Source organism: Vigna umbellata, chromosome 2 (assembly GCF_029865625.1).
Source record: "Vigna umbellata cultivar VRB3 chromosome 2, Vumbellata_1.0, whole genome shotgun sequence".
NCBI lineage: Eukaryota > Viridiplantae > Streptophyta > Magnoliopsida > Fabales > Fabaceae > Vigna > Vigna umbellata.
The window spans coordinates 5,683,546-5,743,196 of NC_142166.1; the positions used below are offsets into that span (position 1 = coordinate 5,683,546).

The 59,651-nt window shown below is 31.2% G+C and overlaps 6 protein-coding genes across 7 annotated transcripts; 3 read left to right on the forward strand and 3 right to left on the reverse strand.

Moving 5' to 3' along the window:
• The first annotated feature begins 1,447 nt into the window (after nt 1-1,447).
• LOC124839304 (uncharacterized) lies at nt 1,448-3,576 on the forward strand. Its single transcript, XM_047315076.2, has 5 exons — nt 1,448-1,691; nt 2,343-2,395; nt 2,625-2,868; nt 2,942-3,059; nt 3,263-3,576. The coding sequence occupies exons 2-5, from the start codon at nt 2,386-2,388 to the stop codon at nt 3,323-3,325; spliced, it is 435 nt and encodes a 144-aa protein (XP_047171032.1). The 5' UTR covers nt 1,448-1,691; nt 2,343-2,385; the 3' UTR covers nt 3,326-3,576.
• Nucleotides 3,577-12,695: 9,119 nt separating this feature from the next.
• On the forward strand, nt 12,696-14,390 carry LOC124842408 (hydroxyproline-rich glycoprotein family protein). Its single transcript, XM_047318881.2, has one exon. The coding sequence runs from the start codon at nt 12,696-12,698 to the stop codon at nt 14,388-14,390; it is 1,695 nt and encodes a 564-aa protein (XP_047174837.2).
• A 1,708-nt stretch (nt 14,391-16,098) lies between these two features.
• Nucleotides 16,099-19,346, reverse strand: LOC124842409 (glycerophosphocholine acyltransferase 1-like). The gene is made up of 8 exons (XM_047318882.2): nt 19,158-19,346; nt 18,845-18,913; nt 18,656-18,713; nt 18,440-18,540; nt 18,178-18,273; nt 17,988-18,081; nt 16,908-17,145; nt 16,099-16,795 (listed from the first exon to the last, which is right to left on the reverse strand). The coding sequence occupies exons 1-8, from the start codon at nt 19,329-19,331 to the stop codon at nt 16,495-16,497; spliced, it is 1,131 nt and encodes a 376-aa protein (XP_047174838.1). The 5' UTR covers nt 19,332-19,346; the 3' UTR covers nt 16,099-16,494.
• A 9,603-nt stretch (nt 19,347-28,949) lies between these two features.
• LOC124842411 (EEIG1/EHBP1 protein amino-terminal domain protein) lies at nt 28,950-33,496 on the forward strand. Of its 2 annotated transcripts, none has more exons than XM_047318884.2 (3): nt 28,950-29,250; nt 29,402-31,806; nt 31,902-33,496. In XM_047318884.2, exons 2-3 carry the CDS (start codon nt 29,408-29,410, stop codon nt 33,055-33,057), a joined length of 3,555 nt encoding a protein of 1,184 aa, XP_047174840.2. In that variant the 5' UTR covers nt 28,950-29,250; nt 29,402-29,407; the 3' UTR covers nt 33,058-33,496. The 2 variants fall into 2 exon arrangements, with proteins under 2 accessions (XP_047174840.2, XP_047174841.2); XM_047318885.2 differs by having other exon boundaries at nt 29,405-31,806.
• A 2,908-nt stretch (nt 33,497-36,404) lies between these two features.
• On the reverse strand, nt 36,405-52,069 carry LOC124842413 (PHD finger protein ALFIN-LIKE 5-like). Its single transcript, XM_088105873.1, has 5 exons — nt 51,848-52,069; nt 51,725-51,757; nt 38,058-38,286; nt 37,210-37,336; nt 36,405-36,958 (listed from the first exon to the last, which is right to left on the reverse strand). The coding sequence occupies exons 1-5, from the start codon at nt 51,942-51,944 to the stop codon at nt 36,701-36,703; spliced, it is 744 nt and encodes a 247-aa protein (XP_087961999.1). The 5' UTR covers nt 51,945-52,069; the 3' UTR covers nt 36,405-36,700.
• LOC148203259 (uncharacterized) lies at nt 44,936-46,961 on the reverse strand. The gene is made up of 2 exons (XM_088105872.1): nt 45,575-46,961; nt 44,936-45,338 (listed from the first exon to the last, which is right to left on the reverse strand). The coding sequence occupies exons 1-2, from the start codon at nt 46,197-46,199 to the stop codon at nt 45,301-45,303; spliced, it is 663 nt and encodes a 220-aa protein (XP_087961998.1). The 5' UTR covers nt 46,200-46,961; the 3' UTR covers nt 44,936-45,300.
• Nucleotides 52,070-59,651: the final 7,582 nt, after the last annotated feature.

Consider the following 59,651-nt stretch of genomic DNA (forward strand, 5'->3'; position numbering starts at 1 on the left):
TCATAAAAAAACTTTAAACAATTAAAAATAAAATTAACTTCAAATGTAAACTATTATTTTCTAACATGTGGCCAAGTAGTTTATGTATTTTTCTTGTATTAAATACTTCTACTGATGCATTCAAAATGAAAGTAATTCTATGTTTGATACTAATCTTGAACCATTCTAATTAGTGGTTATGTCATTAAAGAAAGCATGTATGAAGTTAAAAAAAGCTATTATGAAATAATTATAAACTATAAATTTTTAAATCCATAAAAGTAATTTATTTAAAAAAATCTCTACTAGATTTTAGCTATTATAAACAACAAGTTATTTTATAAAACCAAAAAAACAACATTTATAAACATATATAACAAAATGATTTGCCAATTTGTACTGAAAATTTGTGTGCAAATTTGACATATTTGTAATCTGTATTGAACATTCATTTCGTTCCTAGTATTCGAGGAAAATATGAAATTTGTGTTTTATTTTCCTTAACAAAACAAAGGAATACATAAACCAATAACAAAAGAAAATATAGTTTTTCTCTTTAAAATCAGGCAACAATAAAAAGATTTATAATAACAAATGAAATAACCATATTCTAATAGTGTAAAATAAAAATAAATATAGAAACCACACACACATAAAAATAAATATAACAAATGAATATATATATATATATATATATATATATATATATATATATATAGTATTATTAGAAAATTATATGTGAATCATATTTCTAACCTACTCCATCAATTCCAATATCTTTTTGTCACAATAAAAACGAATATACTCACATAAAAAAAATATTTATAATTCAATTTCAAAACAAATCCTTGACTTTTGAGAATTCTAAAATGTCTTTTCACCAAACACAAATGCAAAGACGATCACTTAGTCACATATTTTTGCTCAAAACCATTATTCAAATGTTTATTGTTATTAACTATTCATATAAAATTCCGTACCAATCTATTGTAAATATATATATATTCCACCACCTAGCACTGCCCAGAGCTGACCATTGACCAATCAAAAGACACTTTTGTGAATAATACAAGAGCTGCGTCAATCAAGAGGATTAAATAATAGTCATCTACAATTTGGCTCCATTGATTTTTATTTGCAAGAAATTAAGGTTTTTACCATAAATGGAGATATTTTCTAACAATTTTTAAAATATATATTCTTCACTATCTTCTTAAATTTATTCAAAATCATGAAATTCACACAAGTTTATGGTTTATAAAAAATAATCAATACTGAAAATATATATTAAAAAATGGTATGAAAAAAGTGGTATTTAGGAGGAAATTAGTGAGAAGAATGTGAAAGCAAAGCAAGGCAAGGCAAGGAGGCTGCGTAAATAAACTGTCATGTAGCACAATTGACTATGTGATAAAGACAACTTAAATATCACACAAAGAAACACACAACTTTTATTTATTATTCAAATTGCTGCATTAAACTAAGGTTCTTATGATTTAGGAACACAAAGACATTGTCAATTCTCTTCAGCTTCGAGCTGTTTCAACTTTTGTTATGTTCGGATGCGATTTTGATACAAGGGAGAAATGGGGTAACACCAATCTTATCATCTTTCAACAACATCTCTTCAATACAAACCAGAATCCCTTTTCAAATAACTTTCTGTCCCTTTATCTCTTCTGATCACTGCAACTTCTTGTTGCTCTTTCAAGGCAAGTGTTTCTATGATCTTCTCCTGTTTTTGTTTTTGTTTTCTTGAAGGGTATTCCTTCTGATGCATAAAAGCCTTTTCCTTTTTTCTCATCATCATAATTGGTAACTATTGTATTACTTTGTTGTTTTTCATTTTCCTACATGTGTTGTTATACAAAGGATGTGTTGTTTCTGTTCTGATAACTGTTGCAGTACAATGGATGATTAGTTCCTTAATCTATATGATTTAGATGAGTAATAGTTTTGCCGGTTCAGATGGTTTTGTTTTCAAAACTGATGAATATTAAACCCTACAGTTCGAAACCTCTTGCCCTGAGGGAGTCATGAACAAATATTCTAATGTTCATGGTAAAATACTAGAATTCCCCTATTTTCAGAACTGAGAACAACTGAAAAATTAAGTGTAAAGGAGAATTTGGTACTTTGGTGACACTGTTTCTTGTAAGAAACTATGGGAAGACTTTCTTCCCTCAGATTTTGAGTTCTATAAATCATACATTGGTATTTTTCTAAGCTTTAATGTCTTCAAAACTGTCATATCATGCTTGCAATTGCTGTGTATTTTTCTCTTTTATCTACCTCTAAAGCGAAACATATTGGTCTCACAAATAATTATTTTTTCTGACACTTGAGTAAATTCTGTGAAACAGGGATTTTAATATTTGTTTTGAACCAGCTCAACAACAACAACAAATGGATAAAGGTACTCAAAAGTCAAAGTTTTTCTTATTAATTTATTAAGAAAATTGTTCCTCTATCAGCAATTGATAAGCATATCAGATTGTCTTTACTTGGCATGTTCATGGTCATGTTCTTGGTATCCCACTATTACAACATAACTGCATTCAGTACTTGTATAATGCATTTGGAACTTGTCAACGAACAATGCAACTCAAAGCATTTACATGAGATGTGAATTGGTTTGAGAACAGGTTGTGGTATGGAAGAGAGTGTTGATTTGAGAAATGGTGTGGAATTGGCAACATCAGTCTCTGATAAGCATCTTGATCTTCTGAGGCCATCTGCCAGAAATTATTCAATTTTTAGAGGTCAAGCAATGGAAGGTGGAGACCCTGAAAAGGGCACCTATACCTTAATCAGAGGTCCTGAGGACTTCCAAACAGGACTTTATGACAGACCCCTTCCATGTTATGGTTGTGGAATTGGATGGTTCTCGTAAGTAACTCATCTACTCTCTTCCCAAATTTTCTCTTCTTCTTGCCTTATGATTTTCTGTGTTTAATTTCAGATTTCTTTTGGGATTTCTGTGTCCACCTCTGTGGTATTATGCCACGATCCTTTACTTTGGAAACTATTACAGAAAGGATCCTAGGGAAAGGGCAGGATTAGGAGCTTCTGCAATTGCTGTAACATTTCTCTTCTTTCTCTCTCTCTCTCTCTCTCTCTTGTTTAATTTCTATGTGCTCAAGCTTGCCTTTTTCATTCTCAACATAGACCACTACAATATCATTTTTCTGTGTATATATTCTCATCATCCTAGTTGCATATTCAAAGTATTATTGTAGTTTGCTTGGTTTGTTCTTTTTTTTAATGCAATGTGATCTTGCAGGCACTAATATTCACAGTAGCATTGCTGATCATAGGAACTATTCTTCATTTACGCTCACCCTGATGCCAGTTCCAGTAATAAAGTATGAAGAAAAATACATATCAGAAACAATTGCATGTGTATATAACCAAGTATGATGAAAAAATATGCTTGAAGATCCTGCCTACTCTGTACCATTAGAGAAGGATGAGAAGTCACCCGTACTAGATTTGCGTATTAAGTGTATACAAAAGAAATCTTCACTTTCTTCTTACGAATCTTACACAGATTTTTGCATTCATGTTATGAGAATTTTGTTACTGATTTTGCTATAATCATAAGAGCACATGTTAAAGAATAGTGGTCATGTCTTAAGGCAGAATTCACTAAATGTGCAAGCATTAAAATTTATGTCAAATATATGTAATGTTTAAAATAATTAAAAATATTATTTTTTAATATCTAAAATTACAAATAGAAATAATCACTTTCACATTTATTTTATGAATTTATTGTTAAAATTTTTACTTTTGTTAACCATGTTTTTAAAAAAATCTTGATTAGTTAAACTCGAAAAATCAACTGATTGTATTATTCGGTAAAATAATGCTGTATCATTTTTCTTATCGGCATAAATCCTATTATCTTAGTCAATGTTACTGCAACTCTAAAAACAAATTATAATTTTATATCTAATTTATTTTACTAATACTTACATAATATACGAGCCTAACTTGTGCATTTAAAACTGAAAATGCGATGAAATTCACAATGCCAAAATAAAAACAACAAGAAAAGAAAGAGAATATAAAAAAGATAGAATAAATATTCGTTGAAAATTTAAGTTGCCAATTACACATATAATATTTATAAATTTGTAATTCTCAAATCAATATATAAATGTTAATAGGGTCACTTTTGAAACAACGATTAATTATAACATTATAAGAAAATAGTAGAAACCTAAACAAATTATACTCATTTTATCCAGAAATGGTAAAAGAAGATCATTTCTCAAAAAAAAATTATAGTATTACGTTAGATTAAATTATAATAAAATAATATTATTTATGTGTGTGGATTTGAATTGGGCTTCATATGTGTGGTTTAAACAGGTGAGAAAAGCACAAATGGAAGATAATACTAGGGAGTTTCTTCCGACAATTCTATGTTTTCTTCTTACACCTCATATTTTCTAAAATTTCAATTATACTCCCGCGGAAATTAATACAAAAGGATAGTATATGATTTTTTTCATATTTTTAATTATAATCCGTAGATATTTTGGATTATTTACATTTATATCCGTTATATAAATTTACAAAACAATTTGAAATGTAGATTATATTTACAATTATATAATCTTTAATGTAAATTATATTTTAAATTAAATAATCTACAATGATAATTTAAATGTAAATTACATTTAAAATTATACAATTCATAAAATAAAACTGAAAGATAATCTAAAATACAAAATAGTTACATATTGTACAATTTACAATACAAATTAATATTCTAAATTATATAATTCAAAATGTAAACTTATAAAACAATCCAAAATATAAAATATATTTCAGATTGAATAATCCATAATATAAATTTCCATTTTAAATTATACCAATCCGTATACAAATTTGGAAGACAACATAAATATATCTCAATCATTTCACTAATACGGTAAAGTAAGAAATCCCCTAATACTAATGTCAGAGTCAAATATACTTCCAAAACATATAAATAGAGGAAAAAGAATATCAAATCTTAAGTGCAATTTCAATTTGTATGAATAATTAGCTCACCCATAATCCAATCTAATAGTTTTAAAAGGTCAACATTTGAGTATAAAAGAAAATTATTTTACTAAGAAATTATCATAAGACATAACAAACATTCAAACAATATTTATGTTTTTAATGAGATGGCTATAACAAAACACTACATATGTCCCACAGATAAAAATACTTTTGTTTTACGTCACCCGCGTGGGCTTTTCTTTTTTGTATTAGGTGTGAAATCATGAATTTTATATTTCAACTCAAAAAAATTTAATAGCACGTGGATTAATTTTAATTATTTACCATTATTCTGAGTTGCACACCCGCTTAGAAAACCCTGTAAAACGATATATTATTCATTTATTTACTATTTATTATTTATTTATACTAAAAGAAGCATATATATATATATACACACCCGTGAATTCCCTGACTTCCATGTAAGAGAAATATAGTAGATGAAAATAAAATATAAAAATATATATGAATCCTAATTTTTATTTTTGTTTAGTATTTCTTCCTTATCTAAGATAACCGGTTTAAAGTTTTCTTCAAACCAAACATTCAATAGTTAAACCTTATTGTTATATGCAATCAAATAAAAGTACTTTAAATAGTTTCATATATATTGAAAAGTAGATTTTAAGTTTATTTAACTTGTAAAATTGGTTTATAAAATAAAATTTATATCAACTTACATACTGTAATTTGATTTGATTTTTAGTTAATATGAAATTTTTAATATATTTTTTCTTACCGAGAGAGATATATGGGTTTAATGTCTCAATAGTTCCCTATTTTTGTTCAGAATTGTCCTCAGGCTACGTCACACATTCATTAACGCCGTTTGATGAAATTGACGGAAAGGATTTATTTGCATCAAATTAACAAAAATAAGGATCTAACTGAGACGCCAAAAAATAAAGGGACCTATTTCAAATTCTGAACAAAAATAGGGACCTATTGAGACATTAAACCGAGATATACGTGGAGTTAAATATTAGTTATTAGTTTAATAACAAGCAAAACAATAAAAATAACAAATAATAAATTTGGTTATGATAGATGATAATTCACAATTTTGAAATTATATAAGGAAATACAATTTAAGTTTAATTATTTATTATGATTATATTGTGTTTAAATTATTCTATTTATTATGTACTTTTTATTAAATTATTTTTATAAATAGAAGATTACAGAGAATTAATAAAACCCTCTAAGAATTATTTTCCACTTTAATTCTCAAGTTATAAATTAAGTTTATCTCTTAGTAGATTCTCATTATGATATGTGTACATTTTGTCACATATATAAGTTAACATAATAAACTAACACAATCATCAAAATTGAGTTTAAAGTTAAGATGAAAATGAAAACTTTTTGTTACGATTGTAAAAAGATGTATTATTAGTTTTAAAATTTAAAATTTCCTTATAATTTTATTTTCAAAAAATGTTTTAAAAATTTAAAGAAAAAATGATTTTAAGTTATAAGTTACGTGTTACTATTAAATATACAAAAATACATCTTAATAAAATAATTATTCTAAAATTTCAAACATATTGAAAAGGATTTAAATTCCATTTTACCCTGAAACAATAAAACATTGAATAATGAAACATTGAATAACTATTGGCAATGAAAAAGAAAGAATGTAAGATGATGTGTGAAATGGAAAGTAGGAGTGGCACGTGAGAGTGATAGAGGGATCACTTTGTAAATTGTTTTAGTTGTAGATAAGTCTTACCTTCCAAATCTAAAATTTAAAAGAAAAAATATTTTAACATTCAATGATAAAATAGTTATAAAAGAAATAAATTTTTATAATTTTGTATAGTATGTACCGATTGGTACAAATCGACTCCAATTGTTTAGAGCATAGAAAAAAAGGTTAGTTGCGATGATTAAAATCACGTGAAGATCATAAAGACTCCTTAATTAATTGAATGATAATACTTAGATAATTAATGAAGAATCATATTTTGATAAATAAGTGGAATACACTTATTTTCCTTATTATTTTTCCAATTTTAATTCTTTCTTTCATTTATTATTTTGTTATCTAATATCTTATTAATTTTGTTTATTTTTATCTTCTTATTTTTATTGTATTTGACTAACCCTTTTAACATATAAATATTTTAAAAAGTAATTTGTTAGAAATCAATTCTATGTTTATTAGGAGACAAATTATGGTTAACTTTACCATTTGTATTTTATTGGTTATTATCTTGTCAATATTTAAGTTGTTGTAATTTAGCAATATTTATTTTCGATAAGTTCAGCTTGTCCCCTTTAGTTGTTGTGTTGACATGATTTTCCCGACAGTGTTCACTACGCTTTTTCATGGACTTCTCTCTAACCTTATATTGGTTCTCATCTCCGATCAACCCTTAATGCAGTATGTACAGGTGCAATACTACTATTGGTTTGGCAAACTCTATTCAATCTCCCTTGAAGATGACCCAAGCGATGAAGACGACGAAGAAGTGTCATTCGCGTAACTTTTGTCTTCCCAACCAGAGGATCCTTCCGATGAGGAAATTCTAGTAGCAGTCATTATCTCTTTGAACAACAAAAAGAAATTAGAAACTATGTAGTCCAAGAAGAGTTATGTGAATATAAAAGGTGAAAATGATGGGACCGCCTGATCCTTATTTATAGAAAATCCAAGTGACACGTTGTGCCACCATGATCGTTAGATCCAGCACCATTCAACGGCTGAGTGAACCTGATGTTACAGATTAAATGTCAATGTTGAATGTGCAATTCACGAGGCATTAGCATGATTCATGAGTTAGCACGTCCACTCATTGCCAACGATCATATTTTCAAGGGAGCAATCAAGAGACAACAAACCTTTTTCACTTCTGATCTTCGCCCACACTTAAGGTTAGGGGACTTGTGTAGGGTATGTATTGATCGCTCGCAATAATGCAATCGACTGCTTGGGATATGGAGAAAACCAATCGATTGCAATTAAAATAATTTAAACATTTAATTAGCATAAACAACTCAGTAATTAGGTTTAAAGAAAATTGGATTGTAATTATACTGATCCTAATTACAAATCTACGAAGAAAATTATAAATATAGATAAAAAATATGATAGGTAGGACATTGTGTTTTTATTATGACATTAACTCTTTTAACCTATTGAACCTGAAGTGATTTTAACATCAAAACACTTTTAACAAGTATATATAAGATTGACAACAAAATATCATATCAAAAAGACTTCAAGATAAAAAAAAACTAAAGAATTGTTTTAAATAGACATTCAATCTTACACTTAAAATAATTATAAAAAATAGTGAAAAATAATAAAAGGGTAATATCATATTAGTGAAGAGAAAAATTTAAGTATCGAAATCAAATTTGAAATATGGACACATCTCTTCTAAATAAACAACACAGTAACAATAACTAATATTGGTTTGATATATTCGATGATGAACAGTGGTTATGTGGTTGAGTGGGGGCAGAAGACGAAAGTGATATATATAATGATGGTGCATGACAATATATGTCAAAATATTATCCCTACCCTATCAACAACATATTAGACAATATCTGTTGTGCTTCAAAACTTTAGGGTTTGGTATATTTCTATCTGTCATGCACTATCATTTTTTCTTTTATATATTTCCATAAAACACTTTAATTACAACTATACTACACTCCACTTTATAGCATGTCAGTCAAAGTTTTTTATTTCTTCACATTTTTAGTTTTTTTTAATCTATTTTAAATTAATGGCTCAAATTTGTAAAATAAAATAAAATAACTTTATTTATGAATTTAAGAATTTGTAGGTTATAGGGTTGCATTATAACAGGTTTTTTCTTTCCTTTCAATTTTGAGTACTTATTTTTTGGACAAAGTTTTTATTTTTGTTTAAATAAAATTGATTATCGTAATATTACTTTTCAGTAACTTTATTTAAATATTTTTTATTATGGTCGTAATCGACTATGAAAATTTATTGAGAATTCATAACTTCATTAAAGAGATATTTCCAATTCAAGAACTGATACGTATAGATAGGGATTAACTAATACTTTTGTCTATTTATATTCATAGTCATATATATACATATATATATATATATATATATATATATATATATATATATATATATATATAATTATATTGTCCACATAAAGAGATTGGTAGTTAAAAGATTTCTATCCAAAGTGGTGTCCCTTTGTTTAATTCTTAAAATAATATTTTTTTTCCTACTTCTATGGCCATCTTTTATTTATTTATTTATTTTATTAAGATTCAGTCACTCTTCAATGAACCAGGAAAAAGTGAAAAAGAAAAGAAAAACTTGATTTGATGGCAAATTGCATGCATGGTGATTTTACATGATTTAATATCACGAGTTTCAGCCAAAAAAAGAGGAGAGTATAAAAAGTAAAAAATGTGGTTCAGGCAATAAATATGGACGCAAAACGGCACAAAATGCACTTTTTTAAGAAAGTACAAGAAATAGGACAACCTTTACATAATACAAAATCAAATATTATTTTTTTCGTAAATTTAAATACTTAATAATATGATATAATTATTTTCGTAGATTAAATTCAAATCATTTAGCTAAAATGATTCCCGTGCTCGATGAATATAATATTGTTTTTATTGAGATAAAAACAAATTAAAGAAAATAAAATTAAAAATGGATATCTTAATGAACATTAAGAATATTAATTAGTTTGAATTATTTTTAAAGGACCAAAACTACAGTATTTTTTTAAATTACAATTGTGTAATAATTTCTTTAAATTGTGAAAATGCATTCGAAATATATAGACCTAAATTGCAAATAATTTTATCCAACCACATCTATTCAACTACATTTTGACTGTTAGGAAATTTCTATAAAATTAGTTGTCCAGCAAAAAAGTTTTGGATTATTTGATTGATAATCAAACTCATTTTGAATTAATTGATAATCAAACTCATGTTTATAAAAAGTGATATTGTTGTTAGAAAAGTTGAAATGATCAATTTAAGATTGAGATGTGTCTTCTTTTTTATATATTTATGAGAAATTTTTTTAATATAAAATAAGTACTTTTGTTTTATTTGAATTAGGGAGAATGTGTATCTGTAAAGACATTATCAATAAATGGTATATACGATATTATTATCAACTTATATTATTCTTAATAAACTCTTACATGTGGACCTTAACTTGTGATTGGTTGTCTAAAGATTTTAATAACAATATAAGCTCTTATTAATACGTAATAAAAATATTAATGTTTTACAAGTCTTATTAGAAAATGTTTTTGAATATCTTGATATTAATGTTCTCGCACATATCCTAAATAGAAAAGATACAAGTAAAATCTTAAAGAAAGAAATTTATATTTAATTTCCATTTAAGATTAATTGCTTAAATAATGCTATGATATAGATAGTATTCGGTGTCACTCATACGTGTTATTAATTTGAAAGTAGAAGCATCTTTACACATATATTATGAAGTGTGAAAGGGGTATATTAAGTTACATAATAAATAAGTACTTAATGATTAAGTCAATAAGTACTATAAGAAAAAATCGGTCTATGTGAGAATGAACTTAAATTCATGTAAACGTTATTTTGAATATGAAATTAAAAAAATATAACTTTAGTCCAGTGAATAGTTTTTATTTATTTTTATTTTTTAATTTTTTTTGAAGTGTGTTAGGTGAAATGATGTTTCAGACAAAAGTAGAGGTTGATGAGAATTGAGAAGAGAGGGCATAAGGCTATAAAGAACGATGAATGGATAGGGTGCCAACAATGACTCCTACAGTAAAATTTTCAAAGGAGAAAAAATTAAAGTGTCGTTTGGGGTTTTCATCTTTTAAAAAAGTGCGCTCCCGAAAAGCCAGTTTTAGCGTTCTCTTGTTGGAAAGGAAGTGCGTTTCAATCATTGCCTACACACTCCAATCATTCAGGGGCAAGCCCAACCAAACACGTACCAGTACAAATTCATAGTACTTCTTCTTTCTCCCAACCTTTATTTATTTGTGAGAAAAAAAAAATACAGGAAAAACATAGATTAGTTGACCAGAGCATGTGTGTGCAAAAATCTAGGTACCATGGGTTATGGACACAGTTGGGACAAAATAAGAGATTGTTGAAACAATGTAAGTTTTGTTTTCTTAATTTCTTTTTGTTTGTCCATTTCTCAAATATTTTTATTCTTCCCCTTCTTCTTTGTTACTTTTTAATACGTGTAGATTCAATTGGAGGATAAAGACAACGTGATTTATTAGAAGAATGAACTTAAAAATTGGATTGGAACAAGTAAAGGGGTTTTGTTTATCATGTTATATACGAAATGTCGCTAATTGAATTTGCTTGGTATTGACATTGTTTGGCCCACAAGTTGCAATTTGTCATCGTGTTTCGAAAGATGTTTTTTAAACAGATATTTTGAATATTTTTTACAAAGTGATAGTTTTTTTTTTAAATGGTACATTGGTTATTCCTTGTATGAGGATAACTTATTTACACAGAATTTTCTTTTATTTCTAACTATTTAATATTTTAATTTGTGATTTAAAATGTTAACAAAAGTAGATATATTTGTTTTTCGGATGGGAAACGATTTCATTTCTTCAAATACATTGTGTTCCTTTGAAATTTTCGAAGACTTGTATTGGATTGAGTGATCTGCGACACTTTCAAAGACTTCAACTTGAATAGATCTAGTATACCCTTGTTGTTGAATACTAGCTTAAAATATGTTGTATTGATGGAACTCATATATTATTACACACCAAGCAACACATAATTATAGCAAGTGCTTCAAAAGTTCAAATAAGAAAGAAAAAGAAAAAAAAAATAGGACAAAATAATGTTAACTTCAAAAGTTTGGGGCCCGAGTGCCCAACCATGGGAATCTCGTTCATAAGTTGTGTTCATAATTTAAGATTAATGTCATAAGGAGGTAACATCTCAATCGTTTTCAAAATTTTCTAAAATATATCAAAACCTACTTAAGTCTATTGTATTATTTCTATACAATTCGCGTTTCATATATTCAATCTTCGCTGTGCAGAAATATGGTTAAAAATCCTTGTTATCCACATATTAACAAGGTAAATTTCTAAGTTCGGCATAGATTACAACAAATTAGGAACATCCTTTGTTCTATAATATTTCTTTTAAGATTTTTAATAATCAACCTTTTTCATATTAGTTTAAGATGCGTTGTTATGTCAAGCATGACCCCACAAAGGAATTCGACTTCAACACCAAAATATAGATATTTGCTCTTCAAGAAAGCTGAAAATGCGACAAATATAAATATAATAATTACATTTATATATTTGATTAAAAGTCTTGTATCTTCCTCCGTTGAAAATAATGAAATGTTAATCTCCATATTATCATTCTAAAATCACAATAAAATTACTATAACGTAATACACTTTTTGTTTAGAAGATAATTATTTTTCTCTCAGAATAATTCTTCTAAAATGTGATTAAATAAATGAAGATGGAGAGTTTGGGGAGTACCTGTTACTCCAAGTATATTATCTGTCCATGGTCGGAATGAAAGAGGTTGCAATTTGTTAAGTTACGTTGTCGTTCCACTTTAAGAATTTCATTTCACGTTGTCCCCTACCTCACTGCTCTCTCCCACCCTCATCACCACCACCAACCACCATGCCCCACCGTCGCTCCTGGCACTCATCGCCACCCTTACTTAGCCCTCCACTCATAATCATTCTCTTCCCCATCGTCATACTCACCGTCCTCTTCCTCGCTCTGCCGCCGCTCCTCTCCGCCGCCACGCGCCTCATACGCCCTGCCTCCGTCAAGACCAGCTGGGACTCCCTCAACATCCTCATCGTCGTTTTCGCAATCCTGTGCGGCGTCTTTGCCAGACGAAACGACGATGAACAGACCCCAAGAAATAACCACCACGACGCCGTTCCGGATCGAAATGCTGCGTTTCGACGAGTCCCTTCCGAAGGACAATCTCAGTGGCTTGGGTTCACAGGGGAAAGAAAGGAGTATATTAATGATACCCCTCTCAACCGGTTTCAGTCACCTGCAACCGGTGATACACCGTTGAGGATGAGAAGAAACAGCAGCTCTTATCCAGATCTGCGCCAGTGGGAAACCGGCGATGAGCGGTACAAGTTCCGCTTCTCTGATGACTTTGAAATCGACAAGCAGTTCCGCACGCCGGCTAGGGACCATTTCCCCGCCTTCGACCACCGCAAACGATTGCCGGAATCACCACCATCACTGTCACCACAACCACAACCACAACCACAACATCAGCATCAACACCATCAACAACAAGACGATGAAGAAAAGGAAATTCCGGTTGATACCTTCGAAACTCGTCCTTCATCACCGCCGGTGAAATCAATTACGCCAACTCCTCCACCACCGCCGCCGCCGCCTCCTCCTCAGCCGGAATCGGCCCGTCGCAATGCACGACGGTCGCATCGGAAAACAGAGAGAGTCAGTGAGATAACCGTCGAGCTCGACGAGCGCGAGTTCACGACGATCCGCTCTCCTCCTCCGGCTCCTCCGACACCGCCTCCTCCGTCGGCGAAGTTGCGATCGGAGCGTAAGAGCGAGCGAAAGAAGAGCAATGTGAAGAGAGAGATAGCGATGGTTTGGGCTTCAGTTCTCTCCAACCAGCGAAAGAAAAAGAAGAAGCAAAGAGCAAAAAATAACCACGATCAACATTACTACGAAGATAATGCCGACGAATTAGCGAACAGCACGACAGTGCCACCACCAACGCCGCCACCTCCACCACCTCCTCCGCCACCAACTTCAATGTTCCACAGTCTATTCCGAAAAGGACTAGGCAAGAGCAAGAAAATCCACTCAGTGTCACCGCCACCACCCCCGCCACCTCCTCCGCCGTCGAAGCGGTGGTCCAAGCGCAAGAGCCACAACCCTCCTCCGTCTCCTGCGTCTCCTCCACGCCGTCGAAACACGGGGCGACCACCGCTGCCGAGCAGAAGCGTCAATTTCCACGACGAGATTCACGAGTCAGCTAACATCGGCAACCAGTCGCCGCTGATTCCCGTTCCGCCACCGCCTCCGCCGTTCAAGATGAAGGCGATGAAGTTCGTGGTCCGTGGAGATTTCGTCAGGATACGCAGCAACCAGAGCTCGCGGTGTAGCTCTCCAGAAAGGGAGGAGATTATAATGAATGTATCGGAAAGTACAGTGAGTGAGAGCGTTACGGATGGTAACGGCGTTTTCTGTCCCAGCCCCGATGTGAACATTAAAGCCGAATCTTTCATCGCTAAGCGCAGGGGAGAGTGGAAGCTCGAAAAACTGAACTCCTTGAAGGAGAAAAGCAATGTCTCGTTGCCTCGTAGGTTGTAGAAAACGAATGAGTGAAGAAAACAAAAAAAAAAAACATGGCTCTAATTATGGTATTTTTTTAGTTCAGGTATTAGAGCCTGCTACTGATGAATGCTTGAGCATCTTGGGTATGGGTTTGAGTTTGTTTTATTTCCCTCACATGCTTTCAGTGATTCATGTCATTTTTTTTAACATATTTGTATAGCACTACTTAACTAGGGCTCTGATTCTGTTTTTGATGTCCTATTGGAGCTTCTAGTAGTTTTTCAACCAACCAATTTCTCCAGTGCAACATCATTCTGATTGTTCACTACCACTAGTAAATGTGATTGTGTTTCTTCAACATTTTCGTTGCTGACTTTTGACTTTCTTCTTGTGATGTGGTAGAAGTTCTATAAAGATCATTGAATTAGCCTAAAATCCATTTTCTAACGACGTGGATAAAGCATAAATTTTGAAGTATATGCTTAGCTTTCAGGGCTAAAGAGAAGCACTTTCAGTTCCCTTAAGAATCTTTCCTTTCCTTCCTTCTTTTGGGCACACCAGCCATCTCTGTCCTCATCCATGCAAGCAAAACCCCAAGCCACTCCTTTTTATTGTTAAATAATTAACCAAATTTATTCCCAGGATGATATATAAACTTTTCTCATTCTTTTTAAAAAAGCATGTTTATTTTTTTTTTAAAAAAAGTAAGAACAATCCTCTTGTTTAAATGATTAAAAAATTAACTTGTCGTCTATGACTGTGTCAACAAATTACGTAATAAAAGGAACAAAGTTACTTAATTATTATATCCGAAGCACTTAATTTACCTGATTATTTCTCAAATACACAAAAATCTAATAATTATAATACAATTATCTGTTCACTATATTTTTATATCTTATTTATTGTTGTGGATTTAAAGTATTTTAAATATCTCACATAGGTTAAAGATATATAACTATAAATATAGGTTAGTGTAAATCTCTTCCTACTAAAATACAATGTTTTGTGAAATGAATTAAGAGATGCAGTTAAATGATAGTAATTAAGTACAAACTTTATTATATTAAGTTAATTTTGTAAAATTAAATATAAAAAACATGTCTAACATCAATCACAAATATAATTAAATTATAAAATATAAGTAAATAAAAACTTTATCTTATGAATTTGTTTTGTAAATTGCTTTTGTAATATTTAGTTATGTTTAAATTTCACTACAAAGAAAGAAAAGTAGTTTTTGGGTACTTTCATATTTCACTATATATTAACATATTTCGCAATTCATTGGAAATGCAACGTTTTCAGAGGTATGAGTTTTGTCTATACAATTTTTTGGGTTATCTTAAAGAAAGAAAACAATGTTCAGTAATACCTAAATTAGTATTTCATTCATCATTCACAGATATGTGTTTTATCTACGCTAGTAATATGTATTAATTGCAGTAAGTTCACTGGCTGAGTATTTGTTAACATCTTAAACAAATCTCTGAATTAATATAGGTGTCCCTTTCTTCGTCCCTAAAGTGTTCACTCACATATTCTCTCATAAATGTTCAACTATTCAGCCAACTAATCCAAATACACAAGTGTACACATGCTATTTCATTTGAGTTTCATTAATGCATACATTTATTAATTCAAATTTCAACTATATCTTCAAATACACCATGTTCTATGAAATTTGCAGCTTAATTTTGCCCTCCAGAATTAAAGGCTTTTGATCCTGCCCACCTTGATGAGATTTTCATAATGGATTTGATCATTCCATTGTTGATTTTTAGCAGCTTTTGAATGTGACAGACACAAAATTGTGGTAGGGACATTAAAGGAAGTACTAAGGACATGTGTACTAAAATTCGTCAGTCTCTGGAAGGAACACAGAAATTATACTTTTCAAGACTGTTCTACAAAGTGCCCATCAGAACAAAGGCACACATGGAATGCGCATTGGTATATTCCACTTCTACATTTTGAGAACCGTAGATCGGTTACACTGAGGTTTTCTTGTAATATACACAGCAGGAGTAATAAGGTGTGACTAAATGGATATATATATATATATATATATATATATATATATATATATATATATATAATATCATGAAGAATTGTTGAACTACCTACAATTTTCTAATCACTAATGATTTTGATTTGGAACATGTTGCATTTCTGTTTTCTTTTTCTCCTTGAGAATTACCTGCCTAGGCATTACATCTATCAGGAAGCTTCCCCCATTCCACACTGAAGCAGAAATCTTCAGTATTTGGAAAACCACAGACAGTTCATAGGACAAGAATATGGGAACAGTTAGTGCTGTGGTTGCAACAGTGAATATGCCTTGAAGAATGATGTACATCAACAAGCGATTTTGATCCCCTAGTAGGCCACTTAAGCGCCACCACATATTGTTTGCTTTCTGAGCCTTTTTGGAGAGTTCCCTGTGAAACAGTTAAGACAACAAAATGAGAAATTTCAGAGAACTTTCCACCACCACTCAAGAACACACCCCTCCAAAATGAAGTGAAAAGTTTAGCAGTGTTCTTTGATTACCTGTAGGAAGTCATGACTTCAGGATCTCTTAAAAACCGTTGTCTGCGCAAGACATTGACAATGAGGAAGTATAGAACCTGCCACAGAATGTAAACTGCTAAGGGAACCAAAAACAACCACATAAAGAGATAGGATTTATCTTCAACATAGGGCCATGTAGCCCTTGCAGCAGTTCCCTCTGGTCGCATGGCTTCAAAGGTTGCAGGATTCCACCATCGAATAGAAAAGAAAACTAATCCTGAAAAGAAAAGAAAACTATTGCATTAAAAGCATAATATTTCACACGGCTATAACAAATCAAAACCAAAATGGAAGCAGAGTAAGAGACATGAAGTTGAGCACTCTGTCACAAGTTCATTCCAACTGTAGCAGCTCTAATGTTGATGTCTATTCAGAAATTCAAGTTCAACATGGATAAACAAGTATTAAAATAACATTTTGATAATATTCAGGATAAAATATATTAATTGAATATACAGATTTATTTAGGGGCATATTCTTAGATGAAGAAGACTCAAATGGTTTTATATCTGGCAGATATCACATAATTCAAGCAAGGATCAAGAAATCCTTCATATGAACTAATCCAAATTCCTTGATAAGGATACATTCTGACTATTATAGCCGCTTTTTAAATTTCCTTACAGAATTTAATCATGAATTGAGTTCTGTACAAATAGAATATTAAATATTCTACAAAATTATCCACCTTTACAATTAAAGTTTCTGGCATTTCCATGTCTTGCATGAAGCTATTGAACATTGATGTTTGAATATGCATCTACAAGGATCTATCTAGGTGCAGAAAAACTAGTACTTAAGTTAAACCAACCACAATGCACAATACTATTCTAGAATCCTTTCAAATTGAATGGAGAAATCATGAAGATAATAGAATTTGAACGCAAAGCCTGTAAAATACGCTTTATCAAAATGTTCCATATAAATTTACTTAGTGCACGCTATGCAATAACACATACAGACCCTTTTTTGCAGTCATTCCCAATATTTGACCATCGAAAACATTTTTTTATTGTTTAAAAAAGAGGAGTGATTAAAAAATTAAAGTTATAACATTACCAGGTAGAAGATGGATAAGAACACTGACAATTTTGTCAAAAGAACTGAAAACCAAACTGCAGCGCCAAACAATCAAAGCCCACGCTAATGGTCCCTGCGACAGTTCTTGAATAAGTCATTAAGTCATAAAGATGACAAATGAACCATTTTTCTACCAAGATATCAAATTATCAAGGGGGAACATGCTTACCTCAGCGAATGAAAAGCAAACCATGAAAAGCTTTTCATTCCTTGGATAAAAAAGGAGGTAAATCAAGAAGATTGTATTGGCATAATAGCAAAAATCCTGAAACATATGAACGATCACTTAATTGCTTTGCTTTCATATATAGTTTTCTACTACTTAACACATGAAACTAATACTTGTATCCTCATAATAATGAGAACAAAAAGACATTGTTCCAATTATTTTAACCAGTAAAGGTATTGAAATAGAGTCTATCATCATTTACCAGGAGGTAGTAATGCCATTTCTTGAACCTGTAATATATCCAACGGAGAGGAACAAACACGACATAGAACAAACAATATACCAAGGGAACAGCTTGTGGCTCTGGTAAAAAAAGAGAGTAATCAAATATGAAAACCAATAAAGAAGGCATTGAATCTTCTCAAAAGAGAAAGAGAGAAAGAAAAACCAATACACTGTTCTATCAGAATCAACTTACTTGCCCCGAAGAGGAAGCAAAACCCACCGAAGCCAAGAACCCCCAAAAGATGAGTCACCTGAACATTCACAGAAATAAATAAAAAACTCAAAGCTTGTTCAATATTAACATACCCAAATGGCCTTAAATGATGAAAAAGAAATCCATAGCTGAAAAACACGAATCAGAAATTAAGCGAAACAAACCCACCTTGTTAATGAACCTTTCATGCTCTTCAGCTTGTTTGACTATCTTCACAGCTTGTTTGGACAAGACCTCCTTAAGTTTCAGCCAAAACAAAACAAACCCATATCATAAAATTAAAAAACAGATACAGCCATACATAGAAATCAAATTGAAAAAACGAAAAGCACACAACTTGTCACGCCATTTAAATGAAGTTTTTGTATATTATTCTTCTGTCAGCTATAAAATCAAATTCACCAACAATACCAAAAGAACATGCATCTAAGTTTTATAACAAAAAGAGAAAAAAAAACACGGATTTAAGGTAACAACGTACCTTGGACCTATCCCTGAACCTACGCCTTGTCCTTTTAGAGGGTTCGCTGTCTGTGTAGTCTGATGCAAGATCTTCGTTATCAGACACAGCCATATGTGTTTGAATTGATTCAGACAAAGAAAGATGGCGGTGTATGCAGAAACAGAAATATGCCCTCTTTGTTCTGCTATCCATCTATATATAAATACATACACATACACCACACGTGTACATGTACAATACTTTGATTCATAAAGAAAATTTGAAAGCAAAGAAAGCGTATTAGCTGATAAACCAGAAGTGTAACTTTAATTGAATGGTCCGACACTATTAAAACTATTTTCTTTTATATAATTTTAAATTTTATATCATTGAAAAATTAATAATTTGTATAATAATTGTTTTAAAATTCTAGATTACAGATCATTTGTAATTGGTTAACACGATATAAGCATTCGACAAAATTAAAATTGTTTGTAAATTTAACATATTAATGCTAACAATTATAACATATGCACCCTTTAACAACTTGTTCTACTTTAAGTTTTATTTCATAAAATCATTTTAAAATAAAAATTAAATACGTGAAACCTAATAAATTTTTCAATTCAATCCCCATTTAAAGAACTAAGGACTGTATAAGATGAATAGCATGTGAATTGAGAAAAAAATTTAGACCTAATTAAATTTTAACTTTTGATTAAGTTTTAAATAAATTATTTATTTTATTTAAAATCAATATTTTTATAATTTTAATTAAGTTTTATTATTTCCTCCTATTTAGTTTTAAATTTTTCATAAAAATTTAGATATATTTTATTAAATCTATATTAAAAGATTTTATCTATAAAATATCTAAAATATTTATATCTTGTAATTATATTTTTATCATTAATTAGAGTGGCTTAACCATTTAATTTTACAAATTCAAAATATAATATCACAAATTTAGACAAGATAAAAACAAATAAAATCTTCCTCATCTATATCTGTATATAATAGTGATATTTATTTTTGTATACACAAATTTTCTTTTCTATTTTACCTTTTATAATATAATATTTTTTTAAAATATAATTATTATCTATTTTTAAAAGTAAAACTATTTTGAAATAGTTTCTTTTTTTTTTTACTATATTTATAGTTTTTACTGTTAATACTAAATTACTTCTTATTATTTTATATATTAACTAAATCAATTTATATATATTATTAACTTATAATATAATATAAATATTTAAAAAACACAGATACATACACAATAACACCTATATTTATGTTATTTTTATTAAAAAAGTATACTAATTCGTTTTTCAAAATTAAACAATAATCCAAAAATCAAATAATATTGACACAAACAATGTGTAACAAATGTCATTTGGATCACTTTATTTGATAAGTAACAAGATAAACTTAATATAAAAATTTTAGATATTTAATAAATGAAAATATTCAATACACTTAATTAAAAATATTACAAATTTTAAGAAAACTTAAAACTTAAATATCTCATTTAATAAAAGTAAAACTTTTAAAAAATCAATCAAACTAAATTTTAAATAAAAAATCAATTAAAATGTTTAAATATATTAATGATTAAAGAAATTGATCTAATTTAGGTAACCCAACCTACACCTAAGCCCAATTCTAAGTCAGAATATTAGGAACAGTAATGTTGAAAGGTGTTTTTGAAGATAATAATCCAAATGTAAGAGAATATTAAAAATCGTAAGAAGGTTCATCAAGCATCATGAAAGAGAAGGACACGTGATGTTGATGTGAGAAAGCCACGAAAGACAAATTTATTAAGGTTGATGCCACTTCACAGATTCCTGGAGGTTTCCAGAAGTGTTCTTAGTTACATATAACAAATAAATATATTAAAAAATGTTTTAATGACATTATTTAAAAATGGATACGAAAAGTTGTTTGTGAGTTATTAAGATGAAAATTTAATTTCAATACACAGTAACACCTAATTTTTTTTAATGCCGTAATAAATGGATATTTTGAGTACTACTTAATGCTAATTTTATAATCATGAATGATTCTTTTATTCTTTTATATGCTTTAAATTTACTCATACAACTAATTAATAAAGTTTACTACTTAGTAGAAAAACACATGTGTTTTAACGTTACAGTTTATAAAAGTTTTGCATTTTTTATGACAAAGTAGATAAATATGTCATAATAATAAAGTATATTATAATATACTTTATCTCCTGACATAATATATGAAATTTATTATGACGTACTTTTCATTACTAATAACAATAACTAATAATAACAAGTACAATTTATTGTGACGTAAGTCATGATACATGTTATTTCCAAACACTTTATCATATATGTCATATACTAACTTGATTATATTTTTAACTGTTTTTTCTTTTTATCATCTATCCATTCAATTTCCTTAAAAATCAACAAACTCAACCAAACAAATAATTTATGAAAATCATTTCATATATTAAATTATTTAATACCATTTTCAAGTACACAGTTTGAAACAAAGAAGCAAACAAACAAAATACTAACCTACACCACTTTTTTTACTGATGATATAGTGCAAACAATATCACTGAAGTTTTATTTAATATATTTTTGAAAATTAATATAAAAACTAATATTAATAATTTTTTATTTACTTTCTTAACCCTTTCACACATCTATACAATAAAAAATATTTTTATCTTTTGATTATATTAAAAGTTATAATAATATACTTTTATATTTTCTTATATTTGTTACAATTTTTTTTATATTTTTTTTTGTAATAAAATTTTAATATATTAAAAGTTAAATAAGAAATAAAAAAATTTACGTACAATTCAAAAATAAAAAATTTTTAATCAGTTTTGAAAAGTCCGAGAAATAAAAAAGTTAACTTGATAAAAGTTTTTACTATTGAAAATTGTTAGTTATATTATTTTTATCTTTTATTTTAGTTTGTTTGTTATTGTTTATATTTTGGTTTTAGCCCATATTTCTTCTATTATAAATAGAGGACCCTGTGTGTATATTTAACACAAAAGAGATTAATCTCATATAGAGTTTTTCACTATATTCAATATGGTATCGAGAGCCTAAGGTTCTTTTAAGGAAAAAGTTTACGGTGCTTTTACCATTAAATCTGTCGCTGCCAACGGCGCTGCCATCTACCGCTACCGGCGACGATTCCATTACCGAAGTTTTAGTTTTGATCGACGATCACATGGTTTTGATCGTCTCAGCTAGGCGACCACCATGTCATTAACGACGCCTTCATCGGTGCTCTTACACGCTTTCAGCGTCTTTTGATGTTATGGATTTGCTCCCTTTTTCGTCGTGCATGGTGGCATGTCTAGTAGTAATTCAGAGCGTCGAGGTAGCTCGTTTTCTATTTTCAGGTTCATCGTTTGTTGTTTCATGTCCTGTCTCATCTAAGACAGTTATTCAGAGCATCGATGTTGCTCTTTTTCCCTTTTGAGGTGTCTTGATTGAAGAATCTTTGATTTTTATAGTTTCTCTCTCGTGTTCCTCCATGACTTTTTCCGCTGGTGTCTCTTTTGACCTCTCTTTTCTCAACATTGCGTTTGACTCGTTCATATATGTTTTTTCCCATGAAAAAGATGATTTTTGTTAGTTTATTTATATCCATTAGTGACATTCCTCAACGACGATTTGCAATAAGAGATTTACATGGAGCAACCTCCATATTTGTTGCTCATGGGGAGTCTTATGGATTGGTATTTCGTCTTCTATGTCATCTTGTAAATCATTAGTAATTTAGTGTCATTCGAATTCAGAACTAGATATTTTCACTGAGTCTTTGCGGATTATATTAGTAACATACAATTCTGTATGCACTACATTGAGGGAGAGTATTATATATATTATCTTTATTTTATATTTATCTTTAGTTAATTTGTTATTATTTGTATTTTGAGCTTAGTCCGTATTTCTTTTATTATAAATAGAGAATCCTGTGTGTATATTTAACACAGAGAAATTTGTCCCATATATATTTTTTCGTTATATTCAACAAAAATTATATTTATAATGTTGGAGTTATAGGTAGAAGAAAACGGAGATGTGGGGAAAGCACTCAAATTTCAAAAGACTTGTTTTAGTTTTTTTTAGAATAGATAATCTTAAAATAACTATTAAGAGTAATAAAATAATTATTTTAAAAATTATGGTGGTGCAATTATAAGTTATGTAAGTGCAGGAAGAAAATACGTACTTGAAATTGAAAGTAATTTGGGTGGCCCAAGAGCCTAAACCCAAACACCATTGAAAATAATTTCATTTATTCAACGACAAATCCTATTTATTCATAAAAACGCATAATGTACATTGCAAAACTTAAAATAAAAATATATTAAATAATAAATCAAGTAACTGTGAACGATCGGTGAGAGATTAGCTCATACTATTTTGCTATTTTTGCAACAAAGTTCTCTAATCGCTAATTTGCATCTAAGTTGCACGACAATAATCCAATTGTTTTGCACGACACTAATCCGATTGTTCATTCACGATATATGAATAAAAAATAAATCTCTCACTGTATACAAATTTTAATTTGATAAGCCATACATTTTTTTTCCTGGATCTATCAAACAACTAAATTTTCTAGTTAAATATGAATTTAAGGATTTACAAAACATTATGATTTCATACTTAAATGGTAGTTATTTAGTTATAAAAATTCTATCACTAAATTTCCTCGAAAGGTCACTTTATTTTTATAGTGAAAGTGAATGATTATTTATTTAAGCATTTAAAGCATGTTAGTATATGCTAAAAAATTTCATATTGGTCAACAAAAAGCAATGTTTAGAATTTAAAAATTTGAATTTGTGAAGATAGGATTGGTTGGTGAAATGTGGTGCTATGTGTTTGTTGATTTTATATTGTATGTATGTGTTGATTTTATATGTGAATCTCACTCACAAATGCACAATTATTCAACGGAGATTGCGCGCCGCCTCGATTTCAAAATTTCAACCATTATTATAATATAATAATGTTATTTAATTTATAGAAATAATAATAATGCATTGATGGTATAATTTTTTTTATGAATAAAAATATCTGTTCATATATAACAAATTTATTTATAATAACTATTTCAAAGATATTATTGAGGCAGTATTTTATTCACGATAATGTAAAAAATTGTGAGAACAATATTTTATCATTATAATTCAGTCATTTTAAAAAAATTATATACACAATTTTCATAATATATCATAAAAGGATTAAAAATAAAACTTTACCAAAACAACATACACATACTCGCTTAAAATAAGGTAAACTACACGTAATTTATATCATTATTATTTCATATTCAATTTTTTTTTTCAACAATAATGTAACAATCACATAAAATATTATTTTACTATAATACTCTATTTACATTTATTAGTAATAATATTATTTCAATACAATCTTTAATCTTTAATAATCTTTAATGTGTCTACTTATATATAAGAAATTAGTTCTAGTTATAACCTAAAACTTTATTATAATAGATTACTTTTATTAATTTTTAGATAATACGAAACTTAAATTTAAATTAGATTTCCAATAATTTTACTAAGTGTGAGTTTCTTCCATATTAATATATTTTTTCTTAAACGAAAATATTCACAATTAAGTGTAAATGTAAGTTTCTTCCATATTAATATATTTTCTTAAATATTCACAACTACAGATATTCATAAAATTGTTGACACACTTACTTAAATCATTTTGTCAAAAAAAAAAAAAACTTTAGATATAAAGATAATGATATACTCGTATCAATTAATTATCAAATTACACATATCTAATCTTTTTTTTGAACATCCCTCCGTGTAGGGAGAGGATGAGGATATATGTATCTTAGGTTTACGCTAAATTCGTCGACGAAATTGATGAATATCTGATTTTTTTTTTCTTTCCAATTTTCCTTCATCATTCAACAAAATGTACCGTTTATTTTATTATAACACTAATCCAATTCTGATTGCCTTACTCAGTCATAACATGTTTGGTTTAAAAATGATTTTTTGACATTTCCAATGTAACATTTGAAAAGTTTATATATAGTTATAATTTTGATATCTTAAAGAATCCAGTATTAGGAGGCACCACCCACCAAGCAATTCGAGACAGTATTATTCGGTGTTTCTATGTTTGTTTGCTATGTGGTCCCTGTTTTATTTAATGTCTCTATATAGACCATGCTTCATAATTGCTTTCTCAAAACATAATTAAATGCCTATACAGATAACCATACACATATCATGTGATTTTTTTTTTCATAAAGTACGAAGCAAGAGAGTTTCAATACTTTCATTTTATAACTCAGATTCGATTGAGATAAGTAAAATTTGATTAAGGATTGTTTGTTCAAGAGTTGAACTTTAATGATATTCAAACAATCCCATTTTTGGTTAAGAGATTAACTATTTGTACCATTCTCTTGTGTTTTTTCTAAGTTACAAATTTCAAAATTTTCATAAATATTAGTATTTTTAACTTAGTCTCTATTAAATTTTTAAATTCAAAATTCTTATATTTTTTATTAAAGTTTTTTTACTTAATCTTTTTACTAACTAAATAATCTGATTATTATATTTTTTATTGTTTCACTTATTTGTTTCCGTGTATTAATACATAATTGTCATACTTAAAATACTTTTCACCATATAACTTATAGCATTTAAGGAGTTTGTTCTGTCATCAATGTTGGTGAAGGGGAACATATTTGGTATGTAACACATTTTAAATAAAAAACAATAAAAACTACTCTTCTTTCTGCATCAACTTCAGTATATTTTCTATATCAACTATAAAACCTCATTATTTAAAACGTTACGACGAGTAAACAAAATATTAAAAAAATATATAATCATGTCATATAATTAATTAAAAAATTAAAATGCTTAATAGAAAAAGTACAAAAAGTTTAACCTCCTTTTAATATAATTTTTTTAATTTTAATTTAATCAATTATGATTAATTATTTATACGCTATTTCCTTTTAATGGGAGTGTGTTGTGAATGATGTGGTTTACACATGTAATATGTAGAAACAACTCATATTTTTCTTTGTAATTTTGAATTATTCAATTACAAAAAATATATAATCAACACTCAAATGAGTTAGAAAGAATATAATTCGGATGAAGTAATTATAGAAAGACATAATTTTATAAAATTAATAATAAAATAGTTAAAATCTGAATTTATATATTTAAAATTTAATATTCATTGTTGAAGATTACTAACTTAAAATCCATGTTTTATTCTCTTTTCATGTTTAAAATTTGGTAACAAAATATTTGAGATTTGTCCCTTTCATCTGTCCAACTCAATCTTTTCATACTTTCTTCCAAAGAAGCAAGTTAATTTTCTGTTCTATGCATTTCAAATTTAAAATGATTGAGGTTACAGCGAACACTAACACATAATAACTAAAGGACAATAAAAAAATATCAAAAAATAAATAAATGAGAGAGAAGTGCTAAAATATTAAATTGAATGAATAATGTGCATGAAAAATATACTCTTGGAAATCGAGATTTCATTCATAAATATTTTCTGGTAATAATATGAGTATGAATGTGTTTGGGTGATTTTTATTTTTATATTTAAAATCAAAAGGCAAAACAAAAATGGTCATAAACTAATATTAGTTTATGTGTGTATATAAATTAAAGATAAAAAATTTTAAAATTTTAATTTATTTTTGCATATTATTTATAAATAAATAAAAAATGATTGTTTATGAAGAAACTTGTAGAGATTGATGATTGTGTGTGTACATTGATACTCAGAAATGTAGTGTAGATGCAAAGTTAAGTATATTTGCACATTGATGGAATATCATACTCTCTAACCTTCCATTGTAAGATATTCTCTCCATTTTGCATAATTTTTTTTTTCATGTGCCATTTGTATCTTTCTTTCTTTCTTTTTAGCTTTGTTAAGATGAATTTCACAAATTTTGGCTTTTTAGTTGTTTGTTATCTTTTCCTTTGGGGTTAGATAAAGTTTTACAATGATAAATAGTTACTTATCAAAAAGTGAATTGTTTATTTATTTTAGTTACAACCTTTTTAAATATTATGCTTATTTTAAGTACTTTATCTAAATTTTAAAAAATTAGTTTTCATAAGTATATTTATTATTGGTTGAATAAATTAAATATTAATTAAAATTATCAAATATAATAAATAGAATATTGTTTCTATTATGTCCAATCACATCATTTAGAAATCGAAGTTATTTTTTTCTTACTTGTGTCTTTTAAAAATAAAAAAAATAAAATTGTAACAAAATTTTAAACTTTAAAACAAATAATATACGAAACATCCATCTTTTAAATCTTCCACTAAAAATATCAATCATTTTCTTTACACTTAGAATATAGAAATAAGACTTTGATGTAATAAAATAAGAATAACACATGCAAACTTTTTTGTTTACAAGAGTTTAAATATATAGAAATAGAAAACAATACCAAATTTCAATAAATTGATTAATTAGTTGATGTTCACAATGCACTTTATGGATATACCCACAGAAAAAAAAACGAGTTGTTTAAACTCACTCCCACAATTTCATTTTGACATGAACAAATATTGATTATTTTCTTAATGTAGTATATAATTTGTAGTAAAAATATTATACTTTGAGTTAATTTAGATTAATACGAAAATTCGATATTGACAAAATCATTAAAATAACACACCAAACTATTAATTGAAGAGATTAAGGATGAATAACAAAGAATGTTTGGTACTAAAGAAATGCTTATAAAATGAATAGACATCATCTGACTAACCATAATACACAAAAACAAAGAAAAAGAATGACTATGCAAACTTTAGCTAGTTTATTATATCAATTCTCATGAATCGTTATTTCATATGATATCATTATACATAGAATGAAACTGAACTTTTTATTAACGAAATATGTTGTTTTTGTTGGTATAACTTTGATTAAATTACTAGTTTAAACATTCCTATTTACTCTAGTAATATATAAATATGATAAATCACACTAAAATTTAATGCATTGGCAATACATATATCAATTTTATATCAACAAAATTATTTACTAATGTGATATCATCGCTTAATCACATTTTGTGTATCAATAAGTTAATGTTGGCTATACGAATGTTATACTACTATAGATTATTCAATTCAATGTTAAATTTTGTGATGTCCTTTCTAATTACTTATAAAAGTTAAAATTAAGGAATGTTGATTAATGAAAATTAAGACAGAGCAAATGTTGAATTTTTACTTATACCAACATTGATGTTTTATGTAAAGTATTACGAGTAAAAGAATTTAAATGTTAGAATATTAAATGAATGGCATCACTTACAAAATTGTCTTAAATATTCACTTTTAATAAATTTAGTGTTGAAGTAAATAGTTATATAGTGTTGTGAGATTCATGCAAAAAGGAAATTTTTTATTCATCACCCAAAATAATAAATAGTATTATTATCACAGGTTTTGACTTCATATTAAATTAATATATTTTTTAATCAATTTTATTCCATGTTAAAAATAATATTATTAGAAAATATGAACAACCAGCGATTACCGTTATAATTACGAAAAGACACAACTAAGATGCACATGCGAAGAGGTATCAACAGAAATTTTATTTCTTTTTTGACAGAACCAGAAAGAATTAAAATTGGTAAATACTAATTATTGGGATTTTGGGAAAGATACGCGCATGAAAAAAATAAAATAATATATATTAAAATTATTATATTATATTATTTTTGTTTCTTCAATTTCAACTTCAATTCTTTGGTTTTGAAAGAGGTAGCGGCAATTCCTAGAGAGAGAAAGAGACAAGAAAAAGAGATTGGACATGAGAAGATAACAAGTTCTGCTGACAAATTTTGAAACTTCTCGCATGTTTCCGTTTTCTTCTGCTTCTTCTCCATCTTATTCTTTTAATGACCTGTGACTGAACAAAATGGATTCCTTTTTTGGGTTATAGAGTTGCAGTTTTGAATTTAAGAACAAGGGTAGGTGTCAATGGATTGGGTTTGCTGACCTAATTTTTTGCGGTTGCTTTGGTTTCATCTCCAACACTACTTGGTATGCAATCTATTCACTCTTTTTGTGATTTTGTTTTTAAGTTTTGCTATGCGGTTTAATAATATCCCGTGTTTGATTTATATTTTTTCTATAAAAGATTTTGGTTGGGTTCTGTTTCATTTGAATTCACTTTATTTGTTTTGTTGGGTAGAAGAGGATGTTGTCGAGAACGGAGGCTGGGAAGAAGAGTGGTGGGGGTTCTAGTGCCCCGAAGAAGTTGTTAAAGGATGTTGAAACCATTAACAAAGCTTTGTATTTGGATAGAGGGTCTACAAGGAGTTCAATACCTGGTGCAAATTCTCGATCTAAATTCACTGGGAAATCTCAGTTACCTGATCCCAAATCTAAGTCTAAAACCAGTGTTAATAATAACAATGATGATGGTGTTCAAAAGGATAAGAAGTCCATTTGGAATTGGAGGCCTCTAAGGGCCCTTTCCCACATCCGAAACAAGAGGTTTAATTGTAGTTTTTATCTGCAAGTTCACCTGATTGAAGGGTTGCCTCCAAGTTTTGATAATGCCAGTCTTGCTGTGTACTGGAAAAGGCGTGATGGGGTTCTTGTGACTGGTCCTGCCAAGGTGATTCAGTCTGTGGCTGAATTTGAAGAGAAGTTGACCTACACTTGCTCAGTGTATGGCAGTAGGAGTGGACCTCACCATTCTGCCAAGTATGAAGCAAAGCATTTTTTGCTCTATGCTTCGCTTCTGAGTGCCCAGGAGATGGATTTGGGAAAGCACCGGGTGGATCTGACAAGGTTGCTTCCTCTCACTCTGGAGGAGCTCGAGGAGGAGAAGAGCTCGGGGAAGTGGACTACTAGTTTTCGATTATCGGGAGTGGCTAAGGGTGCTGTGATGAATGTCAGTTTTGGCTACACGGTTGTTGGTGATAATGCTAGTACTACCAGAGACAGCCATAATGCTTCTAACGTATTGAGTTCCAGGCAGAATAGTTTTGCTCTGATGAAACAAGATGTTAAACCCCGACAGTTTGATGGAAGCAGCAGGATGAGGCGAACCACGAGTATGCAGTTATCACCTCGAGCTTCAGATGAGGTAAAGGATCTTCATGAGGTGTTGCCAATGACTAGGTCTGCACTAGCCAGCTCAATAGACATCTTATATAAGAAATTTGATGAAGAAAAGGCTAGTTCTATGCTTAGCGAAGCAGAACTTGATTCGTTCTCCGAAAATCTTGGGTCAATCAAGCCAGATGCATATGCCTCTGATTTTGGAAAAGAAACATTTGACGAGCATGTGAGTAAGGCTGAAGATAAATGTCCAGTGCACGAGGAACCTGAACTTTCAGTGTTTCAAGAAAAACTGGAGATATTTAAACTAGATGACAATCCTTTACCTGATTCTACAAATGAAAACCCTGAACAATTTCAAGGTAATGAATTTTTTGTTGTTGATAAGGGAATAGAACTGTCATCAAATGAACCCGTTATAAGAGAGGAATTCATTGGGAAGGCTCCTGAGGATGCTTCTACAGTTGATACTGCCTATACCCTTGACATATCAGGTACACAAGAACCTTTTGAAGACAGTGTTAAACATGATTTTCTTGATGAGGTAAATGATATTTCTAAGGACCAGGTAGTGGTAGAGGAATTTGCTATCAAAGAGGATGGCTTTGACAGTGATACTAATGAGCTGCTCCTGCAAGAACTAGAATCTGCTTTAAGTAGTGTATCAAATTTGGAGAGAGTGGCACTAGAATCTCCAAAAACAGCAGAATTTAAATCTGAACATAAGACGACAAAGTCACATAGCTTGGATGATGTTACAGAATCAGTTGCCAGTGAGTTTTTAAGCATGTTAGACTTAGAACGTAGTCGTCCAATGGCCTTGAGTTCTGAAAGTGAACCCGAATCTCCAAGAGAGCTACTTTTAAGACAATTTGAGAAGGAGGCTTTGGACGGGGACTTCTCCTCTTTGTTTGATTTTGAAATGAACCATGATAATGAAGCAGATGGTGGCTATGATGGTTCCGCTGCATCTGAGCAGTGGAACTTTTCTGAAGATGTCAGGTCATCATCCCTTTTGCAAGACCTGCAGGAGGAGCATCTAGCCGAGTCTCAGGATGTGAGAAGCAAACAGAGGGCTCAGACACTAGAAGACTTGGAAACAGAAGCCTTGATGCGTCAATGGGGTTTGAATGAGGAGGCTTTTCATCATTCTCCACCAAAAGATTTTACTGGTTTTGGAAGTCCAATTCCTTTGCCACCTGAAGAGCCTCCTATATTGCCTCCTCTTGATGATGGGTTGGGCCCTTTTCTTCAGACAAAAGACGGGGGTTTCCTACGCTCTATGAATCCCTCACTTTTCAAGAATTCTAAAAGTGGTGGGAGTTTAATCATGCAGGTATCCAACCCTGTCGTTGTACCAGCAGAAATGGGTTCCGGGATAATGGAGGTTTTGCAGTGTTTGGCTTCAGTGGGAATTGAAAAGCTCTCAATGCAGGCTAAGGAGTTGATGCCTCTAGAAGATATCACAGGGAAGACAATGCAACAAGTAGCATGGGAAGCCATGCCTGTCTTAGAAGGAGCAGAGAGGTTAGTCTATCCTGTTTGTACCACTGGTGTTGGCTGAGTTTTTAGTAGTCATTCTTAAATGTTTTACTGATTGAATTTTGCTTTGCTTTATGCAGGCAAAGCCATTTGCAGCATAATCCAATAACAAGGCAGGACAGTGCTCATGTGCAAAGGGACTTGAAAGGAATGCCGTCTGTACAAAAGTCTGGCAAGTTTAGTTCAAGAACAGTGGCCAACCAACCAGGATCAGAGTTTGTTTCGGTTGAAGACCTTGCTCCATTGGCTATGGATAAAATTGAAGCACTTTCAATGGAGGGTTTGAGAATACAATCTGGGATGTCAGAAGAGGAGGCACCATCAAACATCATTGCACAGTCCATTGGGGATATTTCGGCTCTGCAGGGCAAGGGTTTTGATATTAGTGGGTCCCTTGGCCTGGATGGAGCTGCTGGTTTGCAGTTGATGGATGTAAAAGATGGCGGTGACAGTGGTGATGGTGTGGATGGGATAATGGGCCTATCATTAACTCTTGATGAATGGATGAGGCTGGATTCCGGTGAGATTGATGATATAGATAATATCAGTGAGCATACTTCCAAACTTCTTGCAGCCCATCATGCCAACTCTTTTGACTTCATTCGTGGGAGTTCCAAGGGAGAGAAGAGACGAGGAAAAAGCAGAAGATGTGGTTTGCTAGGAAACAATTTCACAGTAGCATTAATGGTGCAACTCCGTGACCCTCTGAGAAATTACGAACCGGTTGGAACACCAATGCTTGCTCTTATACAAGTTGAGAGAGAGTTCATGCTTCCAAAGCAAAAGATTTTCAACAGTGTGTCTTTGACGATGAAGAACAATGACGAGGATGATGATGATGATAGGGAAATCCTTGCGAAGGTGGACGTGAAGGACACCAAGAACGAGGGGAATACTTCCGAAGAGGAAGAGGGCATTCCTCAGTTCAGAATCACAGAAGTCCATGTGGCAGGTCTGAAGCCTGAGCCTCAGAAAACGAAGTTCTGGGGCACTTCAAACCAGCAACAGTCTGGTTCTCGCTGGTTGCTTGCAAATGGAATGGGGAAGAACAATAATAACAAACTTCCATTGATGAAGCCAAAGGGTTCATCTAAATCTAATGCTCCAGTTATCTCAAAGGTGCAACCTGGTGACTCCTTGTGGAGCATATCATCTCGTCTTTTTGGCAATCGAGGGAAATCACATGTAAGAAACCCCGATGTCGTTATGCCAAATGACACTATAAGACTCAGCTGAAGTCCACAACTTAGATTCTTCTTGTCTTTCGGAGTTGTTAATGTCATATCAAGGCATCTGTTTCTGAATGCCTTGTCACTCAAGAACCTGTGCTAAGGGCATTGTTTGGTTTTGTTATAGCAGCATCAACGAAATTGGGCTCATCCTTTAATAATGCAAAGTACTACGAGATACATAGAAAATATGAGGGATTTTGTGTATTTTGCTGTAGGCACAGTTTCCTATTGTAAAGTCAGTTGTAACTTGTGCATGCATATGCTGTATTTATGTCCTCAGGAAGCAGTGTTTGTATGTCACATGGGGTAAATTATATTGCAGTCCACAATTAGAGTATTCTTGAAGAAAAATGTTGATTTTATTTCAATTGCAAATTTAAGATGCACACTTGTGGTATTGTCCATTTGAGAAAATTGAAAATTAAAAGAGATGTTTGGGACAATCCTTTAGTCTTATGTTTTTTCTTTTTCAATATAATTTATGGTTTTAAAATAATGATTTTATTTTAGATTTCCAATAAAACAGAAATAAATTTTTATATTAATTATATAATTCATGTTAATTACAAACTTAGAAAAACTAAAGAATGTTACAAATTTTGTATCATAGTGAGGTTTTGATCTTGGAACCTATGGGTAATGAGCATATATGATAACCAAAAGGTACTAGGATCGAAACATGACTCTAATAAAAAAAAAGTTAAACCTCAATTATTATATTTTCTAAGATTTATAAATAGCACAAAATATATAATTAAAATAAAACTTTCTTGTTTTGTTGAAAATCTTAATAAAAAAATAATTTTTTGTAGTCATAAATTTTATTAAAAAGGAAAAACATAAGACTAAAAAAATGTCACAAACATCTCTTAATATTTATTACTCATTAGTGTTGTGCATCTTCTTCAACATATATAAGATTATTTACTCCTGTAATAAAATGAAAACACGGCAGGTGAAAATCAAAACCACAAAAACAAGAGAGTGAGCTAATAAAACAAACAAAATCTAAATTCTAAAATTAGCTCATATCAATCATCCTCTGAACTAACCACTCTAGAGCCTAAACCTCCTCATCTCAACATCAATTCAAAAAGAGTTACTTGTCTAGTGGACTTCAATAATCTTCTGAATTAACCATTCTAAGAATCTAGCATCCACATTCAAGCACACCCAAATATAGTTCAAAAAGTTATCTTTCCAAAGGGATTTAGTTATCCTCTAACTTTGACACACTCTAAGAACATTTAGTTGGGCTACCTGCCAACAAATCTACTTAAAGCTAATTACTAAGAGAGTCTGCTCTAAATAAACACCAAAGATCACTCTTAAAAAGTCAACGAGTACCGTATTCACGACTTTTGACTAGAGTCTATACACATTAACAACCATGACCATAATAACACATAACAACCAAAAGCATGACATCATCATATTCATATGTATACAAACAAGAAGGCAAGAACCAAAATCAATAAACAAAAAAGAAAGTTCTCATCACAACCTAAGATACTCACACACTCTTATACCTATGATACTCAAAATCATGAAAAAAATATTTTTTCATCAAAATATAATATTTCTAAAAAACATTCTATACCCAAATCAATTATCAATTTATCAAATCTCCTATTTCCAATAAACACTATTTTAAACCTAAAAGGATAATAATCAAACCAAAAAAACAAAACCTAATTAGCTTCTTACAAAACATTTTGATAAAAGAGACTTGTTAGCTCCCTTTACAACCATATTTTAACCCAACTAATCATAGACACATACAAACAAGAAGACAAATAAGAAAATAAGAATGTCTCCCTGTACTTTTTACTCTTCATTTTTTTCCTTTTACCCCTTCAAAACTCAATCTTTAAAACTTTATTTCTTCTTTCTTGACTTGCACCGTTTCTATTAAGATTCTCTTCCTAAACTCTTCCCTGTATTTATAAACATAATATCTTTTGAGAAAAGTACAATGTTTTATTCTCCGTTTTAATATCTAACAATAATATATAACATTATCGAAAAATATATTATAATATCTAATAACATATAAAAATATCTCATTATATCTAACATTATCTAATTAATAAAATCAGATAATATCCTTTTAATTGAATAATTTATTAATAAAATCTTATTTTTTTAAATGTTTTAAATAATTAATAAACCATTTTAGATCTTGTCATAATAAAATAAATAGTACATCTTAAATATATATTTCTTGAACGTATATTTCTTAATTATTGTAATTTTCAAGAATCTCACATTATATGTATTAACTAAATAAATTTAATTATTAATTGATACACTAAAATATTTAAAAACTATTATATTATTATTCAATAATATCTATATATTATAAATTCGATCATTATTCAAAAATTATTTAACATCATTGTAATTAAAAAATATCTGCTGCTAATTAAAAAATAAAAAATAAAATGTAGATTAAATTTAAAGAATAAAATATAAATAATTTTAAGTATCAAAATTTTCTGAAGAATATTATTTACATATTTAAGTTACGTTCTTCTATTTCATCTAAAGAAAATTTAAAAATAGTAAATATCTTTAATTTCCTAAACTATATATTTATAAACAAAATTAAGACGTTACAATAAGTAAACAATTTGAAATAACCTAATAGAATTTTATGGAGAAGAGAGTAAAACACTAGAAATTCAAAGACAGTTTTGTCCAAAAACACTTCACTAGCGAACTTAAATATGAGCATCTTTATTGCAAATTTAGTTACAAAAAAATAAGTCATTTTATTTCAAAAACTTCGTACTTTCTTCTCTCAGTCCCCATAATATACAAAAGCGCACTTAATATATAATTTTAGAATTACTTCATCTAAAACAGAGCGATGTAAAATAACTTATTTCTGAATATGTATTTGAAAGTATAATTTCAAATTTATCATAAAGTACTACGTGAAGAGTACATTAATCATTTTATATGTTATAAGAACGGAAGTAGAAATAACAAGAGTGCAGAAAGAAGATACCCCAAAATCAAACAACCTCTTACATGCACCTCAATTTCATCGTTCTCGCTGACCCTGCCTCCCCCTACTCATCGATGGCCACAGCATTGAGGATCAGACTTCTAATACTAATCCTTAGTGTCTTATTCAGAAGGGTAACAAGATCTCGTGCATTGAAAACATTGTTATGAAGCGGAATCCATTAGTCTGGAACAATTTTTTCATGTCATCTTTCATCTGACCAATTCCACTCTTCATTCTGGTGATAGCAAAAGCACTAAATGCACACCTTAAATTTTGTCTGTTAAATTCATAAACTTGGGTCATTTCTCTAAGCTGTAGTGGATAATGCTAGCAGATGCAAAAGAAAAATGAAACATATAACAAGCACAAATGAAGCTGCTGCACATATGTTGTCAGGTACTAAGAACAAACATATCCCAATGCAGGGGAACAGGTCATAGAAGTTCAGAAGCAGAAAACTATCAAATGTTGAATAATTATATCCACATTGAGTTGACTAGACAACACTAGTGAATACCTAGGATGCACCAACAGGGCACAATGCAGAATGCCTAAGGAACTAACAAGTTAGCAGTCCAGCATGATTTACAGGGGTCTGATACCTACCCCATAACACCACTTATATATGATATCAAGGTTTTGCTCTCTTGTTGCTGCATGAGGGGCACTTGTAGTGTTTGATGTGCTCGGCCCGGGCAGGAGTGATTTTCACACACTTCCCATGAAACCACTTCTCGCATATGTCGCAACAAATCCAGAACTCATCGGATGCGTAGTTCTCCCCACAAGCGCCACACAAGGTCTCTCCGTGTTCCTCGTCTACTTCTTCGTCCAATACCTCCTCCTCCTTCACTTCTTGTTTTACATACTTCACAGATTCAGATCCTCGCTGTTTTATTTTGATAATAATGTGAAATTGACAATTTAGAAAGGAAATAAATTAGCATATAAACACATGTAAAAATGACATTTCAGTTAGGGAAGCATATATTATGATAATAAGACATTTCCTACTTCTATTTAGATCATAAAGTTCAACAGTGACAAAGTAGATAAAATAAACAGTACAATTATGATACTAAAATGATCAACAAAAAAGAAAACTCAAACATGGACAGAGGTAACAGGATGTTTTCTTACTTTTGAACCGGACTTTGATTTGCTGCTGTTGCGGTCTGATGACTTCTCCTTGGCCTGTTTCATTGCAGATCCAGTTACGACCTCGAATATAGTAGGCAGATCATTAATCATAGTGAATAGGCGTTTCCTGCACAAAGAATTACACGTAATCAATGGTCAGGGTACAAATAATAAGTATACTTGCTTTGATGAATTATGTATTCCACCACATACATGTATTATATTGCTAACTAGTCACGAGGGGCATATAAACCCATGCATGTACATGGGAATTTTATTGCCATCTGCTTATCATGTAAATACATGGAAACAATGCAAAATGCCAAACTCTTTTTTTCAACAAAGAGAAAAACATAGAATCTTAAAGTCAAATACTTAATACCATTCTTTCCAGATGAGTGCGCACGAAAACATATGCAGAAAAACACAGAATTGTTCATGAAATAGTTAAATAGCCTAAACCATTTTGGCTCAGTATTATAAGCAAAGGAAAGACAGTCAATGACACGGCATAAGAAATGCGTCTTGCTTGTGCTTTTTTCAGCTGCGCTTTTCCTATCGCAATTGCATAAATGAAACATAGCTCTAACCTACAAGCATACGACAGATATGTTAATCTCATGCTGACAATGGTTTGTGTTGATCGAAAATCTTTCCATATAAACTATTCAGGCATCATATTTTATTAAGTCAAACAAATCATCAGAAAATATTAAATACTTCCACAAAAGAAGCATTAGTTCAGAAGTAAAAGGTACTGGCATGCATTCCAAACATGTTATAATCCAATATCAAACAGTTGCATAGAGAATAACGAGATAAAAGATTGGAGAAAAGAACTATTATACCTGTCAGCTTTATCAAAACCAAATCTCGCTCCAAAGTAGAAAGCCACGGACTGTAGCCATGCATCACTGTGAACAGCAACTAAAGATAACCAGTCCTTTTCTTGCATCCCATCCCTAGCAAAGTTTATGCCCAATGCAGGTTCGGGAAGTTCTGGAGGAACTTCTTCAGCTGGCAAATTAACTTCCCATTGTTCATTGGGGAATCCATATAGACATAGGTTCTCCTTTTCTGATGTAAAACAGGAAAACAAAAGTAAAGCATCAATAGATTTTACAATGTAAGCTTCATAGATATTTTAGATACATGCAAGAGTACTAAATGAGAGAATAAAATGAAAAGAAAGCCACAATTAATTTTAACTCGAGATAAAAGAGACAACCAAGCTGCAAACAAAGTAAGAAAGAAAACAAAGGAATATAATTAGCAATAGCTATTAAAATCAACACATGTTAGGGGATTAGTCTCACTTGTTGAAAGAAAAACACAGAAATATAAAATCCAGTTCTTCAAATTTTTCATTATCCCAAAGTAATAAATAGAAGTAAACCAAAATCATAAATCACTTCACTCCATATGATTGACTAAAAGTCTGTCAAATATTTAAATGATGAGCGAAACTAAGTAACCAAGTGCACCTAATAAAATAAAACAGAATCGGGAACTTCTACACAAACTCATACATACAAAAAAAAATATGGAAGTAACAAAAAGACAAAACAAGGTTGTTATTTAAATTCAGATCCTGTCTAGAGTTGGTAAAAGGAACAAAGCATATAAAAAGTAAAACGTAAATACTATCTTTTTATATGAATTTATATAAAAACAATTATACATTGTCATAAGCGGTATCTACACTCTTGGTGGCAGAAGTATAAAATATTTCGGGATTTCAGGAACAACTTAAAGAAAATCGATTAAACATTTGTAACACCCTAGAAATTTCAATTTAATAATTAAACAAACATTGGTGTTAATAGTATATGTCAGCAATTGTCTATACTAATTTCAAGCAGATACCAAGTTACTTTGTCTGCAATGTTTATTTCTGATAGCTACTCTATGAAAAGTTTAGCACTTAATAGAAATGGTAATAGACTTAGTAAACCAACCTCAGTATAATTAACTTACACTGTTTGATCCTATGTCGCATTCGGTCAGACTACGCAAAATTTACACTATATGGAGGTAATGTAGGTCATACCAAGTTCTAGGTGATTAACACCAATTCCTAGGATAATTACAATCAGGTATCAAGTTAATATGTCTGCAATTTTAATTTGTGATAGTTACTCTATGAAAAGTTTAGGACTCAATACAAACGGTAATGGACTTAGAAAACCAACCTCGGTATAATCAAATTACACAATTTTATCCTAAGACGCATTAGGTCAGACTAAAGTATAATTTACACTATATAGAAGTAATATAGATCATACCATGTTCTAGGTGATTAACACCAATTCCTAGGATAATTACAACAAATTTACCAATTGTAGTAAAAGCCGATTATCCATTTTTGGTCTAATCTAGCTCAACCAATTTTGGCTAAAAAATGCAAAACTCAAATTAGCAACAAATGGCATTTCTTATATATGCAACCAAGATCACACCCTTCTACCTTCAGTTAACCAAAACGCCCATTGGCCAAATTTTGTACCCAAATTTTCCTATTGTTTGATGGACATAACAGAAGTGGGGAGCTTGACCTTTCAAGATTCACTTTGACACCAGAAAAAAAATTAAAAAGAAAAATGAATTTGGCAGACGAAGAGGGGATTTTATTGCTCCTTTTACAACCAGGACTTGCAACCTCAGCTTTTTCCTTAAGAGATAAGGTAAGAACGAAACAGAGGTTGAACCATGCTCTTTTCTATTCTTCAAAACTATACTTTTTAGTTATCCTTAAATTGAACCAGGCTCTCAAATTTAACGCGTATTTGTAAGGCTTTGGCACCACTTGAAGAACTTGAATGAAGTAAAACAGTGTACGTACTTATTACACTGTTACAATTATATTACTGTATTTATAGAGTACAAAGGAGCAGAATACAAAAGGTCAAGATACTTCCTTAAACCCTAACATAAAAGTTGGGTTCCAATACATTAAAATAATAATAAAGAAATATTACATTTTAACACTCCCCCTCATGCTGGAACATATAGATCATATGCATCAAGCTTGGAACATATAAATTAAGTTCTAGACCCCCTTAGAGATTTAGTCATAATGTCTGCAAGTTGTTCATTAGAGCTTATAAACTCTGTAATAAGATCCTTGGATACTAGTCTCTCTCTAACAAAATGATAACCAATTTCTATATGTTTTGTTCTCTCAGGAAACATTGGATTGGAGACAATGTGAAGAGCTACTTGAGTTTAGGGTTTAGGATAAATAGTTAAAACCAATGGAAGTAATACGATTTGGTCCCAAATATCAAAGTGAATAGTAGAAAAAACAGAATTACATCATGTCTCAGACTTTTTAGGATAGGAATGTTTTCCTAACTAACAAGACTCTCAATCTAAGACTTGAATGTGTTTGAGACTTGGAACCATCATCTTCAACTTAGACAAACTTGGGTGGCCCAAACAATCATGCAAAAGTTTTGGGGATAAAGTTGCAAAACAAGAAAATAGGGAGCTAGGTTTTAGGAAATAAAGTCCTTGTGACTCATGTCCTTCTCCAATCAGACGACCTGTACCATCTTCTTGTATAACAAAGAAATTAGCCGTAAAGGTTACATAACAGCTTAAGGAACAAATCAATTGGCTCAAAGAGATTAAATTGTAAGGACAATGAGGACTGGACAAAACATAATTTAAATTTCGTGAAGGAGATAAGAAACTTTGCCAATTCCTTGAGATGCCACTTTGAATCCATTGGCAACAATAATGGAAATGAGGAATTTTTTGGAGGAAATGGAGGAAAATGAAGAAATGTTACTAGAGACATGATATGATGTACTTGAACCAAGAATCCATGCACTATGACCTTCCATAGATTGAGAGATGCATGCAGTTGACACATTTGACATTTAAGAGGATTGGCCAAAATTGGTAGATTTCTCAAACTTGTACCTCAAAAATTCTTTGTACTCTTAATAAAAAATTCTAGATTCTGAATTATCATATTTAGACAAATGAACAACTTTATCTGGAAAACCATGCAAGGAATAACATTTTTCTTAGGTATGGCTCATTCTTACAATATGAGCATTGAGGACACCCACTTCAACCACCACATCCTCCAAAATTGCTCCTAACCCCTTCTCTTCCTCATAGTGGTACCATTGCTAATGTTTCAATAACATCAATTGAATTCTCATCTTTTATCAATGTAGGCACCCGAAGAAGTCTAGTAATTAAGTTATCCATTGAAGGGATTTGATCATCAACTAAAACTTGGTCATGTACATTATCAAAATCTAAATGTAGACTCAAAATTAAGACCATGTAAAACTTATCAAGTTTTTTGTTGATATCTTCTAATAATCAGCCATAAATAAATTGTTTAATTCTTCTACTGCAACCTGGGCCTCTCCTATATGAGAAACCATATCATGATTGATTTGTTTGAGTGAGACTACTCTTTGAGTTGCATCTGTTAAGAAGTGGATTTTAGGTCTAACTCAACCCCACAAAACCGGCTTATAAGGTGTGGTTTGCACCCACTTATATATTATAAATTGGCCTTATCTCTAATCGATATGAAACTTCCAACACACACTCCTCACACCGAGGTATAGACATCATCTCGAGCGTGAGACTAGATATTAATGGGTGGTCCGATAACGGCCCGATAGTGAGTGGAACATGCCTAACAAACAACAAATATCGCTAGGATAGGCTCTAACCATAGCTCTGATACCATGTTAAGAAGTGGATTTTAAGCCTAACTCAACCCCACAAAACCGGCTTGTAAAGTGAGGTTTGCATTCACTTATATATTGTAAATTGGCCTTATCTCTAGTCGATGTGAGACTTCCAACAGCATCAAAGAGACGTTGTACATCATTAGCAGAAATTTCTTGTGCCCTTTTCCAAAAAGAGAAGCATGCCTTATAAGGTCTCAATTTCTAAAACTTCTTGCTCAACAAATTGCCATAAAACAGCACATAATTGAAAATCCAATTTCTACCACTGAGGTTTTTCTTCATCTAGAACACTAGAGACATCTTGTTCAAGATGATTATGGTATCACTTGAGATTAAAACTGATAAAATATATTCTTGAGGGCTTAACAGATCTCTCTCATTATCTTCTATATATATTGAAAACACAAGAGTACATGGAACACCAAGAGTCTACACTAGACCTCTAGGTACAGAACTAGGTACTAATCATTACTGGTCTAGCAGACTAGCCTTAATGATGATATGTAACAGTAATTATTCTAACACTCCCCCTCAAGTTGGAGCACACAGATTGTATGTACCAAGCTTGGAACAAATAAACTCAATCTAAGGTCCCCTTAATGACTTAGTCAACACATCTGCGAGTTGGTCATTTGATCCAACAAACTCAATACATATTTCTTTTGACAATAACTTTTCCCGAACAAAATGACAATCAATTTCTATGTGTTTAGTTCTCTCGTGAAACACTGGATTTGATGCAATGTGAAGAGCAGCTTGGTTATCACAATACATCTTCATACTCTGGATGTCACAGAAGCTAAGCTCTTGAAGGAACTGCTTTACCCATATAAGTTCACATGTTAGTGACGCCATTGCCCTATATTCAGCTTCAGCTGTTGATCGAGCCACTACATTTTGTTTCTTACTTTTCCATGAGATAATGTTTCCTCCAAGGAAAACACAATATCCAATAGTAGATCGTCTATCAATAGGAGAACCTACCCAATCGACATTACAATATCCTGATACCTGAAGGCTTCCTTTTTCTTCATATAACAGCCCTTGCCCGGGAGCCTTTTTCACTTACCTTAGAATGCGAATGATAGCATTCCAACGGCCAACACATGGAGATTGCATGAACTGACTAACCACTCCAACTGCAAAAGATAGATTCGGCCTTGTAATAGTGAGAGAGATTAGTTTTCCAACTAGCCTCCTATATCTCTCCGGGTCGGAGAATAACTCACCTTCTTCTGTTGTTAATTTTTTATTTGGATCCATAGGACTGTCAACCGGTCTACAATCAATCATGTTTGTTTCTTGCAAAATATCCAGAGCATACTTCCTTTGGGAGATTACAACTCCATCTTTTAACTGAGCTACTTCAATGCCTAAGAAGTATTTGAGACTTCCAAGATCCTTGGTTTGGAAATGTCTACACTAGTACTCCTTCAATTGAGATATTCCAGCAGTATCATTTCCTGTAATAACTATATCATCAACATATACTATTAAGTAAACACATTTCCCGAGAGACGAATGATAATAAAAGACTGAATGATATGCTTCACTGCGTTTTAGCCCAAATATTTGAACAATGGAGCTGAATTTTCCAAACCAACCATGTGGTGATTGCTTGAGCCCATATAGAGATCGGTGCAATTTGCAAACCATACCAGACTCCCCCTGAGCAACAAACCCAGGAGGTTGCTCCATATAAACTTCTTCCTCAAGATCACCATGGAGAAAGACATTTTTGATATCCAATTGATGAAGTGGCCAATGACGAATGGCTGCCATTGCGAAGAAAAGACGAATGGTAGTCATCTTGGCCACGGGAGAAAAGGTGTCACAATAATCAAGGCCATAAACCTGAGTGTATCCTTTTGCAACTAGCCGGGCTTTTAGCCTATCAATGTCACCATTAGGGCCGACTTTAACTGCATATACCCAGCGACAACCAACAACCTTTTTGCCCGGGGGAAGTGGCACAAGCTCCCAAGTATTACTATGGTCAAGAGCCTGCATTTCTGCAATCATGGCTTGTCGCCATCTAGGATTATCAAGTGCTTCTTTCACATTTTTGGGTATAACCACAGAAGACACTGAGGATAAAAGGGAATAAAAGGAGGGCGAGAATCTGTGATAGCTAAGAAAATTATAAATGGGATGAGGGTTTCGAGTGGAACGAGTACCTTTTCTGAGAGCAATGGGCCAACCAGAATCATCTTCACCAGGAGGCGTGGCAGGAGGCAGTGAGGGAGAACAATCTGAAGGAGGAGATCCACCAGTTTTTGGAAGAGGACTACCCATCGGGGTACTGTGTTGGAAGATATCAATATGTGGAGGGGAAGGTTCGGGAGGACCTTGAGCATGACTTGTATTGACTGAGACATTGGAGATATTGGACTCAACCACTGGAAGAGGAAGGACCTGTTGGAGGATATGAACATCTTGAACAGATGGAGAGAAGAAAGGTGTTTGTTCAAAGAATGTAACATTGGCCGACATGTAGTACTTCTTGGTTTCAGGAGAGTAACACCGGTACCCTTTTTGAAGCCGATAATAGTCTAAAAAGACACATTTGATCGCACGAGCGGATAGCTTGTCTAGCACCAGAGACATGTCGTGAACAAAACATACACAACCAAAAACTCGAGGAGGGGTTGAAAGAGAGGATCATTGGGAAAGAGAATGGAGAAAGGGACTTTATTATTGAGAGAGGAGGAAGGCATCCTACTAATAAGAAAACATGCAGTTAAGATGGCATCCCCCAGTGATGAACAGGAATATGGGCACCAAGCAAAAGGGTACGAGCAATTTCAACCAAGTGTCTATTTTTTCTTTCGGCTATAACATTTTTCTGGGGTGTATGAGGACAAGTGGACTGATGCAAAAACCATGGGAGCTAAGGATTGCAGAAAAAGTGGAGGAGAAATACTCTTTAGCATTATCACTTCTTAAGATTTTAATTACTTGACCAAATTGGTTCTTGATTTCATTCAGAAAGGATGTGAAGATGGGTAACAATTCAGAGCAATCTTTCATTAGATAAACCCAAGTACATCTAGAATACTCATCAATAAATGTAACAAAATACCTAAAACCAAAAGAAGAGACGCGACTAGGTCCCCAGACATCAGAATGAATAATAGAAAAACTAGAATTACACATTGATTGAGACCTTTTAGGAAAGATAGATCTAACATGTTTTCCTAGTTGACAAGACTCACATTCTAAAGTCTCAAGACCATTAACTTCAGAACACATCTTTTTTAACTTTGACAAGTGAGGATGGCCAAATCGGTCATGTAACACTTTAGGGGGAAGAGCTGCAACACAGGATACTCGTGGACGAGATCCAAAATGGTATAAACCTCCAGCTTCATATCCTTCTCCAATCTATATCCCCGAGCCACGCTCCTGTATAACAAAAGATTTTGAATCAAAAGTTATTGAACAATGTAACATTTTGGTTAACTGACTTAAGGAAAGTAAATTGAATGGACAGTTAGGAACAAAAAGAACAGATTTCAGAGTTAGAGAGGGACACAGGGAGACTTGACCGACTCCCTTTGAACAAGTTTTAGAGCCATTTGCGAGGGTAATGAAATGGGGTTTTTCTTGGAGGGAAAGGGTTGAGAACGATGAGGTATTACCAGAGATGTGATCAGAAGCACCCGAGTCAATTACCCATGAATTTTGACCTTCCATGGATTGAGAAATGCAAGTTGTAGATGTACTTGGGGATTGAGATGATTGTGCGGCACTGTTAGACTTTAATCGCAGATACTCTTGATACTCTTCCTCAGTGAACTTGGAGTCGGAAGTGGGAGTTTCAACCTTAGAGATATTGGCTGTTTTTGAAGGAAAACCATGCAAGGAGTAGCAGTTTTCTTGGGTGTGACCCACACTCTTACAGTAAGTGCACTGTGGACGTCCCCGACCTCCACGTCCTCCTCCTCTAGTGCCACGTCCTCCTCTTCCTCGCGTGGCAACCATGACAGATGGTTCCATTGTTTCATGAGCTTCCTGAGATTGAGGCACTGGAACACGAAGAAGACGTGTGGTCAAGGCTTCCAAGGAAGGGACCTCATGACTTGTCAGAAGTTGATCTCTGATATGATTCAAATCTGGATGTAAAGCACGGACGATCATCACCATATAATACTTGTCAAGCTTCTTCTTGATGTCTTCCGAAGATTCCACTTCCAAGAACATTCTCAACTCTTCCACAGCTGCTTGGGCTTCAGTCATAAAGGAGACCATATCATGGTCTGTCATTTTGAGACATGCAAGCTTGTTTGTTGTATCATAGAGACGTTGAATATCATCAGCATAAATGGTTTGAGCTTTCTTCCAAAAAGAGTGACATGTTTTGAAGGCTCTAAGAGATATTAAAAGTCGGGGTTTCACAGATTGTCACAATAGGGCACACAATTGGAAATCTGCTTGTTTCCATTGTTCAGCTTTTTCAGAAGGTACTTGGCTTCCATCCTGCTCAAGGTGGTCATAATGTCCTTGACCGAGGAACCATATTTCCACGGCAGCAGACCAAGACAGATAATTCTTTCCTTTTTGCTTTTCGGAAGTAATTGAGGGACTTCCAGAGAAAGAAAGAACACTTCCAGACGTTATTCTTGATAAAAATAGGAGAAGGAACCAGAAAAAGCCGAGAACAGAGAGGAACTAGAAAAACCCGAGAGGGTTTCTTAGGGTTTTCTTCAAGGGGAGCTTCTGGACTTCACTGAAGTAGGATTTTGAGGGTCAAAACAGAGAGAGGAGGCTCAGGCGACAACTATGGAGGTGTCGCGGTGACTTTTCGACGAGCAGAGGGCGACACGTGAACAATACGCGCCTGTTCACAGCGCACAAAGAAGCTGCGTGTGGCGGAGCATGGAGGAGAATCAGACTCCGGCACCGGTGGGGGTGGTCGTCACATGAAGAGACGAACCAGATCCAGTGGTCGCCAGACAGAACAGTGACAACGGACGGCAGCAGAAAGCGGCGGACAGATGCGAGATGGCAGAGAACCAGTTGAAGAGCTTCAAACTGCAGTTGACAGCTGCAAATATTGACAAGACAACCGCAGACAATGACAAAGGGCACCGAACAGATGCGAACAACAATGACAATGTTGTTGGAAAACCACGACAGAAACCAGAGCAGGATGAACCTACTCTGATACCAACTTGAGATTAAAACTGATAAAATATATTCTTGAGGGCTTAACAGATCCCTCTCATTATCTTCTATATATATTGAAAACATAAGAGTACATGGAACACCAAGAGTCTACATTGGACCTCTAGGTACAGAACTAGGTACTAATCATTACTGGTCTAGCAGACTAGCCTTAATGATGATATGTAACAGTAATTATTCTAACAGTATCTTTGACCAAGAAACCAAAACTCCACAGAAGCGAACCAAAATAAGTAATTTTTCCACTTGTGCTTTACAATGGTAATAGTAAGAGTAGCAGACAGAGAAGAAGTCATTCTAATAGGAGAAGCCATTCCAAAAAAACAGCTTTAAGAAGAAAACCCTAGGATTCCAAAAAAAGAAACCTAGCTTTGAGGGAAAAGCCCTAGGTGAAAGCTACGGCCAATGAAACAGAATGACAAGGACAACAACACGTTTAGGAGGCTTTGGCGAACGAATGACAACAATGTGGTGTGATTTTGGCACCGAGAAGGCAGTGCATGACGAACACGCACCTGAAGCTAGGTAGAAAAAGATGGCATGTGACAGCGCATGCAAAGGTTTTAGAGGGAGCTACCACCAGGGATGTGTTGTGCTTCTCGAGGCACACCTAACCATGACTTCGCCAAAGAATATGTGACGATAGATGGCAGTGAAGAACTACAAAGGACAACGATGCCGATGACTAACAGTGAAGATGGTCTAGCTCTTGATACTAACTTGAAGAACTTAAATGAAGTAAAACATTGTATGTACTTATTACACGATTACAATTTTACTGTAACATTTATAGAGTACAAAGGAACATAATACAAAGGGTCAAGGCACTTCCTTAAACCCTAACCTAAAAGTTAGGTTCCCAAACAAACCCTAACCTAAAAGTTAGGTTCCCAAACAAAAATAATAATAATAATAATAATAAAGAAAGATTACATTTCAACAGCACCAACTCTTGAACCCCTAATTGCTTGATAGATTATAAATCAACAACCCAACTTATGGAGGAGTTTTCCTTTTGGTCAACTTGAATGTTGTATCACATATTCATTTAGTTGTAATGAAATTGGTGCATATTCATTTTTGAAATGCATACATGCATGTCTTTAAGTAATATGGAACATTGGATGATTTATCTTGGAGTATGCTTTCGTGAGTTGTTGAGAAACATTAATGCAGGGTAAGAAGAACAAGTTAATTGATTGTTATATTGATAATCAATTATTCAATGGTTTAAAGACATAATCATAATCATGGATGCACAAATAATAAATTATCATGAGATAATCAATTATCTTGAGTAAATAATCAATTGTAATACGAGATAATTGATTATCATAGGTAACAATTAGTGATATTAAGTAAATTTTATACACATGTAATAGATTAAATGCGATAGTAAAGGTAAAAAACATTACTCTACTCATATTAACTGATTATCAAACTGATTAGGTGAGTGGTTCATGTTTAAATTGATTATGACTTTGTTTAATGGATTACATATAATGAATTATGTCTAAAGGTTTATGTAACCAATTGAATGATCATGAATAGTTATGAATGTTTAAAATCATTAACGAATGATGGACTAAGTGCTAAACTGTACTAAATATCCTTGTTCATGTAATTATACCCCTGCTTTGAAATGGATTGCATTTCTAAAACGTGAATGAAAGTAAGAATGAATGGAATACTTAAGTGTTTCAAGAGAACATAAATGTCTTCTGTTGAAAGTTCCACATCGACTAGAAATAAGACTAATTTAAAGTATATATATATGTAGGTGCAAATCTCATCTTACAAACCAATTTTGTAAGGTTGAGTTAGCTTTAAAGTCCACTTCTTAACATGGTATCAGAATCATAGGTTCAAGTCTATCCTAACGAGATTTGTGTTTGTTGGACATATCATTCCATCCAAACCACCCATTAATGTTTAGTCCTACACACGAGATGCATATACCTCAGTGTGAGAGGAGTGTTAAAAGTCTCATATTGACTAAAGATAGAGTCAATTTAAAATATATATGTGGGTGCAAACCTCACCTTACAAGTCGATTTTGTGGGTTGAGTTATGCTTAAAATCCATTTTTTAATATCTTCCAATGACAAGTTATCGTTCCAAAATGATGATCCCAAATTAAAGTGTGAATTTTATTAAAAGACTTAAATAACTTCAAACAACTTAGACATAGATTTGAAGACCATAGACTAAAGTACAATATACATGAACATTCATATAGAAACAACTTTCATAACACTTTATGAATGATGATGGAAAGGATCATGCATGTAAAGTTTCAGTCATGTAATTATTATGATGGAAGAGCCCACAAGGGAAGATGTAAATTCAACGAGAGGAATGGCTATGTATTGTGAAATCATTATGGTGAACCTCTATCTTATATTGTGTGTCTAAAGATCCCACAAATCCTGGAAAATTAATCCTATCAAGAGAATTATGTCATTAAAGAAGATATCCTCAAAGCAAAGAATAATTGTAGTCGATAGCCAATAGATGATTGTAAGGTTTCTTTGGCAAGTGTGGTGATGAAACATCACAAAGCCAGCTTGAGAACCACGATAGTAGATACAATTCATCATTGGTAGGTGAGAGCCCACTCTAGTACCCAGGATAGTACACACTCCAAACAATCGTCCAACTTAAATGAAGTAAGTCCACTGAGTTATGGGAGTTTTGAAGTCTTAGTAAGAGCAAGCCCGAGTTAAACTTAAATGAAGTAAGTCCATTGAGTTATGGGAATTTTGGAAGTCTTAGTAAGAGCAAGCCCTAGTTATGATAAGTTAAGAACACAAGCAAAGTTTTAAACAACGCAACAAGGAAAAAAAAGAGATTGTGATAACTCCTAGAGACAACGATATGGTTTGTAAGCATGTGAAAAGGTCTTGTGTTTGTGACTTAAGAGTGGGAAACTCTCTCCATACATAACATTTTTCTAAGTCAGATGGTGTACCCATGACCTTGCACGCACACATGGATTAGTGCCTTCGAAGATAGGTGGACACATGAAGCTTTCATCGATTAAGATATATTTTTGTGGGCCACCTTCGATTTCACAATGTGTCAATGTATGATCCCCATGCCCAACCTAGGACTTGTAATCTACACGAACTACAACACTATACTACCATACCAATGCACTAGTCGAGATAATCGACCTATCATATTCTTCTTCATCATTATCTACCGAACTCAACCTCTTTCGAAAGAACTCTAAAATTGTATCTCCTCCTCAACTTGCTTCGTAAACCACGTTATTATTGTCCACCCACCATCCCATCTAACCTTAGTAGGGGAAAGCGCTGGGAGAATGGCTCCAACAACAATAAACTTTGTGGACAACTTAGAAGAGGAGAAATAGGTTCTAATCTTGAAGAAGAATCAAAGATATTAGTCGAGAAATCAGATGATGACACCAAGATTAGAGAAGGCTCTCAAGGTGGTCCAAGAGGAGGATCTCACATATTCTTCCAACGGAGCTTGTTGAGAGACTGTCCAGCATGTATTTGCTTTTGGTATATCTAGGATTCAAAAATTTGTATATTTGGTCATCGCCTCTTAATTACTTCAATATTTGACTTATATAATACAAATCGATGTTTGGTATGAAGAATGAACTTTGGCCAAGCATAACATGTACAATGTCATGTGGGAAATCTTGACGGAAGAGTATTTAGCTAAAATGAATGAATATTAAAACATCACAAAAAGTTATTAGAATATTATATGAATAATAGTGGATCCCGTTCTTATATGTTATAACTTGCACAGTATTTTAAATCACAATTAGCTTCTTTACTTATCGTATTGATTCATCAAAATTGAACGTTTTATTTTCAGGAAAAAATATTGAAAACCATTATATGTTCTGGAACTTAGTTTCCCATAAGAGTATTTTTCTCACACAAAAAATACAAAAAACGAAAAAAGGCTGTATAAATAAAAAAAAAGGAGGGTGTAAATAGAATCTCCTCCGGGCCCCCAAAAAAACTAATCCAGGTAGTTCAATCAATAAGAGCTCAGAACATAAAATGTAGCTAATACTAAAAGGTCAGAAGAAGCAAAATCATCCAGTTCATTCAGCTTAGTTTTGGGGTCTAGGATGACAAGAACCCCATCCATAAAAACCGAAGAAAAATGTCTAACAAGTCCACACAGCAAAGCAGCAATGCACCGCACCCAACAAACAGCAATGTTAACAAAAATCACCAAGCACTAAAATTGTGCTTCCTACATGGACATCTATTCAAGCAAAAAAGAGCCACTTGGATTGAACCAGCAACTCAATTTAACATTTAAGCAAAACACAAGATCAAAAAGTTCACACAATCACTTCGTAAAAAAAAAAAAAAAAGAACACAACTGAAACCACTAAAAAATTTTTAAAAGAAAAAAGGAAAAAAGGTCAGTTTTCATACTCACAGACAATGCAGTTAAACGAACAAGTAAGGAACCGTCACCAAATAACGGACACAGTAGGGTTCGAGAAAGAACAATAAAACAGAACGACAATTGGAGAGTGAAAGCAAGCAGAAAGAAGTAAGAGGAGAAGGAGCGTAAGAGATAAGAAAAGGCTAAACCCTAACCAGGATCGCACTGCTGGTAAAACTCCTCAACATCTGTAAAGACAAACAAAGACGCAGTCAAATAGAGTAAGAAACTTCAGTCCTTGGAATTTGAAAACAGAAAAGAAAATTATAGAGAGAGACCAGTGGTAAGGGCTTTGATCATGCCAGCCCTGCGGCCCTTGAAGTCCCGGAAAACCTCTTCGACGGTGCGGGGGTTGTAGTGGCCACCACTGTCCATTGTTCTTGCGTTGCAGAAGAGCAATGCAGGGAAGAAAATTTGAGAAGAAGAGAATTAGAGAGAAGGTAAATAGGGATAATTTGAAAGGGTGATAAAGGAAGAAGAGGATTAGGATTTGGCACAAATAAAAGAGAGGGAAATGAAATAAAGCGCGTATATAGGGTACGGATTTTATATTACAAAATAAAAGTTAAATTAAATTATTGTATGCTGTATTTTGGTTACTAAAACCAGAAATTTTTCTTTTTTTTATAAGGAGGCATGACGCCATTTTTACAAAAATAGAGTCTTAAATCCTGACAACAACTTTGGTTCAAGACTTCTATTATATTTTGTTTTGTTAAATATGATTTTCTGCTTTATTTAACACTTTTTTAAGTGAAATTTGAATTTAGTTCAAAATTTTAGATTAACTTAATTTTTTATAATTACATAAATTTAGTTTTTTAAATTTATTTAAATTTTTAATAAATTTATTTAAATTTTTAAATACATTTTCAATTAATATTGAAAGAAAAATATGTCTTCAAAAATTAAAATGTTATTATGAGATGAGTTTAAAATATTAAATAATGTTAATAAAATTTGATTAAAATAATTAAATTTATACATTATCAAAATTTTAAGAAAAAAATTAATTCTAATTTTTTTTAAAAATTAAGGAATAAAAATATATTTTACTTTTTTTTAATTGTAACAAAATGGTTACAGAAAAAAAATATATATATATGAAAAATGTACTGAAATCCTCACTTGTGTGATTATATAATTCATATACTTTGTTATAAACATGAGTTAACAATCTACTATTACAAGGTAAATCTTATATGTATTTTAGTAACTACGCATTGTTCACTTTTTTTATAATAATAAAAAATAACAAAACTATTACTATTATTATTATAAAATTAAATTAAATAACTTTTATAAATTTATTTTATTTTTTTATTTTGTTAGTAGTTTAATAATTAAATTTTAAAAACAATTAAATGAATAAAAATGTTAAGTTTAAACCAGCAATAAAATTGATAAAATAATTATTTTAATTTTAAAAAAGCTTTATTTAAAGGATAAAATTAAAAAACAAAGAGAAATCATCTTAATATATAGTATAGATAAGAAATTTATCATTTTTATTTGATATTACAAAATTCTACCTATCTCACTATCAATATATCACTCAAGTATGAAATCTCATTAAATTTATTATTGTGATACTCACACAAATTATCCGACCATTCGACACAATTACTACATGCACAAGACATGTTATTAAAATAATATAATGTTAGTTATTGTTTAAAAAAACATTTTATTTGATACAAAATCTATATATCCAAATACTAGAGTGATTCATATCCATGTTCTCAAATCAAAATAAATAATAAATATGAGGAATGGAAAAATTAATACTAAATGTTTCGGGTGTATAAGGTGATCGGGGTTTAACCTGCAAAAGACACTCTAAATTAACCTGCAAATTAACATTCAGATCAGATGTGTCTCAAGAAGGATCAAAATGTACTAAATTATGTCAAAAAACTGTTTATTTATGTATAGAATTAAGAATAATGAAACCTATTAATTAGCCGTTATTAACCGTTGAGACATGAATTAATCATCCATTAATGACTGTTGCCTTGTTAATAAACTTTAAATGATGTCTAAAGCATGTCGTTAAGGATCAGTCTTGTCGAACTGATGGTTAATTTTACTTGGTTACACACCATGTGGTACACTAAACTTACACCAACCCACCATGTCTAACTAAATTTCAAACAATTAAAATTAAGTTAAAAAAAAGGGAAAAAAAATACTTGAGTTACAAGTTTGTTAATGGATAGAGCAAACGGACCACCCGATTCGACCTACCACGGTTTGACATTTAGTGAGTTAATCCAACCCGACTCATTTATTAGTAAATTGAAAAAATTAAAACCTGGATCGACTCATCACGAGTTGGTGGGTTAAACAGGTTGGCCCATTGGCTCACTTAACTTTTTTTCACTCTTTTCTTCCATAATTTTTATAACAAGTTACTTTGATCAATTTAATTGAAACAATAATAATTGGACTAATTTATATATAAAAGGGATTTGCATAAACAAAATAAAGATTTGAGTTGCAAGTGAGCCGGGTTAAAATTAACTTACATCAAAATTACACATTTTTTTTTCAATCCAACCTGACCCGAATCGATGATGGACCAAATTGACTCACAGGTTTCAACCTATTTTGACAACACTAAACAAGATGTTAAGCAAAATACACAATTTAAATCCTTGTACCAAAAAGGCAATATAAATATCATAAATAATTTTGATAAAACATTAGTCGATTGTGATTCTTCCACAAAACTAAGTCACATCTAATTTGTTTGTATTAACTGCAAAATGGTTCAGTAATCAAAATTAAATTATACTGTTACGACTTTTGATTTACAACAAGTACACAAAGTCAACTTTGGATTATTTATTTATTTATTTTGGTTTCCGCAAAGTCATATTTCATCTATTATATCATGTAATATCGTGTAGTGTGTATTATCTTTTATGCATTTATTTATATTCTAAATGCATAAGACACTCTGCATGCTTCATATAGTTTTATAATCAAAGTTCATTTAATGTTTTATATAACCTCTCACATGCTTTGTTAAAGTTTATCTTTGTATGGTTCGAATAATGCCCTTAGTCTTAAAAACTTTTTATACGCCTTTCATTCTTGATAGAATGTTGTACATAACAACACATTATTAAGTATCACTTACTAAATATCTTGCATAATTTTATAGAATCTAGTGCTAATTTAGAAAACCTAGAAGTACGATCACATACTGTGCTTGAATACAACTTTGATAGTTCATGTATTATCGTCAATTAGTGCATGTTTATATATAAAAAATAAATAAAAAAATAAAAATGTCATCTCATGCTACTAATCCGTAGATTTTTGTTTTCATTTTTTACCATTCTCTCTTGTCCATGACATAATTAGAAATCACTTTGAGTGTTTTATCCTACACCTCCAACATCTTATTTTGTAACTCCAAAAATTTCATTTTTAACCTTCTAACATTTCATTCTTATCATAAACTTTCAACTTTTTCAAAAATTTCATTTTTAACTTTAAAAAATATCTTTTCATTTCTTCTTTTTCTTATTAAAAACACTCTACACCACCTTAATAATAATTAAATTTAAAATTCAAATATTATTTAACATAATTTTATATTTTAATAATTATTAAAATATGATTTATATTATAATATTAGTTATATTAAAAGTATAAAAATAAAATAATTAAAATAAAAATAATAACAATAAATAAAAAATTATATTAAATAAAATATTTAAATATATTAAATTATATTAAAATACTAAAATAAATTAAATAATTATTAAAATTTAAATAAAAGACAAAATTTTAAAAATAATTATTTATTTAAAATCAAATAAATTATATTAAATAAAATATTTAAATACATTTAAATTATATTAAAATATTAAATTAAATTAAATAATTATTAAAATTTAAATAAAAAATAAATTTCTAAAAAACAATTGTTCATCGGATATGGATATCCGTAACATTACTTATCGATTAACAAATCTTTTCAAAATTTTGTTTTTTTTAATTTTAATAATTATTAAATTTAATTTAATATTTTAATATAATTTAATATATTTAAATACATGATTGCAAATATTTATTTTTATTATTATTAATTTTATTTTTATTATTTTTATTATAAGTTTTTAATACAATTATTATTATAATATAAATCATATTTTAATAATTATTAAAATATAAAATTATATTAAATAATATTTAAATTTTAAATTAAATTAAATTATTATTAAGGTGGTGAATAAGAAAGAAAAGAAAATGAAAAAATATTTATTAAAGTTGAAAATGAAAATTTTGAAAAAGTTGGAGATGTAGGATAAGATGTTAAAAGATTAAAAATGTAATTTTTGGAAGTGTAGGATGATATCTTGAAGGTGTAGGATGAAACACTCAACTACTTTTCATTGTGTTTTCTTTGTCAATTTGGTCATTTTGAAGTGGGCTGTTGCTTCTTGCACTCTATCAAATTTTTTTTTCTGCACCTCATCATAATAGCTTCTGGAATTTCTTTTCCAAATGGGTGAGTGTTTAAACAATTAGTACATGTATTTAAATTAATCTAATTTACTTACATTCATTAAAATGTGTTTAGCCCCTTACCAAAAACAGATTCTAATGTAAAGTAAAAAACGAAGCCATAACAACCAACTAAAAGTTAAAATTAACATTTTAATTAAATAAAATGTGTATTACTGATAAATAAGTTAACTACTGATTTATTTAAAGACTTTATAGTCGATATAAGAGTGTTCACTAAATATTTCAAAATAACTTTATTTAATAAATTATAGTTCAGAAAATGTAAATTGTTTTAAGTAGGTTATATCTTGTACCTTACGTCATTTATTTTTTTTCGTATTTTAATGCTTTCTCTTATTTTCTTTTAGTTTGTTCAACTTGTCCTTACCTATTTCAATCTCATATACACAAATAGTCATTGTACTATTCTTACTATTTGCTAGATTGTTTTTTAACTCTTTACATTGTTTACATTGAAAAGGATTTAACAATATAGCTTGAAATAACAAAAATGTTTTACACGATGTTGTTCAGAAATTACACATAATAAATATTATAAAAAAATTAAATTAAGAGTAGTTTAAATGAAGAAATAAAAAACCTTCCACTTTTAAAAAATAAATAAATAAATAAATTTATTAATAGTTATTGCCTGAATTATTTGAACGGAATAGTTGCTCATTTAAAAAAGCACACAATTTATAAAACACAAATAAAAATATTAATTTTTTAAAATAAAAGTTAATTATTTTAAATAAAAATATAAAATCATAAAAATATATGTTTATTTGATAATACAAATTTTATTTGTGACAAAAACTATATAATTATATTTTTGTTATGATTTTACATTTTTCAACTTATCTATTGAATAGTAAATTAGTTTATTAGTTTAAAATTTATAAATTAAAAACTTATCAAGCTAATCCATAATATATTAAATAAGTTTTCAAAGAAAATACTATAAGACCCTCACAATTGACTGTAACTTTTGAATATACTTTATTTATTATAAGAATATTAAAATGAGCCAACTCAGATAAGTCAATTCATTATTAATTAAATTAAAAGTCATTTTACTCTTTAAAAAAATTATAACTCAATTCGACTGTTACATGTGCGGTGGGTTGACTTACATACAACTATTTTATTTTTTAATTTATTTTATATATTCAGGATAATAATAATAATAATAATTGATTCAATTCACTTTTTAATAATTAATAGTGAAACTAAAATGTTAACTAAATTATCTAAATATTATTACAAAGAAAATAGTTAAAAATTAAAATATACAACTTAAACAAATAAACAATATTTTAATATTTAAGAATATCACATCAATTATAAGAAAAAAGTTATAAAAATAATTAAAAGACTAATTAAGAATTATTATTGGTAGATTTTCAATTTTATCCGAATATGTTTAATTCACGGATTAAATAAACCGCTTTTAATACAACCTACATTAAAAAAATAATAAGTTTTATCAGACCTAATATATATAATGAGTATGGATGGATAACTCACATGTTAGAATCTTATTTAGGCCATGTTCGCTTCCATGGATGGTACTGTGGACAGTGAAAAGCAAAGATGGAAATGAGCGTATCATGTTGTTTACTTTCGCTGATTTGCGGCGACGGATTTGAGTGGATTTGTGAGATTCGTGATCTTTATATCACTCGTAGATACGAGATGATTTGCAGTGATTGTAAGGCAAATGTCATCTTTGCCCTTAGTGCATATGATATACCAGCAGAGAAATTGGTTGATATTCGATTCCTTAGCTCGATAATCGATTCCAGGCACGATTATTATATAATAATCACGTAGTTAATCTGAGACGTTGTTTTGTACATCACGAGTATGTTACTGTGCCTGACTGCTGGCTTATGCGGTGATCTTGGAATGGAGACTGGTGTGTGGTGATCCTGGAACGTCGCTGCTGCCATATGAGAACGTGAAGATGCGTTGAAGATGGGGAAGGAAAGCTTGAAGCAGGAGGAGGCGTTGAAGATGGAGAAGCAAAGCTTGAAGATGAAGTTGTGTATTCGGTTCTAGAAGTTGTATCCGGTTCCATTGCTCAAAAGACATTGAACGTAAGGGTGTATTCAGTTATGGGGTGTGCATATTCGGTTACGCTGCAAAAGGAAAGCTGGGTGTATTCGATTCTGCCACAAATTGTCTTCGGTTCCAGCTTATTGGCTCAGCGTGGTGTAGACCTGGATTCGGTTACAGGCTGCCTTATTCGGTTCCAGCAAGCCTCATCCTTCTTCCATGCTTCGTCCATGGTTGGTCCATGCTTCGTCCATTCGCTCACGTGCATCTGCAACATGGTTGGTGTTGCGCGTTGTGGGCGTGAAGAACTTTGAGGACATGCAGTGGTCCATGGAGCAGTCCAGCAAGCTTCATCTGGCGATGGGAATGTGTTATGGGAAAAACAAGAGGTAACTAGTGTTATGGGAAAAACAAGAGGTAACTAGTGTTATGGGAAAAGCAAGAGAGAAAGAGAAGGAAGGGGATGGGGCTTGGTAAAGAGTAGTTTTAGAAGCAAAGGAAAGAATGGGTTAGAGTGAAACAATGGAGTTGATGGGTGTGGGTTTTGCACGAAGGATCAAATGGGGGAGAACTGGTTTTTTAATATTTAGTAGAAGAAAAGAGGTAGTTGGGAGGAAGGAAGAAGAGGGCTCACGTTAGGGGTTATAAGGAAAGGGAATTGAATTGGAGCAAATGGTTGCAGAGGACGTGTAACAGGATGAGGATGGTGAATGGGAGAAAGAAAAGTACATGGGAAAAAGGGGTTTTATAGGTTACGTAAATATTAAAGTGTATAAAAAGAAAATAGAAGAAAAAGGGTGGAGTGTTTTGGGTCATTGATTTAGAGAAAATATGGGAGATGGAAATTAACATGTAAGGGGAGTTGGTGCGTGGATGATTATGATGTGAGTAGGTCTGGGCACAGTTCAGTAAAAAACTGTAAACTATAGTTAATCTGTACTATTTGGTACTTAAAAAACTTAAATTATTTGTATTAAAAACCAATTATACTGTTTAACAGTTCAGTTTAAAAATACTGAACTTAGCGTACAGTTAACTTTGAACTGTACAGTTAACTGTGAACTTTGATTTATGTCATTTTCTATCATAGTGGTTTAGGTCATTTTTATGATGGGTTTAGGAAACACCCTGCAATGATGCTTTATTCCATGGAGAAACTTGATGCAATGACGGAGTTTTGGGTGGGTCAGCTTGGATGGGATAGTTCTGTGTTTATTGTGTACCCTTGGTTGTTTAGGTACAATTTGGAGAAAGGACTCGTTCCGAGGGCTTTGGTTTTGCAGCATTTTCTCTCCAGAGGATTGGTGAAGAAGGATGCTAGCATCTTCACACCATTACGCAGATGACATAATGTTTGTGAGGATAAATTATTTTATTATTTTTTTTCTACCAAATTAATATTATTCTGGCGTATATTAATTAATTATGGGAATTTTACTTTATCGTGTTTTATTTTCTTCTGCAGTTTATTGATTTATGTCTTTGGGAAGAGTCTAG

What these genes read in the sequence shown, in the direction of transcription:
- LOC124839304 (XM_047315076.2), top strand. An exon ending in TGTGGAATTGGATGGTTCTC is followed by an intron (nt 2,869 to 2,941) that starts GTAAGTAACTCA and finishes GTTTAATTTCAG; the next exon opens with ATTTCTTTTGGGATTTCTGT. An exon ending in TAGGAGCTTCTGCAATTGCT is followed by an intron (nt 3,060 to 3,262) that starts GTAACATTTCTC and finishes GTGATCTTGCAG; the next exon opens with GCACTAATATTCACAGTAGC.
- LOC124842408 (XM_047318881.2), top strand. Translation starts at nt 12,696, where the DNA reads ATGCCCCACCGTCGCTCCTGGCACTCATCGCCACCCTTACTTAGCCCT.
- LOC124842409 (XM_047318882.2), bottom strand. Translation starts at nt 19,331, where the DNA reads ATGGATAGCAGAACAAAGAGGGCATATTTCTGTTTCTGCATACACCGC. An exon ending in TTTGCTTTTCATTCGCTGAG is followed by an intron (nt 18,082 to 18,177) that starts GTAAGCATGTTC and finishes GAACTGTCGCAG; the next exon opens with GGACCATTAGCGTGGGCTTT. An exon ending in TCTTATCCATCTTCTACCTG is followed by an intron (nt 17,146 to 17,987) that starts GTAATGTTATAA and finishes TTTTCTTTTCAG; the next exon opens with GATTAGTTTTCTTTTCTATT.
- LOC124842411 (XM_047318884.2), top strand. Translation starts at nt 29,408, where the DNA reads ATGTTGTCGAGAACGGAGGCTGGGAAGAAGAGTGGTGGGGGTTCTAGT. An exon ending in GTCTTAGAAGGAGCAGAGAG is followed by an intron (nt 31,807 to 31,901) that starts GTTAGTCTATCC and finishes TGCTTTATGCAG; the next exon opens with GCAAAGCCATTTGCAGCATA.
- LOC148203259 (XM_088105872.1), bottom strand. Translation starts at nt 46,199, where the DNA reads ATGACAGACCATGATATGGTCTCCTTTATGACTGAAGCCCAAGCAGCT. An exon ending in TGCTTCTGATCACATCTCTG is followed by an intron (nt 45,339 to 45,574) that starts GTAATACCTCAT and finishes TTTGTTATACAG; the next exon opens with GAGCGTGGCTCGGGGATATA.
- LOC124842413 (XM_088105873.1), bottom strand. Translation starts at nt 51,944, where the DNA reads ATGGACAGTGGTGGCCACTACAACCCCCGCACCGTCGAAGAGGTTTTC. An exon ending in TTACCAGCAGTGCGATCCTG is followed by an intron (nt 38,287 to 51,724) that starts GTTAGGGTTTAG and finishes GTTTTACATCAG; the next exon opens with AAAAGGAGAACCTATGTCTA. An exon ending in GGTTTTGATAAAGCTGACAG is followed by an intron (nt 37,337 to 38,057) that starts GTATAATAGTTC and finishes TTCTTTGTGCAG; the next exon opens with GAAACGCCTATTCACTATGA.